Consider the following 72,089-nt stretch of genomic DNA (forward strand, 5'->3'; position numbering starts at 1 on the left):
CAGTGCAGGATGATACAGGCACCATGAGAAGGATTCTTATAAATTTGCAGAACTCTGGAAGCATAATGCTTCCAGAATACTGCAAATGACTACAAGATCTCTTTCTTGATGGGTAACAGCTCATTTAGGTCCCATCATTTTGTATGTATAGATAGGATTATATTTTGCCATGTGCATTACTTTGCATTTAACATTGAATTTCATCTGCCATTTTGTTGCCCAGTCACCCAGTTTTGTGAGATTCCTCTGTAACTCTTTGCACTCTGCTTTGGACTTAACTATCTTGAGTAATTTTGTATCGTTTGCAAATTTTGCCACTGCACCCTTTTCCCCTTTTGCAGATATTTATGAATATGTTGAATGGCACTGATCCCAGTACAAGTCCCTGGAGGACACCCCTATTTACTTCTCTACATTCTGAAAATGGACCATTTATTCCTACCCTTTGTTTCCGATCTCTTAACTGGAGTTCCTGGCAATGCTTTCAGGATCATCTAACGCTCCTTAATTTAATTTAAGGACAAGCCTTTTGTTATCTTTATAAACAGAGGCAGGGTGATTACCCCAAGGGCAGAAGCTGTTAGCAGCACCAAACTCATCACATTGCACACTCAAGCTCTGGTTCCTGGTTGCTGCGCATCCTCTGGCCTTGGCTACACTTGCGAGTTACAGCGCTGTAAAGCCGCCCACAGCGCTGTAACTCACTGACCGGCTACACTGGCAGGGCACGTACAGCGCTGTATCTCTCTGGGTACACCGCTGCAGGTACTCCACCTCCCCGAGAAGCATAAGAGATACAGCGGAGTGGCTACGACTCTCCCCTGTGAGTGTGTATCAGGAATCAACCTGCAGCGCTGTACTGATCACCTTGTCAAGTGGCCAGACCTCTCCATTGCTGTGACCGGCTGCAGGAATGCGGAAGTGCCGGTTTCAAAGCTCGTACCACAGAGAAAAAGCAAACAGTTTGCTGTTTGCTTTGAGTGAGTGAATGAATGAGCAGGGGGCCGGGAGTTCGGAATTTGCAAAATACAGTGCTGACACGCTCCAAAAAGCACTCTCTCTCCCTCCACACTCCCTGTCACACTCCCCCCCCCCGTTTTGAAAAGCACGTTGCAGCCACATGAATGCTGGGATAGCTGCCCATAATGCAACACTCCCAACACCACTGCAAATGTTGAAGTGTGGCCACGCCAATGCGCTGGCAGCTATCAGTGTGGACAGACTGCAGCGCTTTCCCTACTCAGCTGTACGAAGACAGGTTTACCTACAACGCTGTACAGCTGCAAGTGTAACCAAGGCCTCTACTTTTTTCCGTGGGTGCCAGAGACCCAGAGCACCCATGGAGTCGGCGCTTATGCCAGTGCGGGATTGCTCCCTGGCTACATGACAAATAACAGTGCCAGAAGATGACTTAGCATCAGGGCCGGCTCCAGGCACCAGCCCAGCAAGCAGGTGCTTGGGACGGCCAAGGGGAAGGGGCGGCATGTCGGGCTCTTCGGCGGCAATTCAGCGGCGGGTCCTTCGGTCCCTCTCAGAGGGAAGGACCTGCCGCTGAAGAAGAAAGCGGCGCAGTGGAGCCGATTGCGATTGCGGCTTTTTTTTTTTTTTTCCCCCGCCACTTGGGGCGGCAAAAACCCTGGAGCCGGCCCTGCTTAGCATTTACGTAGCATCTTCAGGAGCAGATCTGCAGCTAAAACGGCATATCCTCGTCGAGCTCCGTAGCATTATGCTGATTTATCCCGGCTGCAGACTGCCTGGCCCTCCATCTCCAGAGCACTGTCAAACATTTGATCATTCACATCGTACATTTTCTCGTGCTTTAGCCGCCTCGTTTTTGCAAGTCAGGAGGTTTCCACCACTTCCCTTCTGTCAAGAAGTTTCCCTGGATGTTTATGGTCAAGTCCTCAGCTGGCATGACTCAGCAGAGCTCCGTTGAAGACAAGCGAATCATGCTGATTTGCAGCAGCTGAGGACGTGGCCCTTAATCTACAGCCTCCTTATTTTAATTCCATCCCATCACTACTAGCTCCCCCTGGCACTGCAATCAAGAATGCCTCTCCTTCCATGATGTGAACGCCCTCCAAATGTTGTAGGCCCCTCGTCTCATCCCTTAGCTGCTGCTCAGTCAAGCTGTAAATATTTTGCTCCTTTTCTTTTTTAATCTTCCACCACAAATCCCTCCAGCTCCTTCGTCATGTCTGTTGGGTTTGCCTGTCCGTGAGGTAATACTGCTAATTGCAATTTGTCAGCCACCTGGCTGGTCTCCTATTACACAGGAGAACTTGTTTATGGTTGTTTCGCCTGGGTACATAATAGTTTTTGGACCATTTTATCTCTGTTTTATGTTGTTTTACTCAGTCGGTTCATTTATTTTCCAGATACCAAAAGCAAACAGGGCAATGCTGAAGTGCCCAGACTGAGCCCAGACAGGAAGCCTCTTTAAAGTCATTAGGACAGGTTGCTTTAGGCATGGATTTTGCATTGCTTTGAGTAAATGGGAGACTGTAGAGAAAGGCAACGGATTGCGGCTCCTGAAGAGGGAAATCCTCTGTTGTCGGCAGGTGGACAGCAAGTTTCACCTACACTGGCCTGCCACGGTTCTCCTGTCTGGATTTGGAGGGCACCACATCTAGGGATAAGAGCATAGGCGTGTGCAGCACATTTCATTAGGGCGTGCACCCAGGGAATTTTTATTTTTTAAAGGTGAACATGTATTAAAGGACATTTTTTTATTCATCAAACAAACTAAAGAAACTAAAACTTGACTAAACTTAATTTTTTTTAAATTAACAACTAAACTTTACTTAAAAAATCCAAACTTAAAAAATGAGACACAAAATACCAAATTTTTGCTGTAGTGATAACCAGGCGTATACAAAGATACAGTCAATTTTCATGATCTTTATCTTTAACCAGATAATGAGCTAATCCAAACTGACCAAAACAGATTAAGGTTTCTTCATCTTTCTGTCCTCGAGACGTTGCTCACCAGGTGGACTTGCTTCCAGAACGAATCAGTGAAACCATCTCGAATCATGAACATGCTCGGCACTGCCTGACTATTATGTGGTTATGTGAGAGATGACGCTGTGAATATCAGCACCTGGCACAAGAATCATTTATTTGCAAATTAACAGCTTGACCCAAAGCCCGAGGAATTCATGCTCGACTTGACTCCTGTTGTTTGGTTGTTTTTTTTTTTTTCATTTTTGTAACCAGATCTCATAGCTATCTAAATTTGCCACAAGATGGCAGCGTTCAGTCACTTTATAATCCAATTAACATGGCTGTAATAGCTACCTTTGGAGCCTCTAACGTGAAAGATGGAAAAGACCTATTCAGTCATTAAAGCCCTCTCGTAGCTAGTGTCAGATTGCTCCTTACAGGATAGTTTTAGTCCAGGCTGCCTTTAAATGTTGTTTCAACTGGAAAAATCAAAACTTTTCAGGTCAAAACTGCTGAAACGGGACATTCCGAAAATGGTAGAACTCCTTACACACACACACACACCCCCGATGACATTTCATGAATAGTTTTGGGTTTGACAAATCAGCATTTTGGGGCAATAAAACCCCACAGTTTGTCCAAAAAATTCGCAAACAACCCTAAGAGCAGCCCGACATTCAGCAGATGCAGTCCCCAGAGGATCTCCACAGGTAGGGGAGTGCTCAGGTGTAGCAGAGATGCCAGAGCAGTTCCCACAACCCCTCCCACAGCCAGCTTTTCAGCCAGCCCAGGAAGCATGTGTCACTGCACCTCAACAATCCCAGCTGCTGTAACAGCCGCTTGTGGCTAATGACAGCTGGTACAAGTTAGAGACCTGTGCCCAGGGACCAGCCCAGCACAGAGTGGTCCCAGGATCAGGGCATGCAACGCCCTCCTTTGCGACCCCTTCCCCCAAGCTTTACCTGAGAATCTGGCCCCTTTGCTGCACTGATTTGCACTATGCCCAGGGGCAAATCACTTGGGCCCAAGTTATTTTAAGCATCCGTGTAAAAGAGCATGTGGCCAAGTAATCCCCACTCTCCGGCCTCAGAAGCGTGGGGGGGGGGCTCTGTTCTTGTCCTGCTGCCCCTCCCATCCCCAGCTTGCTTGGCCCCTCACCCCAGCAGCCTGGCCTGGGCAAGGAGCGGAGGAGGCAGGATGGAGCCGCTTCTCACACCTGTTGAGGGTGGCCCCTCCGGGTTGCTGCCTCTGTGCCTTATGAGAGCTCCCAGCTGTGGCAGGTGGTGGGGGTCCCCCAGAGCTCCAAGCAGCTCGCAAGCAAGGGGACCCCGCAGCTCCCAGCCTCTGTGGGTGACGTGGAGACCCCAGACATTTCAGCCACCGTGGGTGGCCGGGGCCCCTCCCAGAACTCCCTTCAGCAGGTGGGGGGAACCCCGGATCTCCCAACCACTATGGGGAGGGGACTCCTGCAGGCAGCGGGGGACCCCAGAGCTTCCAGACGCTGCAGATGCTGGATCCTCTCCCCTCCCCATTTCGTCAGGGATATTTTTAGTAAAAGTCAATCACGGGTTTCCGTGAATCTTTGGTGATTGCCCGGGACTTGTCCCTGACTTTTACTAAAAATATCCGTGACAAACTCTTAACCTTAATGATGGCTGTCTGTGAGCAAGCCCGGCTGGGGAGGCAGTGGTGGCCCAACCCCGCCACTCCTTGCCCAGGCTGAGGTGCTGGGGACAGGGGCTGAGTGCACCAGAAACATGCCGGAGGGAGTCACAAAGGGAAAAGGACAGAGCCCCTCCCTCCCCCAGCAATGCGAACAGGGCAAGCCCTGCAAGGGCACCTTGGCGTTCGCAGAAATCTGGGGTGGGGGAAGCACTTGCCCCCCTCCCATGCATCGCCTCTGCTTCGAGGCCTTTTCAGAGTCACTGCTTTCCAAAATTCAGTCCCCAGCTTGTTAGTGTGACCTATGTGCTGTTTTAAGTATTTCCCCAATATATAATTTATCAACCGCAGAACTGCATTAGTGCCACTAATTCAATACATCGGTGTAGTGAGGCGGTGTGGCTCCCCACCACCCAAGAGAGGGACGAGCCTATCTGGAGGCCGGGGTGGGCGGAGCTAGGGAGCTCTGAGCCCGCCCCTCCGAGGGTCAGTATAAAGGCTCGCCCTCATTGCGCAGTAGAGGGCCAGACACCAGGGAGGCTAGACGGCCGGCTTTAGGCACCGCGGGGCCTGATTCGAAGGAGCTGCCGCCGAAGTCCCGCCGCTGTCTTCGGCGGCAGCTCAATCGCTGCTGCGGAGGAAGGTCCCTCCGCCGAAGTGCCGCCGAAGGCACCGGCAGCCAATTGAGCTGCTGCCGAAGTCCCGGCACTGTTGTCCTTGGCAGCTCAATCATTGCCTTCGGGACATTGCGGGGCCCGATTCCGGGGTATCGGCTGAATCGCCCTAAAGCTGGCCCTGAGGCCTAGCCCATGACTGGGAAACCCCCGCGGCCCAAGATGCCCGCCAGGACTGGCCAGACCTGCCCTGTGCCTGCTACCCGGAGGAGTTGCCGGGCCTGCCGCTCGCCCACTACCCCGAGGAACTGTGACTCAGGTACCACACGAGGGGGAGATAGGAAGTAGCCCGGGGGCAGCCGACCCTAGTCTGGCTGCAGCACACCCAGAGCCGATGTCAGTGTGTTGTGGCCAGGATCCCCACTGACCCAGCAGCGGGTCTCCTGCCGCTGTTAGGGCCCTGGGCTGGGATGCAGTGGAGTGGGTGGGCCTGTGTCCCCCCTGTCACCCAACGTGCGGGTGGCTGTCTCCCTCTCTCCCAGGCCTTTTAGAGGCTTGGGCCTACTGTTATTGCTCAGCCCTGCCTGAGGGCCTGAGCTCCTGACTCTTTATGCCCCCGCCCTGGCCTAGGGCTGGGGCTCACTATTGTATATATTGCTACTGCGATAGCATTATTGCTCAGCCCCTGCCCGAGGGTCTGAGTCCTCGTTGCCCACCCTGACCTAGGGCCCCATCATAACTGCACTTTATTTCTGCCTCCACAAGGGCCACCAGGGAAGGCTCCCGTGGCCGGACTAATTCCCCAAACCTCAGCTGTGTGCAGTGAGCCGGCGTGGCTCCCCACTGCCCGGAGAGAGTCAAGCCCCGGCCAGCATCTCTACACTCAGTTTAAGATCCTCCCAGCTGTACTACCTAATGCTCTCCAGGAGATGGTGCTCAGGGACTGCTTTGCTGAGTGAAGGGTCCGATGAAGCGGAATCCCAGGAAGGCAGCGCTGATATGGGATCCAGCGGATGATATAACCAGGAGGAATGAGAGAGAAGAAATGAGAGGAGCTGGATGAGAGACGGCTCATGATATGACCTTTGCTTTGTAGGCCCCCTACTTAGGGTGGCCAGGAACAGGGGTAGGTGGCAGAGTCTCTCTGCAGAGCAAGAGACACCCCCAATGTGATACAAGAGCACAGAGACTGACCCACAGATTAGAAGCATCCCCCAATAGACCAATCAGCCTGGTAGCAGCCCTCGCCCGGACAATGCAGTGGGGCTAGCAGCGCCCCCAAGAACAGACAGGTGGGGGACTGAGTCCACGGCTAACCCCAGGGACCTGGGGGGCTGCTGAGGTACCCTAGAGCTGCCAATCAATGGGGTTTGCAACCCAGCCAAGGAGACTGGCCCCCACAAGAACAGTGAGAGTCAGCGTGAGCCAGGAGAAACTCTGGCTTCTGGGGCCAGGCATCAGGTATAAATCACTTCTACCCTAACATCCCCTCTGTGTGGAGAACACCCTGCCGACACTGGGAGCTCACCTCCAGCCACAGGGCCCGCCTTGAGGACCCCACACCTCTGAGGGGATGGCACACCCTGGGGAGAGCAGTGTGTCAGCCGTACCAGTGCACAGCTGGGGACGGTGAGGGCATGAACCGTGGGCCTTAGAGCATGAGGAGGCCAGAGGGGAGTGAGGGGGCAGGGGAAGGTGGCAAGAGACATGAAACCCCTCGCCCACCTGAGGGGGGATATAATTGAGGCCACATTAGGGAAAACCCAACACTCGGATCCCAGCAGGACCCTGAAGTCTGGGTCTTGTTCCGCTTGGGCCCATCCCTCCCATGAACCCCTCCAAAGAGCAAAGACCACGGCGCGGCGTCCCTGCAAACAGGGCCAGCTAAAGCAGAAGCAGCAGCCAGGCAGGCCTGGGGTGCCTGGACTGGGATGCTGCAGTCGTGTTAGCCGGCACAGGGCGGGGCTGCTGAGTGTCCGGCATCTCACGTGACGCTCATGCACCTAGCAGCCCTGTCCACGTTCCTGCCGCCCAGTTGGACCCTCCTGCGGGAACTGCCGTTTGGCCACCAGAGGTCACTGAGGCAGCTGGTGCAGATAACTGGGCAACCTCTATGCTCCCTTAGGGAACCTGGCCAGCATGGAACCCCTAGGTGGGGAAGGTGAAGTGGCATCAGCAGTGACAGTGGCTAAAATGGTGAGGAAGACCATGGGATCAAAACCAAGGGGGGGGGTTATGGGTTCCCCGGGCTATAACCTAGAATTGGGGTACCACTGAGCCCTCTGTCTCACCAACCTGGGCTCCCTCTCACACTGTGATGCTGTGACAAGCTGCAAACCCCTCCAGGTCCTGCATGTACACAGACATCCACAGGCAAGGACACATCCAACTGAGTTACATGAATGCTTCTCCCAGCCACTCATGAACCAACAATAGAGAAGACTCCGGCCAACTCCCCCAGCTGCCCGGCCTAGAACCCCAGAGCTGTACTGTCTTGCCCTGGTCAGTAGCCTGACCAGTGTCCGCTTATTATCCAGTCACCCTCACTAAATAATCTCCATAAGAAGTCACAGATGAAGCTGCACCAAGCTGTTAGCCAAGGACAGGAAAGGTGCAGCAGGCTGGCCGTTGGAGGGGAAGGCGAGAAGAAGGGCACATGGGTTTTGGAAGGGCCACAGAGCCGGCTCGGGACAGGCTGCTGTGTGCCAACAAAGGGCACCACAGCCAGTAAGTGCTGCAGCCCTTTAACCAGAGAGCCACAGGGGGGTAAGTTAGAACATCTGGAGGGGCTGGCTAGGGTTTTTAGGAGCATCCAGCACACAGAGATTGCTTGGTCCCTGGGTTTGACTCGTAAGCCTGACGAAGTGGGGACACTGGCAGTATGGCCAACTCTTGTGCTTTTATTGTGTGTCATGCAATCTCTCCTGTTTTCTTTAAAAGCCCCAGATCTTGGAGTCAGGTGATTACATAAGAACCTCAGCATTCATAAAAAAAAAAAACCAGCAGAGAAAAACTTGAAAATGTGACTCACACACTCACCCCGAAGGCTTAAAAACCTTTCTACAAACAAAAATCACCAACATTATTCATATAGATCTCATGGTTTTGAGGTAATTTCATTATCTTTTTTCCTTAGGCCTGGCTCGTGATTTTTTTTAACACTCAGAGTTGGCGATACTGTTCTGGTATAACTCCCCAGAACTTTGCTCTTTTCAGGGGAGTTATTCTGGATTCACACCACAATTTGGCCCTCTGCTGTCAACAGAAAGACCCAATAGGAACTAAGGCCTGGTCTACACCTAAAACGTAGGTCTCCATAGCTACATCACTCACACCCCTGAGAGACATCATTAAGCCGCCCTAAGCCCTGGTACGGACACCACTAGGCCAATGGAAGAATTCCTCCATTGACCACACTACTGCCTCTCCAGGGGGGTGGATATACTGCAGCAATGGAAACATCCCTTCTGTTGCTGTAGTAAATGTCTACACTACAGTGGCGCAGCTGCAGTACCATAGCTGTGAAGCTGTAGCACTAGTAATGGAGACATAGCCTAGGAGAAATTTCCTGAGGAGAAACGGGGTGAAGCAAAAGAACAATAGATTTAAAAGGAAAAGAAGAGTTCAAGTATTTCTCCTCCTAAGGCAGGAACCTCGCAATATCCCTTCCTCTCTCTCTCTCTCTCTCACAAACACACACGACACCTGCACCAGCTAGATATGGCAGCAAACTGAGCCACATTTCCCATGTCTAACTGAAATGGTTAGGCCCAGAGGGGTACTCACCCTGAACTCTGTACTTAGGCCTTGTCTATACTACATAGTTAGGTCGACATAACCTGCCTCGCGTCAACCTAGCTGTGGAAGTGTCTTCACTTAAATTTGGCTCCCATCGACGCTGATTTAGTAACACCACTTCTCCGAGCGGCTCAGAGTCAAGGTCAATGTAATTAGGTCAGTGCAGACAGTGTGTTCTTACGTCGATTGTTACTGGCTTTCAGGAGCCGTTCCACACAAAAAGCCAAATGTGCGCACACAAGCCATGTAATCACTGCGGAGGCTGTGTGCCGATGTAAGCTCAGTCGACATAAATTTGTAGTGTAGACATGGCCTTGGTTACTTGCTGCAACATGTGACTCGTGTCTCCCAGATAATCCCTCCTATTCAGAAGAGGCTCCCTGTTTACTGGCCCTTCCTATGATGCTGGAGTGGGCTCATACCAGGTACTCAGGCTTAGGTGCAATCAGAACGTATAGCTGCAAAAGACCCTACCTGTTATCGCCTAACGTCAGTGGCAATTCAGAACAAGAGGCCAAAACCAACACTCCACATTAAGAACATAAGAACGGCCATACTGGTTCAGACCAAAGGTCCATCTAGCCCAGTATCCTGTTTTCTGTCAGTGGCCAATGCCAGGTGCCCCAGAGGGAATGAATAGAACAGGTAATCATTAAATGATCCATCCCCTGTTGCCCATTCCCAGCTTCTGACAAACAGAGGCTAGGGACACCATCCCTGCCGATCCTGGCTAATAGCCATTGATGGACCTATCCTCCATGAATGTATCTAGTTCTTTTTTGAATCTTGTTATAGTCTTGGCCTTCACAACATCCTCTGGCAAAGAGTTCCACAGGTTGACTGTGCATTGCGTGAAGATATACTTCCTTTTGCTTGTTTTAAACCTGCTGCCTATTAATTCCATTTGGTGACCCCTAGTTCTTGTGTTATGAGAAGGAGTAAATAACACTTACTTATTTACTTTCTCCACACCAGTTATGATTTTATAGCCCTCAATCATATCCCCCTTTAGTCGTCTCTTTTCCAAACTGAAAAGTCACAATCTTATTAATCTCTCTTCATGTGGAAGCTGTTCCAGACCCCTAATCATTTTTGTTGTCCTTTCTTGTAACTTTTCCAATTCCAATATATCGTTTTTGAGATGGGGCAACTAGATTCCAGCCCCACTGAACTTTGGGGAAATTTGGATCCAGAGCCAGCCTTGGTGGCTTGGGGGCCATCTTGATATTTACCCATCAAAACCAAAACTGTATCTAGCTATTGAGATCAAACAGAAAGTCTCCTCTTCCAGCCTGTAAAATGAGCCAACAATCAGGTGCACTACATATTCCACCCAGCAGAGGCCAGACACACAAATCATTCATCACCAGGTGGTGCTTAAACCTATCAGTTCTGCATGCTGCAGAGGGAGTGAGATGTAGGCGTTGGATGATTCCATTGACAAGTGACACATCAAGCAGCATTACAGCTGCCTAGATCAGTTGCTGTCATTTTTTAGGTCAGCTTTAATCATAACGTTATACCAGCTCGAAGGCTGACAGCAAACAGCCATTGGAGGCCCAGCTCTGACTTTGTGTTGCTCTTCTGAGTTAGTTACTAAGGGAGAACTTTCCCCAATTATTTCTCTGTAAGTGGGGGCTGCTGGGAGATTGCCTGTGATCAGAGCCATCATCCCTCCTTTTCCTCCCGTGTTTGGTTCAGTAACGAGTGCCCATCTGGGTGAGTCTGTAGGTTTGTTTGTCTGCTGTGTGTATCTTGGATCGTGTAGTAGGTTGTAGGGAAGGGGGGAGGGGGAGTTGTAAGGTCATCTTTTGTTAGGTATTTCATGCCCTCTGACTGCTGCAAATGCTCCTCAGGGCCTGTCTGGAAAAAACGGCTACATTTAGGGGATCAGGATAGGGGGGGAAAACATGTGAGATTACTACGGCTGCTTGGGGGAAGCAACTAATTGCAAACAAGAAATTCCGTTCAACGGGAGGCAGCCTGGGACAATGGACTGAACACAGGACTGGCACCCAGGAGACCAGGGCTCTCTTCCCAGGCCTGCCACACACCTAATGTGAGGATGTGTAACTGCATATCAGGTTCCTCGTCAATTTACACCCCCGGAGCTCAGATTTCATGGCACGGAATCAAAGCCTGAACAGAGCAGGGGTTTAGCTGTGACTGTCCAAAGAGGGCAGTGTTGCTGGAGGGAATTCAGCGGGTGCCGTACTCCGAGGTGGAAGGCTACTTAGCTGTAGCTTAGCACTTGTCTACACTACAGAGCCCTGGCCAATATGGATATGTCAGCAGAGACCCCTAGTGGATATGCAGCATAAGCCGACAGAAGGAATTCTGCTGTCATAGCTATACCACCTCCCCAGACGTTAACCCAGCCCACAGAAGCACTCTTCTGTCAGCATAACTGCATCTGCACTACATCAGCTAGAGGGGTGCTAATCAGATCATAGCTACCTCCTTGGGTATTACTGCACAGGGATTTCTCCCTCTTTCTCTCTACTTGTTGGTCCAAGTGCCTTCTTTCTTTGCAGCTTCTGCCATCTGGCACTGCCTTCCTGTATCATCATCAAGGCCAGCTTTCTTCACATCTCACAAACCACCACCATCTTTCTTTCTTTGCCTGGCCCTCTTCATTTCCAGGTCCTGTGCTTTGGTTTGGTAACCATCTGACTCCGCCAACCAGGTTGGGTTACACTGCAGATAAAGAGGCTACGGAGTATTGCATTGCAGACAGATATCAAGGGGTAGCCGTGTTAGTCTTCAAGGTGCCACCAGACTCCTTGTTGTTTTTGTAGATACAGACTAACAGATTTATTTGGGCATAAGCTTTCGTGAGTAAAAACCTCACTTCTTCGGATGCAGCATCCGAAGAAGTGAGGTTTTTACTCACGAAAGCTTATGCCCAAATAAATCTGTTAGTCTTTAAGGTGCCACCAGACTCCTTGTTGTTATTGCAGACAGAGTTATTTTTATTTCATTTAGAAATGCACTCATCACACAGTCGCAGAGCTAAAAGCTGTGAAAACAGACAGACAGACCGGGCTGTCCTAATGTCTGCACTGGAAGACACTTTCTAATAAACTATTGCAGGTTCCACCCACCCACATGCCTCTGAGCTGTACCAGGTGCAGACGGCTAATTGGTGGATTAGTTGGGGAAGCAAGTTCCAGAGCACTGGCTCTCCATTAAACAAAGTGTCTCCAGCCCCAGACATTCCAGATGACCTCAGCTGCCACACTGGCACATGGGGAAAGAGCCAGGTACCTAAGGCCCAACCAATATAGGGCTTTACAGGTGAGAGACAGCACCATAAATTGCCTCCAGAAGCACAGAGGGAGCAGGTGCAGTCTTTGAATGGAGTCAATATGTTCTATGCGGTAGCAACTGAGTGTGTCCCCTGCAAACAGCTAGCTAATCACCAGAGACATGATGCCTCTCCACATTGTGTGTTCAAGTGATGGGGCTTCCACTACTTCATTTGGGAGATTATTCCCCCCTAATAGATCTGACCGCTAGGAAATAATCCTAAGGCGTCATTGTGATGTACAGAGCGTGTCATGTGCGGAGACGATAAACTCCCCAGGTGTGGCTTGTTCGGCTCTTCTGCTGGCATCCATATTAGAACGGGATGAAATATTCATCGTGGACATGTCTTGTTTGTGGAGCTCAGTAGAATTAGTTTGTTTTTTTAGGTGCAAAACTCCTGCAAAACTGGAGCAGCCTATGAAATGGAGACATTTTCCAACTTCATTTTGCAAGGGGTATTTTTCACTATACACATACCCAGGAAGAATCGGAAGGCCACGCTATGTTGCACTGCGCTGCCACTCAGAACTTCACAGCAGAGGCGTTATTTACCCACTAGTCATAGAAAGTTAGGTGCTTTGCAAAAAAGCATGAAAAGACGATCCCCATCTAGCAGAGTTAATAGTTTAAACTCCTAATCCTGCAAATATGTGCACATGTGCTTCACTTTAGTGCCAAAGCATAATCCCCTTGTCCAGGTAGACAGACAGACAGTGGACAGAATGCAACAACGAGCTAAGAGATTAAGCAGGGGCACATGGCATGTGTCCTTTGAGATCCACATGTTTTGTTTAGAACAGCATTTTTGTTCGTTTTAAAGATAATCTCATGTCTATTTTTGTTCATTCATCTTTAAAAAGAAAAGATGTATAGTTCTCAGAAAAAACAAAATGATTTGTACTCCAAAATTACAGACCCCGGGGTACATTTTTTCAAGATTCATTACCACAGGGTTTCTTTCACCTTCTTCTAAAGTATCTGATACAGGTCACTGTCAGAGAGACAAGATACTGGACTAGATGGCTCCTAGGTCTGTCCCAATGTGGTCATTCCTGGTGTTCTAACCCGATGGCAGAGGAGACTGGGGGTGGATGTGGGTGTGTGATTACCAGAGTGACATTATAGGCTTCAACTATAGATTTTTGGTTTTGCAGTAAAGGATCTAAACCAGACCCATTTACCCAAACTGTCCACAGAATTCAGGGGAGCCGAAAAACCCTGAACGACAATCTGCCTAAACCAAAACCACCTCTGCATTTGCACCCAGATCCCTGTTCAGTATTTGCTGAAAAGTCGGGCTTTGTTTTATGGCCCATTTGTGTTTACAGTATAAAAGGAACATATGCTCTGGCAAATATTTGCTTTACACAAATAAGGAAAAAACTTCAAGAGAAGTAAATGACACACATAGGCACACATATGCTTCAGCCTGTTGCTAACGCTAATCCCCAATTAAGCACATTTTTAAAATAAACAGTGAGTTTCTTTTTGAGAAGCCTAATTAGACCTTAGGAGAATTCTCTGTTAAACTGATAAGTAGCTCTGGGGATTTGGCACAGATGGTTTCTACTAATTATGCATTTGGTGCCCTCCTCCTCATTTCACAGTGAAACAGATTTTCATGGTCCAGATTGCATTGCTGGAATACAAATTACAGCTGGAAAATCTGATCACTGAGGTGCCCCTTCAGAAACCATTTGGTACACTGAGGAATGACTGTGTGTAGAGACCTGCAAATCTGCAGATATCTGCGCACCATTGTTGTGGGTCGCCGATCGGATGTGGATATAAATGTTGTCTCTGTGCAGGGCTCTATGTGTTACACTGACCTCTCCTGGACGCAAACAGAACTGTTCAACTGTATGTCATATGGTTTATATGGCTAGTTGCTAATGGAGATAACACAAGAACCAGTGGGTCACCCAATGAAATTGATAGGAGCAGGTTTAAAACAAACATGAAGTACTTCTTCATATAACACAGAGTCAGTCGGTGGAACTCATTTGCAGAGGATGTTGTGAAGGCCAAAAGTATAACTGTGTTCAAAAAAGAATTGGAGAAGCTCATGGAGGATAGGTCCATCAATGGCTATTTGCCAATATGGTCTAGGCCACAAGCCCATGCTCCAGGTGTCCCTGAACCTCTGACTGCCAGAAGCTGAGGCTGGGTGACAGGGGATGGATCACTCAAATTACCCTGTTCTGTTCATTCCCTCTGGCATTGGCCACTGTTGGAAGACAAGATACTGGGCTAGATGGACCATTGATCTGAGCCAGTATGGCCTTTTTTAGGTTCTTACGAGCTTCTCCTTTAGCTCAAGTAGGAAGGGTCCTTTTGGTGCTGGAAAATTTAAGTTCTAGTTCAGCTGTCCTTGACGTTTTGAGAGGCCCCTGGTGCAATAGATGGTTGTATCATTTTTCAAGCTCTCTCCCTCTTTAATTACATTTTCAAGGCTTTGTCCTGTGGGCTAGAAATTTAATCTAACTTCAGTTTTAACCATTTTTCAAATAAGCCAAATGTGGCTAGGGCAGAGCTGTGCTGGATTACTACTGCTGGTATCATTGCCTTGGGATGCTCCCCTGATAAAAGTGTATTACCCCAGTCAGTGCCGGACACCAGGGTCAGACATGCAAGAAGAAGGAGACAGAATACACCATAAACAAACCTTGGCAGAGAGATTCCCTAATCTTTTGCATGATGTTTAGGCTCCTCATGGAATGTGGAGTTGGATTGTTAAATCAGTGCCAGGCTCTCAGTCCAAGGCATAATGGAATAAGAGCTTTCAATAAAACAAAGGTGGGGGGAAGGTGTCATGCCATTGTTTTATCAGATTGCCCCAGAACCTAGGCCTGTTACAGAAAGCTAGCCTCACAAAGGGATCACCGAGACACGCAAAAACCAAAATCCTCCTACCCCCACATATATTACAAGATTAAGCTAGGTGGCAACCCAAAGGTGTTTGAAACAGTTAGCCCCAACCTGAGTGTGCAGTAAGCATCCGCCTCAAACAACAGAGCCCACGCTCTGTATTCTCATATGGGTACCACCTACAGCGTATGAGCAGAATATTCCTTCTCACAGAGCCAAGGGAATTAGAGATGGACCAGGCCGAGGAGGGAAGCTGGTCCCTCCCCTCTGAGGATATGCTGTCTCAAATGTGCACAGGTAGGTCTGGGATGCAAAGCTTGGATCTGGCCTCCTGATGGTTAGATGCTGGGGATCTAGCTCAGGTCCATGTCTACCAGTGTATTTGGAGCATTCAGAATACTTTTAAAAACACCTGATTTTGTTATAACATGATTGGACCCAGCCATCCACAATCCTGCAAACAACTGCTGCTGGGCATGGCCTTTACTATTGTGAGTAGTAGTCTCAGACTTCAAATGACTTTGGGCTCTTGTCTTCTTCTGTTTGGAAAGCATATCTGGGGCACTGCCACCAAAGAAACAGAATTAAGTATCTGTCTTCACTGCAGAGTTAGCCTGGGCTCTTTCACGGGTGTTCCCCCTGACCCTTCTCCCATCCACATGCAAAACGCTCTCACCTGAGTTTGGTGGTGCTTTAAACCCAAGCTAGCTGGGGATATAGGCTAATACTGCTTTCACTCAGGCTGATAACCTGACCACTTTGCCCTGTGGATACAGGCTAAACCACTCAAGTACTCGAGGGCCTTCCCACAATTCCCCCCGGGTGCCCAGAAGGACAGACAAGTTCTCCCACAATTCACTGGGAAAAATCATAGAGCAGCTCACCTTATGGCAGCACAAAACCCCATGGGATATGCCCCCAGAAGTCCAATGGGAGTGCAACACCAGTGAAGACACAATAACTTGGGCAGGGCTTTGCAGCGTGACTGCTCACACCTGAGCTAGGCTAAGCCGTGCCCATCACCCAAGTTAATTCTGCAGTGAAGACACACCTTAAGAGAAAAGACCCCTCCTATTCAAAATCCCATGGCAGGGAACAGAAATCCATAAACTTTTTGGAAAGAGAAAAATAAGGTATTGAGCAGACGCTCCCAAACAAGTGCACAGGATGTACCACACCACTCAGATATTTTATTACAACATTTATTTTAGAAGAGAAGGCACTTACAAAACAGAAAAAAAATTTGAAGAGGCACTGAAAGTGCAATTAAAATGACACACACACACACACACACACACACACACACACACACAAAGTTTACCATACAGAAAGAGCACCCTCCTCTGTTAACAATACAGTAAAGGAAATAAGCTACAGGTGACTATGTTTTTAAACAGTTAGGGCTTTTTTATATAAAAAGATAAAAATTGTTCTACTATTAATTTAAAAAAACCTACACACAACTGTAAAAGGTATCACGAGTTAGTGGTTCTTCTCAAACATTAAGCCTTTCAGTTCCTGCATTGTAAGAGGTCTTGGTACATTTCAATGAGGTGAGCAGCCTCTCTCTGGCCGGAAAGCAAAGCACCATGGGTAGTGGAATAATACTTCCTATGAGTGGCCTCCCCCGAAAACATCACCTGCATAGGCTGGAGATAAGAAGAGAAAGTCAGTGGAAGTTACAGCGTTCCATCCATTACAGCTCCGGGAAAGAGCCAAACATTCTATTGCCCTTCTACACGCTCAAAATTAACACCCAAATTCTTGTGGGCATCAGGGGCGAAATTTCCAAAGGGATGTGCCACAGCTACATGCAAAACGTGGAGTTGTGAGTACCAAATATGTACTGGCTAGCGTGACTGTGTCGTACCATCCTCTGAGGGCATGGAGACACCAATGCAGCTGTCCTGGTGCAAATCATTTTTTAGCCGACTGCAGCACATCTACACTAGAGGAGGTTTGAAAGCTTTACCTTCTCTGCTGATTCAGTTTCTGCTTCTTTCATCCCGCACGATGCCATGTTCACTGTATTCTTTTTGAGGGTTAAGTTTAATTTTTCCCCAGTATGACAAGATACATCCCAAAGCCACCAGATTCCTGGACTAAGAGAACAGTGGCATCTCTCTCGATTTTATAGCGTCTCTCACCGCAGTATCTATGTGCTTGTTAAGGGGATCGCATACGAAAAAGCTCTGGTTCATCCAGAGATTTTATTAATTAAATTCCCCCACACGTGAGAGATATGAAAGGAGAAAAGGCTACATGGGCTTCGAAGTGGTGAATTCCACAGGAAGTAGAGATGTTCACAGAATTTAAATGATTTAAAATCTCAACTTCCCCTTTTAATAGGCACCTCTGCCCCTCATAATTATACAAAAAATGTATAGCCAAAAGAAGAGACAGGATCACAGAAGTCAGCTTGACAAGTCATCATCTCTCTAGGAAGGGGATCTAGACCAGACATGGGCAAACTCCAGCCCGCGGGACCATCCTGCCCGGCCCCTGAGCTCCCAGCCGGGGATCCCAGTCTCCGGCCCCTCCCCTGTTGTCCCCCCACCCCCACAGCCACGCCCCCATGCGGGCCATGCTCTGGCCCGCTGCTCCTGCTGGGCAGCGTGGGGAGCGCAGCTGGCTCTGGCTGGGTGTCGCGGCTGCAAGCTCCTGCTGCTGGTAAGGGGGCGGGGAGCGGGGGGGGTTGGGTAAGGGAGCGAGGGGTCCGGGGGGGGCAGTCAGGGAGGAGGGGGCGGTTGGATGGGGTGGAAGTTCTGCGGGGGCAGTCAGGGGATGGGAAACAGGGAGGGTTGGAAGTGGGAGGCCCGGGGGGCCTGTCAGGGGGTGGGGATGTGGATGAGGGTCGGGAGGGCAGTTAGGGGACAGGGAGCAAGGGGGTGGGATCCTGGGGGGCAGTTAGGGGCGGGGGATTCTGAGAGGGGGTGGTCAGGGGACAAGGAGCAGAGGGTGGTTGGATAGGGGGTGGGAGTCCCGGGGGGGCTGTCAGAGGGCAGGGGTGTGGATAGGTGTCAGGGCAGTCAGGGAAGAGGGGGGTTGGATAGGGGGCAGGGGTCCCAGGAGGGGGCGGTCAGGTGACAAGGAGCGGAGGGGGTTAGATGGGTCGGGGGTTCTGAGGGGGGCAGTAAGGGGGAGGGTCAGATAGGAGGCGGGGCCCAGGCTGTTTGGGGAGGCACAGCCTTCCCTACCCGGCCCTCCATACAGTTGTGCAACCCCGACATGGCCCTTGGGCCAAAAAGTTTGCCCACCCCTGGTCTAGACCCTCAGACAAAGCAAGTAGCCTGGGAAATTGCACAGACATAGTGGACACCTCACATGTCTTCTTAGCGCCACATTCAAAGAACTGGGACTGCCTGAGAAGAACATTTTATCACACAGACTTGAACTCCCAACGCATGAGCTTCACGACAAGGGGCAGGATCTCTTTAATGTACTAGCACAGCCACAGAAGGAGTTCTCAATACACTGCTCTGGCATATTCCGAATTAGCCCTCAGGATAAGTCAACTGAGGCCATGTTTAACACTCATTCAGAGATGCACAGATTCTAAGGCCGGACGGGACCACTGTGATCATCTAATCTGACCTCCTGTATACACGGGCCATGGAACTTCCCTAAAATAATTCCTAGAGCACAGCTTTCAGACAAACATCCTCTCCTCATTTAAAAATTACTGGTCTCCAATGGTTAATTACCCTCACTGTTAAAAATTTATACCTTACTTCCAGTCTGAATTTGTCTAGCTTCAATTTTCAGCCTTAGGATCATGTTACATCTTTCTCTATTAGACAGACGTGCCCTTTATTATTATTAATATTTGTTCTCCATGTAGATACTTACAGACTGTAATCAAGTCACCCCTTAACCTTCTCTTTGTTAAGCTAAATAGACTGAGTTCTTTGAGCCTCTCCCTATAAGGCATGATTTTGTTCTAATCCTTGAATCATTCTCGTGGCTTATTTCTGACCCCTCTCCAATTTATCCACATCCTTCTTGAATTGTGGGCACCAGAACTGGATACAGGATTCCAGCAGCGTTCACACTGAACCAAATACAGAGGTAAAATAACCTCTCTGCTCCTCCTCAAGATTCCCTTGTTTATGCATCCCAGGATCACATTAGCTCTTTTGGCCACAGCATCACACTGGGGAGCACATCGATCATGACCCCCAAATGTTTTTCAGAGTCACTGCTTCCCAGGAACACGACGAAAAAAGGGTTGTGTTTTAAAATGAGTAAATGATCGCTATTTAACACCCATCGTTTCAAACAGGACTTGGCATCTAGCATAGACAGAGAAAGTAGTGTTTAAAAACGCATCAGCCAATCATGACCAACCTGAGATTCTCTTTTACAGGTGCCTGCCCCGGCTGATGGGGAGCAAATGTCCGAAGGTCCCTCTCTGTGTTCAGTGCCCCCCATGCCACCCCCAAAAGCAGTAGTAAAAAGAACAGGCAGGTGAAGCAGGGAGGCAAAACCTCTCTGAATAAAATCAGCCCAAGAACAGGTTTAAAATATTTGAGGGCAGATTTCCAGTAGGTAAAAGAAACAAAGAACTGCAAGGAGAGGAGACTAGAGGCCCGCACAGATCAGTATAAATATTGTATCGAAAGTAGGCTACAAACCGTGGAATCTAGCGAGCTGGAAAAGAGCAAGTCCCCTTAATAAAGTCATAGCCAAACCATCTCTCTCTCCATCCCAGCGTTCAATACTTACAACCGTCTTGGAGCTTTCCGTATAAGGCAGTGGCTTGGCAAGCTTCTCCACATCAGCCCCGCTAGACCCAACCTGGGTGTAAGAATAGGATCCTCGGAAGTTGGGATTGCTGCCCCAGGAGGACCGCAGGATGCGGCGAGGTTTCGGAATGTTTGGATTCCCTGGGTCAAAACCAAAGGAGAAAACACAGTCCAGCGAAAAGCGGCTGCAACATCGGGGAGGCGACAACTGGGGAGCTCTGCAACCTGCCCGGGCAGTCAGTTATTTCTTCGCATTTTTAAAATACAACTATAAGGGCCTAACCATAGTGAGCCTGACAAATATGTAACAAGCCTAAAATAGTTCTCTTGAGGACAGGGGCTGGTTATTCCTCTGGTTACAGCTCACCCCTTGTATGCTTACAATGCTGTAAGAATATTAGGTGGGTGTACAACAGGAAGTTCCTCCACAGAAGCGTATGTTGTGGCATAGTGGTATTATTGAACTGATGACCAATGGGACTAAAGTATAGTACAGGCGGACAAATAAGCAAGACCTTTATTCTTGAACCTGCACAGTCAAGGAACATGTATGCAGCCATTTGTACGTTTTAGTAAAATTTCAAGGATAAAACAAAGGAATTAAAAATATGCTCTTCCAGGAAAATTAGGAGCAGGACCAGCAGTGGTTCCGGGCAATGACTTGGGTCTGATAAGTGTCTGAGCTGTGCAGAAATAGGAAGCCACATTTTAAGATATCAGATTTGTCAAGGAAATTGCTGTCACATTTTATTTTGAAAAGGTTGAGCATAAGCCCAAGAGAACATATGGCAAGTGCCGTAACACAATGCAAATACTGTTGTATTCTAAAGTCTTCTTACAGAGCACATTCCAAAGCACTTACACAAAAGTCACACAATGTATTGTACAGTGCCAATCCAAATAAGAGGAGGTGGTTAGAAATGAGCCTTTGTTGCCCTCACATTGTAAAGGGTGCATGTTCTCATTTTATATTGTCAAGGTGCCCAGAGGTCTTTAGGTGCAGGCGTCAATACATAACAGAACAATAATAAAAAGTTGATAACGCTGGGAACATGACGTTGCCCTTACCAGTACTGAATTTTAAATTGAGAATTAGACAAAAGCAGGGACAGAGATTAGAAAGAGATAATTCAGAGGCTGTTAGGGAGCATGCAAACATATTACAGAAGCCAGGGAGCTACTGAATTTGTGAAAGGAAGAGCGTTTGGGGTATCTCTAGCCTGAATGGCAGTTGTATAAAATCAGTGGGCTTAAAGCAATGACTCGGATACTCGTGTAAAAAACAACTTTGTGTTTCCTTTTTGAAGATCTCCAAAAGTACACCCTCATGAGTTAAGCTTCAGTCCTTCTGTGATTGAAGCAGCATCATTCCCATATCACTAATTGGAAACTGAAGCACAGAGAGAGAAAGTGACTTGCCCCTGGTCATACCGAAGTATCTGTGGCAGAGCCAGATGCAGCTCTGAGACCTCCTTACTGTCAGCCCTGTGCTTGTGCCCAGACCATCCTCCTCTTCACAGTACAGTGGAGGTGTAGGTAAACAGCAGTATCTATTATGCATTTGACTGTAGCATTCACGCCACTTTAAATATTAGAAACCTGTTACATTTGGGGTGAGAAATTGTGGGGAATGCTGGCCAAGAAACAGACTATCCCTCAACTTTGCAATAGAAATCCTATGGTGTCTTTAACTTCCACCTGGCCAGCCATGGCAGACTGATAGAGGGAGGCTCCATTTGAGGGGAAATAGACAAACTCTACAAGTTTGCAGTGCTCCCTTGTAGGGGAAGAAAGCCAATTAGAAATGCTACCTCCGCCTGGCAGGGAAGCAAAACTCAGCTGAAAATCTGTCAAGAAACTCATCTAACAGGATACTCTTTTATAGATAGCTGGATGTTCGGGCTGCTTCTGTTTGTCCACAGATCAGATAAATGCATTGAGTGGATGTGGAAACCCCTAAGAAAGGATCACAGCTGCGCTATTCAAATAGAGAGATGATGGTTGTGCAAAGACTTTGGCTATCATTAACAGAGGAGTGTGTGACCCTAGGACTTCTTGCTGCCAACTGGCAGGGGGATGCAGAAGGGTTAGAGGTGTACCCTGGGTGTGGTATTTACACACCACTCCGCTGAAGAGTATCACTTCAGCTCTCTACTGAAAGCCTGTGTCACACTGGTCATCCTAATCTTTGCAAAATGTATGAGTGGATACTATGTAAGGAGATGTGTATATATACTGCAAATTATGTTCTTAAATGCTTGGCTGACCATTGTGTATTGCGTGTTTTACAACAGGAGTCTGTTTGCATACTGAGTCATATGCTAACGAGGAGATTGCAGGAACTTCAGAAGAAATTAATTGGAAGAACGGCAGGGGGAGAAATCCGTTTACAGGTGAAAAGCAAAGGACTTGTCTGTTACATGGAGGGGTGCAGAGAGACACCCTGGCATCCTCCATCTGGGGAGACAAGCTGCCAGTGGGCTTGGGCTTACAAAAGGCAGGTGCTCAGCCATCCAGTTGAAAAACACTGTGAGAAGGACTTTAGGTGAGGAGGACAACTTGCTAGTTATGAGATTAAGCTCTAGAATGCGTGTTATGATTTGATTTGATTTGTAATCATTTCTTTCCATTAATCCTACTTGCTTCTTCTCCAATCACTGTTCCTTGTCAAATGAACATATTCCTGGTTGCACTATCAACATGTCTAAGTGCTGTGTGTTAAGTGGAGAGGTGACACTGATAGGCTGGTGCATACTGTTCCCTTGGGAGTAGTGGATCTGTGAATTCTGTGAGCTGGATACTCCAGCGGATGCTCAGAGAACTCAGGGACTGGCGTGTATCTATCACTAATCTGCAAAGGGACGACAGAACCTGGGTAGGCTGAGAGTGCCCATGCGTCCTGTGGCTGGCAGTGTCCAAGCATTGACTCCGAGTAGCCACAGACAAGGCTCCCTCATGCTCAGGCCAGGTGGTAGCGAGGTACTCCTGGGAAGCGTCACAGAGCGTACCCATTATTCCCCCACCAGGGTTCATATTTCTGAATCTGTGGAGGGGGAATCCATGGAACCCAAACCAGCCTCTCTTTATTCTGTTTTCATAGTACTAGTTCTGAGGCAAGGGTATGTGGATTTACAAGACACAAACCAGGGTATCATCGTTTTAGGGCCTGGTGAGGGATGAATGTGTGGTGCATGCACGTAGGTAAGGAACTCCCATTGAAATCGAGTGGAGTTTTGCCTGTGTGTTTTGCAGAGTCAGCCAGCTTGTAACTTGCTTAAGAGTGAGTAGGCAGAGCTGATTTACTTCCTTTAGATCAGTTCCTCCTAGAAATGGGTCTAGAGCTAACTTCCTCAGAAAGTTGGGTGGTGTTCTGATCTGGGGATTTAGGGCTCACTTTAGTCTATGGAAAGCCTCATTCATATCCGTGGGCTTTATATCAAGCCCTTTGTTTGGTCCATTGTAGAGTTAGGAGCCACCCACGAAATACAGATCAGGATCCAAGTGTTCCTGAAGACTGAGGGGTCACGCTTTTCAGCTGTGGCTTGGAATAACTTTTGGAACTCCATGCAGGTTGTCCACTATTGCAGGAAGTCCAGTCATGTTCAAACCCTAACCAAAAGTTAAACTGAAAAGCATGAGCACAGCTGAACGTTATTTTAGATTTTGCACTTGCAAACACTGTGAAAATGTGGAAGTCTAAAAGCTGAAGCATGTATGATGCAGAAAGAACAAAGCACATTTCACAGGGAGGTTGCAGATTTAATACAGCTTGCGTCAGCATTAGAAAAACGCAGCATGGCTGAGTGAGTGCCTTGGCCACAGACTCCCAGAAATCCAAATTCTCAACACTGAGAGCTTAGCCAACACAGTAATGGATACAAGGCCTCAGACTGTCTAGAGCATGGGCATAGTTGGGGGGCGGGGGAGGACGTTGGCCCCCCCAAACAAGGCCAGCCTTATAGGGAGGCGCTGTAGTCAGGGTGAAAGGCTCGGTGCATTTAACTTAATGCACCTAGCTGGGCCCCTGCCAGCAGCTCCTGACTTCCAGCTTTCTCCTCCTTGTCCCCCAGCAGCCCGGGGTACTGGCTGTTTAGTGGTCCTGGTGAGGCCCTCGCTGCCGCGTGTGTCTGTGCGGTGCAGCGGGAGCCCGACATGCCATGTCCCCTCGGCAGCAGCACCAGCCCCGGCAGGAAGGCGGCCACAGCAGCGCCAGGAGTCACCAGAAAATGGCGGCATCAAGTCCAGCGGCAGCAGCTGGTGCCAGAGTGGTCCTGGCTCCCCCGCTCAGGTCAGCACAGCAGACAGCATCAGCATCCAGGGCTCCCCGGCTAAGCTGGCCCACCCCACCCCCCAGCACCGGCAGCCCAGGTAGTGCGCAGCCCGTCGCAGTGCCCACCACTCCAGGAGGGGGAAGAGAACCAGCGAAAGGGGGGGCGAGAGGGAGAGAGAGAACATATCTCTCCCTCCCCCGACACACACACATGGCCCTATTGGCCTGGCTGGAGCTGCCTCCCACCCCAAATACAGCAGTCAAACTAGGCCTATGGGCTAGAGCCAGCCTGTTTTAATCAGATTTAGAGGACGCTACATTTTTCAGCTACCCAGTTGTGAATTACTGGAATTGTCAATGGTTCTCCGACCAGCAAAACCTAGAGGGCTTTCACAGCAAATATAGATAATCCACTACTCTCATTTACATGTGAAATTTAAGGTTCCAGAGGCAGATAATCTCCTCTCCTCCTCCTCCAAGAAGCATACCGAGAGTAAAACTATGCTGAGCCTAAAATAATAGAACATGGGCCTGATCCAACACCCACTGAAGTCAATAGGAAGAATCCTACTGACTTCAATGGGCACTGGACCAGACCCTGTAACTTAAATGTACAGCTGAAGAGCGGAGTCCTAGGGACTCCTGTATTCTGTTTATAAAGGAGCATGAGATAGCACTGCACTGTCCCTCAATGCCCATCCCTGTGTGGAAGCTACCCAGAGGTATAAAAATCAACAGCATTAATGACGGGGCCTGATGGAGCAGAGGGTTAGGGTTATTTCTAGATTGCTGGTGGCAAGTTCTGAGTTAGGTCACAAGTAGTCCTATTCCTTGCAACTGTAATAATCATTTGGACTTATAGAGCATTTTCCTCTGAGCATCTCAAAACACTGATTATGTCTCTCCAGTCTCTTGTGAGGCAGGGAAGTATTGCAGAGGGGTGCAGTCATTTTAAACAGACACAGAGCGGTTAAGGCCCAAATCTCCAGACTTGGGTGTCTGAAGCACCTGAAGAAGTGGTTTGACTGTGAAAAGGGTGAGCTTCAACAGTGGCTGAGGGAGGTCAGGCTGCTTAGTTAGCTATCCAAGTATGGGTTTGGAGCACCAAAATTCACCCAGCAAACACCAATGAAAAAACCGCCCCGTTATCCCAGAGAGGTTTGGAGGAACAGCTATGGGCATTGTGAAAAACTTTCCGGCAGATAAAAAGACTTGCTTGGGGGGAATGAATCAAACCATGAACATTTCACCGGCGGAACTGGACACAAAGCATAATGAAAGTGCTCCAAGAACCCTCTTTTCCCTGCAGTGATGAATGCCCGAGAGAGAGGAGATCAGTTTGGCTGTGGAGATCTGGCAAATGTAACCAGAGATTCTGACCCAGGATTAGATCACTACACAGCACGAAGATGGGTCACAGCTGGGATGGTTGAGGAACCTGATGGACACTGAGCAAGTGTTGGATCATGCGGAACAGCAACCGTAGTGGACACCGAAGATCCAATTTCAAACTATTTTCCCCTGAAAAGAGGAGTGAGAGGGAGGAGAGAGAGTTCGGTAACTAACTTTACTTGTAAGAGGGTAGATGCAAAGTAGGAGGGGGGGAGCTAAAGAATTTAGTTCCCACCGAATAAAATAATTTAGAAAAAGAAGCTCAACAGTTTTAAATAGGAGGAACAATGGCAATCAAGATGATTTATAAGATTTGGAAAGCATCATCGTGGAGCACTAAGACAACTTGATGTTAAGAAAAGAGCCTTCTCTTGTCTTTATGGAAGGTTGGAGCTGACCTGCTGTAATTAGTAAGAACAGTGATTTTGATTCAATTTATATGGATGTTTTTAAGGTACCACTGCACTCTTGTTTATAATCTCAGTGGAGGCTGGGATGGGAACAAGAGAAGAGTGGAGTGCAGTGAAGTTCAGGCTGGATTAACCTTGCAATTCGAAAGTCCCGAAGATGGAAAATTGAGCCTTGTAAGTATTTCCCCCCTAAACAGATGGAGGTGGGAAATAAATAATGAGTTGCTCAGACTTCACTGGGCCCCAAGCAGGACCCTTTGTCTTGCTTGTGCTTAAGGCAGTTCTGGCTGCAGATGGAGTCGAAGAGGAGAAGGAGGAAGTGGTGATGATAGTTGGTGTTGGTCCTACTTTGAGCAGGGGATTGGACTATATGACCTTGTGGATGGGGTGAAGCTGTGGATGTGGTATACCTAGACTTTAGTAAGGCATTTGACACGGTCTCATATGATATTCTTATCGATAAACTAGGCAAATACAATTTAGATGGGGCTACTATAAGGTGGGTGCATAACTGGCTGGATAACCGTACTCAGAGAGTTGTTATTAATGGTTCCGATCCTGCTGGAAAGGCATAACAAATGGGGTCTGTTTTGGGACCAGCTCTGTTCAATATCTTCATTAATGACTTAGATATTGGCATAGAAAGTACGCTTATTAAGTTTGCAGATGATACCAAACTGGGAGGGATTGCAACTGCTTTGGAGGACAGGGTCATAATTCAAAATGATCTGGACAAATTGGAGAAATGGTCTGAGGTAAACAGGATGAAGTTTAACAAAGACAAATGCAAAGTGCTCCACTTAGGAAGGAAAAATCAGTTTCACACATACAGAATAGGAAGAGACTGTCTAGGAAGGAGTACAGCAGAAAGGGATGTAGGGGTTATAGTGAACCACAAACTAAATATGAGTCAACAGTGTGATGTTGTTGCAAAAAAAAGCAAACGTGATTCTGGGATGTATTAACAGGTGTGTTGTGAGCAAGACACGAGAAGTCATTCTTCCGCTCTACTCTGCTCTGGTTAGGCCTCAGCTGGAGTATTGTGTCCAGTTCTGGGCACCGCATTTCAAGAAAGATGTGGAGAAATTGGAGAGGGTCCAGAGAAGAGCAACAAGAATGATTAAAGGTCTAGAGAACATGACCTATGAAGGAAGGCTGAAAGAATTGGGTTTGTTTAGTTTGGAAAAGAGAATACTGAGAGGGAACATGATAGCAGTTTTCAGGTATCTAAAAGGGTGTCATAAGGAGGAGGGAGAAAACTTGTTCACCTTAGCCTCCAAGGACAGAACAAGAAGCAATGGGCTTAAACTGCAGCAAGGGAGGTTTAGGTTGGACATTAGGAAAAAGTTCCTGTCAGGGTGGTTAAACACTGGAATAAATTGCCTAGGGAGGTTGTGGAATCTCCTTGTCTGGAGATATTTAAGAGTAGGTTAGATAAATGTCTATCAGGGATGGTCTAGACAGTATTTGGTCCTGCCATGCGGGAAGGGGACTGGACTCGATGACCTCTTGAGGTCCCTTCCAGTCCTAGAATCTATGAATCTATAAACCTCCTGAGGTCTCTTCCAACCCTAATCGTCTATGATTCTATAACACCCCGATTCAGGGAGGCAATGTAGCTTTAAATCCCTATTTAATAGCATAGTATTTTCCAGTACCACACACTGTTTTTAATGCTGTGCATGGTGAGAAATGTTTCTTGCCATGTGAACTTTCAGACTGCTGAACAAAAGGTCATAGATTTCTCTTAAAGTTAAAGTTGCCACAGGAATTTAATCTACTGCCAGAAATGGCTCTGAGGTATCCTGGTGGCTAAACCAGCAACAAATCACTGGCCAAGAGAACGTGCTACAGTACTTGCAAAATAAAGCAACTAAGTCATCAGTTAACTTCTGCCCTGTTATTGTCAGTAACAAGTCCCACTTATTATTAGAGTTAAGAGTTATTGATTTACATTGGTGTGGGTAGCAAGATTTAGGTCCCAATTCAACCCCTATTGATTTCAATGGGCACTGGAGGTGAAGCTCGATGACTGGAGGGATAAGTATTGACAGAGGAAGTCTAGGCCAATATTTATCTTGAGGAATAATAAATCCTGACCATCAGTAAAATTGCAAGTCAAAATCTGTATTGTTAAATATATTCTGAATGTCTCCACCTGAAGTGTTGGAGAAGGTCTCTAGCCAGGGATTTAAAAAGAAAAAAGAGTAATGGCTGTCCTTTTCCGCTAAAACGTCTATTAAGTGAATGGTGAGAAGGTACTCCATGATGTACAAAACTAAAGAGAAGACATGGGGTGAAATCCTAGTCTGAAGGAAGTCCATGGCAAAACTCCTCTTGACTTCAATGAGGCCAGGATTTCACCCCTGGTCTCTACCCCAGGAGTTTAGACTCTGCGTCTACATGTACAAGTGAGGCTACATCCACAAGAAGCTATTATTTGCCTCTTGAATGGAAGCAACTAATTAGCAAGTACTCATCAGCATAGCTGATCCAAATAACATTGCTGAAGATCTGAATATGGTTCATAGCCAACAAACAGGTAAGGGAACTTTGCTAACTTGTCATCTTTCTTCAGCTAAGCTGTAAACCATGATTGGCTGGTATGCACAGCAGAAACCTGACTGTTCATACCATGTGAAAACACAAACTATGTTCAAATGTCTGGGGGTCAATAGAACAGGGAGACATGATGGAAGTTAATCAAAAACTAAGGTTTGGATCGCATGGGATGGATGTGTGGATACGAATATGTTAATAATAAGAGAGAAGTTTCTGGAAGCATAGAAGGATTTCTCATCTTTGATAGCACCTCTTTTTTAAAAAAAATTATAATTCAGTATGGAGTAGTCCCTAAAACTGAAAATCCTTGGACCAAGACTGTACAATGCTCTGTTCTACATTTCTGCAAAGTATTTTTCATAGCTTCCAAGACTAGAAGGGACCACTGTGATAATCCAGTCTGACCTCGTGTATAACGAGGCCATAGAATGTCCCGCAGATAATTTCTAGAGCAGAGCTTTTAGAAAAACATCCAATCTTGATTTAAAAATTGCCAGTGGTGGAGAATCCACCACAACCCTTGGTAAATTGTGCCAGTGGTTAATTACCCTCACTGCTAAAAATTGACACCTCATTTCCCCTCTGACGTTGCCCACCTTCATCTTCTAGTCACTGGATCACGTTATACCTTTGTTTGCTAGACTGAAGAGCCCATTATCAAATATTTTTCCCCATGTAGGTACTTATAGACTGTAATCAAGACATCCCTTAACCTTCTCTCTGTTAACCTAAACAGGTTGAGCTCCCTGAGTCTATCACTGCAAGGCATGTTTTCTAATCCTTTAATCTTTTGCGTGGCTCTTCTCTGAAACCTCTCCAATTTATCAACATTATTGCTGAATTGTGGACACGAGAACTGGACACCATATTCCAGCAGTGATCGCATCAGTGCCAAATACAGGTAAAATAACCTCTCTACTCGAGATTCCCCTGTTTATACATCCCAGGATCACATTAGCCCTTTAGACCACAGCATCACCCAAGGAGTCCAAGTTCAGCTGATTATCCAACCATGGCCCCCAAATCTTTTTCAGAGTCACTGCTTCCTGGAATAGAATCCCCCATGGGGGATTGTATGGGAAAGTATGGCCTGCATTCTTTGTACCTAGATGCATATGTTTGCATGCAACTGTATTAAAATACATATTGTTTGGTTGTGCCCAGCTCACCAAGCATCCACATCGCTCTATATAACAATGAGCTGAGTTCTTCATTATTTACCAGTCCCGAATTTTTGTGCCATCTGCAAACTTTATCAGTGTTGATTTTATGTTTCCTTCCAGGTCACTGATAAAAATATTAAATGGCGTCAGGCCAAGAACTAATCCCTGGGCATCCCCACTAGAAACACACTGACTCAGGGATGATTTGCATATTTATACAGCACCTTTCCTCTGAGTATCTCACCGAGCTTTGCAGCATGAATGGGCTACACCTCACAAACATACCCCTTCCCTCAGCTAAGCTAGACAGGTAATGCAGAACTGACAAATAGGCTTGCTACAGCCTGAATTTTTAAAAGGTCACTCATTTGGGGTGCCTTCATTTTTGGGTGCTCCCTGATTTTCACTGCTGTAAACTATTGAGAGCTAACATTGAACAGAAGTGTGCTCAGGGCCTCTGAAAAAGTGAGGCCCGGGGTGGCTCATTTTTGAAAATTTAGTCCTATGTGACTTACACATGCAGTGAGTGGGAGTCAGAGACAGACTCCAAATGTCAGATTCTCAGCTGGTTTCAACTGGTGTAACTCCATGGTCTTTCATGGAGCTATGCTGATTTACACCAGCTGAGGATCTGGCCCTGGGAATCCGGACTGTCAGTGCATCGCTGTAACTGTTAAAGCTGATAAAATGATAGTGGAGATTTTTTAAAAAAGCATTTGGAGTCTGACTGCACTCAACCCACCATTTGATGTAGTGTGCTCCAGTTCTTCATCATCATCTCTATATAAATGAGTCTCAAAACACACACAAGCCTTTAGAGCAGTGGCACTTAGATAAGTACATAGAGTGCATCTCTGCAGCAGGTGCTTCTAAAGCATTTGCACATCCTTTCAAAAGGAACAAAAGGCCAAGGAGCTATTGACTACTTCACTGCATTTCCTTCCTCTCGGTCCCCCCTTTCTTCTCCACCAACAAAAGGAACGAGAGCATTGCTGACCTGTAAATTTACGCAGCATCTCAGTGCACGTTTCTGCCACAGTTTCATCGTCGTACTTCTCCATGATCAAAGCCTCCTCCCCGCAGATCCAGCCACTCAGCACATAGCCATACCGCTCCGGTGGGTATAGGACATCAAAGCTGCAGATCTTCTTGTACCACAACTCCTCAGGGTAAGTCAAACTCTCACTCTCTGCCTCATCCTCCCAGACGAACTGGATGCTGTTGCATTCAGGACTCCAGAAGGGCTCTTCAAACTCCAGGAAGATTTTGTCGGTGGTGCTAATGCCCAGTTTCTGAATGGCCATCACCTTCTCCTCAGGCAGGCCAGGGTGGAACAGGCTCTCATGGTACTTCTTCAGGACCCCCAGCGATACGGTCACGATGACGTGGTCGGCGAGGATGAACTCACAGTCCTCACACTCCACAAAGACATGGTAGCCCTGGTCCTCCTCGGGGCGGTCACTGTTGTGGTCGGCCACACGCTCAATCTCCTTGCTGACCGACTGGTTCCAGTGGATGCACTTGACTGGCTTGCGGAGCTGGATGACCGACTCTGGAATGGAATGGGCCAGGATCTCCACAATCTTGATAAAGCCACAAGGAATGACGTGATGGGCCCCAGGGATTTCAGTCCATTCTCCGAATTCACTGAGCGAGACCTCGTCCATGCTATGGGAGCTACTCTCACAGCTCTCCACCTAGCGAAAGCAACACAAAACCAAGTTTCCAAAGAGCTACCCACCTCACCACGGTACAGACAGAATAGTGCAAGTTAACGGCAGAGACAGGAATAGAACCCAGGAGTCCCGAGTCCCAGTCCCTTGCACTAGGCCACACTGACATTTACCGATATAGCACCTGAAAGCCAAAGAGCTAGACAAAACAGATCACTTGTTATACTGCTTACCAACTTTCTCTCTCTCTCTCTAAGGACCAATTGAGTGTGTTCTGCTATAGTACTCTGATGCCCCTTCTGCATGATGTTGGACCAAGGCCCTGGCCACTTTTGATCACGTACAAATCCCATTGAACTTTTCTGCTAGAGAAGGGGTGGAGCGCTGAGCATGGATCAGCTCTGAGGTGCTGCTCAAACAGAGGCTGGTGCCATGCTTATTTAAACACTTTTTCCACTACCCAACGTTGACAGAGATTCACATTCCGTATGGCGACATTAGAAGAACCAAAGGGTTTCAAAGCCACCCCCTCAGAGGCAGATCTCAGCACGCCATGAACATTAACATTCAACTAGCTAATGATCTGCAGCTGAGAGGTCCTTGATGGACTTTAAAGTCTCTGCTCTTCTCCTTTCCCTGGTTATAGGACAATCTACAGTCTGGGGCTAGCGCATCGGTGGTAGTTGTATAGGTTGTTCTGGCTATGGTAGAAAAGCTTTATCAAATCTAAATAAATAAAAGCAAGTTATTACAATGATTCAGCACCAAAATTACAGAAGGAATCTTGGGGAGGCAAAATGCAACTATCCAGATTAGAATTTGGCCAAGACACCAGAGTTACCTTTTCTTACCAGAAAGGCCCTACGTTCTTTAATGACCACGAGTGACTATTACTCATTCAATAATGACTCAGAGGGAAGAGTGTCACAGCAGCTGTCAGACTCCCTTTGTGACCTTCGGTCTCTCTTTGCCTCAGTTTCCCATAGGTAAACTGTGGATACGTATACTTACCTACTGCGCCAGAGTGTTGTGCGTGTGGCTCCCCTGCCTTCCTTCATAAGCCTTTAATTCACATGACAATTTCAAAGCACAAACTGCCCAATTATGATTAACATTTATTCTGTCAGGTTTCAGAGTAGCAGCCGTGTTAGTCTGTATCCGCACAAAGAACAGGAGTACTTGTGGCACCTTAGAGACTAACACATTTATTTGAGCATAAGCTTTCGTGGAATACAGCCCACTTCTTCAGATGCATAGTGTTGACTGCTTGGTGCTGCACAAGTCCCATCCTCAAGATAAGATACAGAGAAGGCAGGATCTACTTGGCAAGTAGCATGGAGGCACTAATGAATACAGTTTACCTTTGATTTGATTCTCTCTCCCCTTTCAAATGAATGTTAAGATGCTTTGGGATTTTTTTTGGGGGGGGTGGGGGGAGATGCTGGCTGGGATAATTTAGTTGGGGATTGGTCCTGCTTTGAGCAAGGGGTTGAACTAGATGACCTTCTATGATTTATTTTGCAGGGATTGCCCCAACAGCTTTGTATTATCAGAGTTAATTTTCCTGGTTTCCGAGCTCTGGAGAAAGGCAAAAGGGGATAAATGACGCTCTGCCTGCAGCACATGGTCCATGGTATGGGGCAAAAAGGTAGCATTCATAAATGGAGCTGGCAGTATGCTGTCTTTGGCTGGTAAGTGGCAGGATAGCGGATTGAATGTTATAACACCACACAGAGGAATTTAACTGAACTGATGAGACATCTCATAACTTGCCAGCCCATTGTGGAGATGTCCAGCTTATGAGGAAAATTTAATAGATGAACTAGAAATATCCCAGCTGCAAAGACGACCAATGTAAGTAATTCCCGAGTGATAGGACATAACTCTTAGCCAGCTTTCTAATGTCCCATGATTGAACTGCCTTTTTAAACATACCTTAAGATATTGCTGGATCATGGCTAGTTTTAGCCTCCTGGTGGTCTCCGAGTCATCTGGATCGGCTTTGATGCGTTTGCGCACCACATCCCGTGTGAAGACGCCCACACTATTCTGGCTCTCAGCATTGACTGGTTTACCACGTTGAAAGAACTCCTGAGTCAGGTTATAGACCTGCCAGAGACAGGACAGAAAGAGGGAGAGAATCACTCGCAGCAAGTAGCTCGAGTGTGCAGAATCCAAGCCCCGAGCGGTGTGCGCACTCCTCTTCACCCAGGATCGGTAAGCCCAGGCCACCCCACTGTGTTGCCAAAGGGCGTTAGGAATTTATTTGATCACATGTTGCCCTTCACAAGATGTACCAAGAGTACAAGGAGTAATGGTCTCAAGTTGCAGTGGGGGAGGTTTAGGTTGGATATTAGGACAAACTTTTTCACTAGTAGGGTGGTGAAGCACTGGAATGGGTGACCTAGGGAGGTGGTGGAATCGCCTTCCTTAGAGGTTTTTAAGGTCAGGCTTGACAAAACCCTGGCTGGGATGATTTAGTTGGGGATTAGTCCTGCTATGAGCAAGGGGTTGGACTAGATGACTCCTGAGGTCCCTTCCAACCCTGATATTCTAGGATTCTATCCACAGCTCTGCCAGTCAGCAGAGGATAGGAAATCAGAGGGTCAAAGACAAATTGGAAGAACTCTGACCTGCCTAAAATGTTCTGTGGTAGCTATTTAGGAACACACTATGTCTGTCGGTCCTCCCAAAATATGGGCGTTTCACCATTACCTTCCACTGGAGGAAGGGACAGTGTTTCTTGTGCAATCATGGCACTCTCAAGGGGCTAAATCCTGCTACTCCAGCTACAGTACCAATATTGTTACTGTCTGTGGCCCAGTTGCCCTCTAATGGTGGCAGACCAGGGAGCACCTATATCTGAATACTACTTCTGTACAGGCAGGGTTGAAGTTTGGGTTTTTGTTAGGGTGAGAATGGAGTTGGAGAATGTTTGGTTTGAGGGATTGGCTTCTTTTGTAGGGTGAGTGACTGGGTTTGCTATTTCTGATTTTGTGTTTCTCAGACTGTCACAACCTGGCCCTGTCACATGCTTTGGACAGATACCCGTCTGCTGTGAGTGGATCCATCAACTCAGTCCCACACCCTTCTAAGCCTCCTGGGTCTGGACAGTGTCTGGCCACTGTACCTAGCTATGGGTCTCTCAGGTACAGACCCCATGTCTGACACTCTCCTTAGGCAGTGGGATCCCACAGTTCAACAGCCTAGACCCTGGAACCAGCGCCACGGTCCTCCAGGGCCCCCACGTTATCTGCAGAATCCACCTGGTCAAGGAAGGTCTGATGCACACACGCACACTTTACTCTTAAAAAACACAAGAATTACAAATCTATCGTTTTCCATAAACTCCATAAATACAATTCCCCCTCAATGTCCTCACGACCCTTGAGAGTCCTGGCATTGGGCTCAGTCCTTTCGGCCAGGCAGCCTGACCTTCCTTGGCCTGACTATCCTTGCTTCTGGCAGGAGAATGGCTTCCTTTGTATACAGAGCATTCCAGTTTTAAAGACAGCCTCTGACACCTTTCTTGCCCCTGCTAGGGAATTCCAGGTTCGAACACCCCCTCTTCGCCAAGCTTCTAGGCAGAGAGTTGTCCAAAATCAATGGCACTGCTCATAGCAAACCCATTGTTCCACGAGTGTATAAGCCATTCAGTGCTGATGGCCTTTAATTACGCTGTCACAGCTTCCCAGACACAGCCTATCCTCTATGGTGTCAAGTTCCTGCTACAAACGAACATTCAAAGCCACGCTATAGGTTACATTCAAAATGGTGGTTGAAATACAACATGACATTCACAAAACAAAAATGGAATCCATAGGTTGACCATTACATATCCCCCAAATTCTAACAGATTGTATTCTTACGTTATTTATCCAGGAGTCCAATATTCTGGAACAGGGGCTCTTATGTTGAAATCAATATATACAAGTGTGAATGATTCACAAGTAAGAAGGCTGCTCGTCTGATTTTAAACCACAGTCCCCCTTTTTGGGTGGCTTGTCCCCCATCCCGTACTGAGACCAAACTGCACATGGTTTTGTCTGGGGAACACCATTCTAAAGAGCATGCTGCCCCACCCCTGCCAGCATGACTGGGGCGGCACCCTCCTCAAAATGAGGTCCCCCATGCAGCATGACCTTGTGTGCACATGCCAGCAGGGGCGGCCCCCTCCCCATTCCCAGAAGTACTGGAATGTCTGGTATTCTGGGAATGTGGGAGTGGCCACCCTATACACAAGTGACCGCTCGTATACGGTCATGAAGCACCCAAGCGTTCCCAGTTGAGATTGCTCAACTGGCTGAATCTTCCACCATTTCATACATTCAGAGACTCCAAGGACAGAAGGGACCATTCTGATCATCCAGGCTAACCTTCTGTATAACACAGAACTCCCCCCCAATAATTCCTAACGCAGAGCTTTTAGAAACACATCCAATCTTGATTTTAAAATTGCCGGTGATGGGGAATCCTCCACAACCCTTGGTAAATTGTTCCAGTGCTTAATTGCCCTCACTGTTAAAAATTTACAATTTATTTACAATCTAAATTTCTCTAGCTTCAACTTCTAGCCATTGGATTGTGTTACACTTTTCTCTGCTAGACTGAAGAGCCATTATTAAATATTTCTTCCCCAGGTAGGTACTGTAATCAAGTCACCCCTTAACCCTTTTTGTTGTTGTTGTTAAGCTAAATAGATTGATCTCCTTGTGGCTATCACTATAAGGCAGGTTTTCTAATCCTCTAATCATTCTCATGGCTCTTCTCTGAACCCTCTCCGATGTATCAACATCCTTCTTGAACTGTGGGCACCAGAACTGGACACAGGATTCCAGGACTGGTCGCACCAGTGCCAAATACAGAGGTGAAATAACTTCTCTATTCCTACTCAAAATTCCCATTTATGCATCCAAGGGCTGCATTAGCCCTTTTGGCCACTATATTTCACCGTTCAGCATGTCCCATGTTCAGATGATTATCCACCACAACCCCCAAATCTCTGTCAGAGTCACAGTTTCCCCGGATAAAATCCCCCATCCTGTAAGAACAACTTACATTCTTTATTTCTAGACGCTTGTCTCCAGCTTACCAAGCAATCCACATTGCTCTATAATAATGACTCAAGTTCTTCATTATTTACCAATCCCCAAATTTTTGTGTCATCTGCAAACTTTCTCAGTAATGTTTAACATAAAAACTTTATGTTTTCTTCCAGGTCACTGATAAAAATGTTAAATAGCGTAGGGCCAAGAACCGATCTCTGCAGGACCCCCCCAGAAATACACCCGTCTGACGATGATTCCCTATTTATAGTTACATTTTGAGACCTATCAATTAGCCAGCTTTTACTCCTTTTAACGTGTTCCATGTCAATTTTATAAATTTCTAATTTTTTAATCAAAATGCCATGCAGTACCAAGTCAAATGCATTACAGGAATCTAAGTACATTACTTCAGCACTATCACCTTTATCGACCAACCTTGTAATCTCATCAAAAGAGATCAAGTTAGAATTCTTTTTTTTTTTTTTTTTGGAGAAGGTGTTTCATATAACAAGATGACCCAACAACTTGTGTCATTGTTACTGTTGGTGAGGAGGAAGTGGTTATTAAAACACAACCATCACCACCAACCACTTGTGCCCCTCTGGAATAATCAAGTCTTTTGTTTGCATGATTCCAAGAACTGCTCAACTGTGAGTAATGGTACTTCATATTAAATGAAAAACTTACCAGAACAAAGACAGGCAGGAAAGCCCTTAAAGATAAATCACAGACGTACAACCAATCCCAGGAATAACTTATTTGTCTAGAATCTGTGCCACCTTCTTATTTATCTAGCACCACAGGGAAGCATAGTGCTTTATAAGCGGAGAGACAAGATCTCAGGTTGGAGAGTTTTTCCCATCGAAGGTATTTGGATTAAAACTACTGACCTCTCTGATAGAACTGGATAGTCATGGTTTCAACATACCAATGTTGAGGAGTAATTATGGAAAATGGTTTAAACTAATTGTCCCCTGCACCTTCCATATAGCTGCAATTCCCAGCCAGAAGAGAGGTAGGAGGATCCTGGCATGTCCATCCCTGTGGCTTGTAGTAAGAAGCTGCAGGGGCCATAGAGGCCACATGCTTTCTCCCACCCACCACAGCTGGTCCCCGTGTTCTATCCCAGTCCCTCGGTGCACTACAAAGGCCTGGCTGCCAGTGGGCAGCGTGAGGGACAAAACACAAGACAGCAGTTGCAGAGGGAGAGAAAGGATCAGTTGGCCTCAAAACTCAGAGGTCTGCTGTCACGTGGTCAGACTTGTAGACAACTGACTTTTGGAGTTTTCAGGCACCAGGGGATTCAGCATCTACCTGGCTAAGGAAGGACAGACATTTGCCATGTATTTTCCTTGAGACCCTCGCAGTTGTTAATGCAGTAGTTGCTGTTTGGCTGTTTCCAGGCACAGGATGACTCACCTGAAACTGTACTTCGAGCTATTTGTGCAGTCATTCGGCTGCTAAAAACATCTGAGAAAAAAACCGATGAGTCTGGCAAAATGGCAATCGGTATTGGGGACTATGGCATCAAATTGACCTTTTAGTTCTCAGGACAAAAAGTCGGGGGGAGGGGGTTGAGTGTTTCCTTTTTGCCTCTGTGTACTGCCCCCCTGTTGTGACTGTAATTTGGGGGGGTTGCTTTGAAGTTTTATTTAATAAACATGAACAGAGAGAAAAGAGACAGGAAGTAAATTGGGGTGAGAGAGAGAAAAAATGAAGGAGCAGTACCAGAAAAACCAAAACATAGAAAAAGAAATGATGAGACGGGACGACACATAGAAGAAAATAAGGAAACTGGTAGAAAACAGAAAAAGAGAAGGATACTGATTGAGGCAACAGAGCTGTCCCAAAGCATAGGGATTTCAAAACAAGAGAGGTTGGGAGTCCTTAGCAGTGGAGGGGGGGAAATGGTCTCTCTTTCCCCCGCCCCCACATCAGAAGTATTGTGGAATTTCAGCAGTCGGCAGTTCATGGGCCTACACTATGGCACAGATTTCTGAGGTCTAACCACTTCCAACAAGTACTGCTAAAAGCTGCCGCAGACCTTGCCTCAGCATAATGCAGGTCAGCTTTCATAAGCTGATTGCAGACTATAAGCAGATAACACATTCACAAGACAAGCAAAGCTGTATTAAAATCCAGTTACCACTTGGCCCAGAGACTAAATTAGCCATAGGCATGTTTTCATTGTCCATTGTAGTATTCACTGGGCACCAGAGGAAAGAAGAAAAACACACATTTCTCCCTCAGGGGGGAAAACACCAAACGAGTTTTTTTCCCCTAAGTATGTGATCCAACTGGTCAGACAACAGGAAAATATCATCGTCTGTATTTATTATGGTAGCACCAAGGAGCCCCAGTCACGGGCCTGCACTGCTAAATGATTTTGTGAATGGCAGCTCGTTCAGCAGCAATGTGCAAAGAAGCAAGATTGGAAATGCCAAGAGAATCTTACAACAAAGTCTCTCTTAATAATGTACCAAGTGTTGACTGAGTTTAAGATTGAACACACTTCCTAAATCTGCTTGTGGAAAGGGATATTTATGCTTCTAATGATGGAAAGAATATGCGTGCACACACACATAAACAAAAAAACGGAAGTGTATCCTTTATATATACATACATACAGCAAAAGCTGTTGTAAGTGACCATACAAAGGTCAAACCAAGACTGTGCGGTTAATGAGAATTTCTAATAAAGGGGAGACAGAACTGTATTCATCCATTTGGAGATACTTTGAGGCTGTTTCTTGAGAGAAAAACCTGAAAAAAACTATAACATCAACAAGTGTACAAGACTCCATTTAAAGTTACTGGGAAATGGCATTTTTGAAATACGAGACATAGAAAAACACCTAATTTTATTTTTTTCCTACAACATAGCTATCAAAGCATACCCAAAAGACTCCAAACAAGGTTTATTTCAAAGAGCTTGGCAAGATGAAATGCCCAGGAGCGTGTACAAGATTCTACTGATTTTCTTTCCATTTAGAAAGCACATGTGCGCAGGATCTGACCGCACCAGGCCAATTAGCAAAAATTCCAAAGCCAAATATTAATGTCATCTTACCCCTTCCACCAAGGGACAGCTCTAAATACAAACAGTAACACACCAGCAAACAGGACAGAGTGAAGAACTGGCCAAACTCTTCTCTGAGGCTGGGAAGAACAAATGGGTCCTGTTGCGTGCCCCAAATCAGCAAATCTGGGTTATTTCAGTCTAGAATCAGAAGGGCGTTCCAGAGCCTTGCGCCCTGCCAACAGCCCCTTCTCTATTAGAATGAGAGATAGGGCACCAGCATCTCCACTCATCGCAACTGTGGCTGCATACCACAGGGAAAGAGGCAGTCTCTCCAGGAGGCCAGATGTTGAAAAGCAAATTTTAAAAGTTATTCAGTGCTGAATTAGGAAGGCCAGGATGGCACATCTCAATCTGTGCAGTTTCCTAAGGATTGTCGGAACTCACCTCAAGCACTCTTTCTAACTCAGTTTTCAAACGAAGGGCTTGATTTATACCCCTGTCTCCTGGCAGTCTTACGCTAGTGTAACCCCAGTACAAACCAGGCCCTCGGTATCTAGTGGGCCAGGCCAATGGTAGCGTGATAGACTACGAGGCAGGGGAAAACAGCTTAGTTCTGAGCTGGCATAAAGCCCAGCAGAGGGTGGGAGCCTCAGGGGAAGAGAACTTAATCATTCTCCAGCTACCTCTTTAAACCCACCAACCATGCACCACACAGGGGAACGCTGACTGACTCTGAGGCCATTAACTATAGTAACCAGAAAAAGGGTCATTGAGGTGGGGCCGATTGTGCTATGTTTTCAGTGCACAAGGTAGGCGTGTTTTGAAACTGAAGATGGAGCTCTTAGGCACTATGGTACTTACATTATTATTGTTAAGAATGTAAAACCCTACAGAGACAAGGCCCTTGAGGTAGCTAATCAAGGTCAACACTATACTACCCCCTCACACAGGGTTTACCTCGCCTAGTTCCATCAAGGTGGAAACTACCTGTGCCTTGTCTCCTCCAGAATTTTACATCAATGTAAAACACACCTTTCCCAGCAATGAAGACCACATCCTGGGAGACTAATGAAGTTAAAAGGGCTAAAAGTGGGTGTGATACTGAGTCAGAAAGGGTTAAGCAACTTGCAGGCTAAATGACCCAAATTCTACCTTTAAAGACATAATAGGAAAGTATGTAAATGATAATTAGGGATATTCCTTATAAATAGCTAGCAAAGCCAAGTTAGATAGACGAGAGCTTTGAAATGTAGACTTGTATTGTTAAAGAATTGGGAAAAGATAGTGATTGTACTAGTCTATGTTTACCTATATCTTGTTAGATGTTAACAATGTAACCAGACGGCTCCTGTCTATTACTATGTTTCATTGATTCAAAGATCAAAAAGGGAATATTAACGTTTAGATGAACTGTGAATGTGGTAATATCACAGTCTTCATTTCTCTTTGAAGTATGTAATAAACTACTTGTGAATGGAACAGGAGTACTTGTGGCACCTTAAAGACTAACAAATTTATATGAGCATGAGCTTTCGTGGGCTACAGCCCACTTCTTCGGATGCAAATGGTGGGAGATGGGCAGTTGCCTAATGCTGATCCATGTAGCTAATGATCAGTGATGCTGAGGAAATAGGAGTTCTACTTCAAAGCCACAGTGCTTCACCTATTATTCACCTGCTGTCAAGAGGCTTCAAGAGAATTATAAAAGGAACTCTTGGGCCCTGATCCTGTTATCTCAGATCTGCTTCAGCTTCCTCAGGGGACGTTTGAGTCCCAAGACTGAGGTCCCCAGCTCCAGTCAGGATCACCCAGATATTGGACATTGGGCTATAACCTATGGAATTGATTCTGAAAGAACCTTTTGCAACTCTAAAACTCACCATCTCTATTATGAAACTGACCTAAGAACTCTATTCATATCTGTATGTATAACGATCTTTTAACCTATACTCTTTTCTTTTTAAATAAATCTTAGTTTAGTTAATAAGAATTGGCTGCGTAAGATCTGAAATATTCATTGACCTGGTGGGCGATGTGTCCGATCTTTTGGGATTGGTAGAACTTTTTATATGATGAATAAGATTTTCAGTAATCCTCGTCATATTTGATTTGGCTGTCTGGGTGGGAGCCCAAGGCTGAATTGTTTTAAGGGAACTGTGTTTTGGGCTTCTGGGTAACCAGTAAAGTGTTGTAGAAGCCGCTTTGTTGCTGGCTTGGTAAATCTAAGTATTAGAACAGCCACCAGTTTTGGGAATCATCTTCCCCATTCTTTGCAGTTTGCCCTGATTAAGCAATCTCAGTGTGGCCCCCCGGGACCCCGATCACAGAGCGGGATTCTCTGGGCTCAGAAAGTGGCTTGGAGATCACCCTGTGAGGGAAAGGTATGTCAGGACCCTGGAGAGGACTGTGAGGGAAAGCTAAATATGTCACGTGCATCCAGTTTTCAGATTCGCCTTATTTGCCACTGATTTAGTGTAGTGGTTGTTTGCTCAGAGTGGTTTTAGGAATGTTGTAAAATGCCCCAACATACAATTCCACCAACTAATAAAGAGGAGATTCAAACTGAAGCAGGACGAATGCCCACTTTTCATTTCCCCTCCCCTTTAATTATAAACATGGCACAAGAACCTGAAAATCATCCAAAGCAGTAAAACCATAAGGAACCAACACAACCAAAAATATAAAAGCTAGAAGTAATGCAACATGCTAACTCAGTCTGTGTGTAAAGAGACACACGTTCTCGTCTGTGCATTATGCAAGAGTAAAGTTCACATTCTCGTCTGTGCATTATGCAAGAATAAAGTTCCTGAAGCCACACGCACATACTACGCACTTTCCTATTTACTTCATCCATCAGCGAGTGATATTGCACATTTGGTTTCTTTTGCAATTTGGGTTTTCAAAAGATCATAACAACCTCTCTTATTTTTGTTCCCAAAAATAGAGAGAGGAGAGAAACACAGGACTTGCCTTAGCTGACCGGTACCAATCATCCACCTAACCCAGCATCTACCTTTGAGAGCAGCCAGTACCAGAACTTCAGAGATGAGTGTGAACTCCCCCCCACTATGGGCAATAATGATGCAACACGGGTATGGGGGAAAGTTACTTCTTAGTCCCAGACAACTGAGGGTTGGCTTATGTCTTAAAGTAAGAATGCTGAGATCCCTCATACATTTTTATCCCAGCACATGTAACAGCAGATGTGTTTACTACCCATATAAACGTCAAATCCTTTTATGACTCTTAGCTATTGGCCACAAGGTTATCTTCTGGTAGTAATAAGCTAATTATGCATTGAATAAAAAAAAAAGAGATCAGCTTGACGTTTGTTGCTTTCTAGTTTCGCTGGCAGACCCCTTGTTATTGTATTATGAGAAAGGGTAACCCCAAGTGCAAAACTGACTTTTCTTCACCATTCACTTTGTATCCCTCTGTAAACTTGTATTAAAGTCTTCTCTTTAAACTGTATTCTCACCTCTTTTTGTTTCCTTCTCATAACAGGTCATTCTAGGCCTCTAGTAATTTTCATTCCCCTTTGCGAAACACTTTCTATATTTCTGTATCTTTGAGATGGGATGATCAGAACTGAAAACAGTATTCAGAGCAGTGGCATGTTAGTCTCTAAGGTGCCACGAGTACTCCTGTTCTTTTTTCTTATATAATGTCATTCATTACGGCATTTCCAGTGTTATTCCCTCTCTCTTTTTTGATCTGGCCCAACATTTTATTTGCTTTTTTGATCACTGCTGCACTCTGAACTGAGGTTTTCCCTGAGCTCATCATGGTGATGCCCGGCTCTTTTTTCTGAGGGGCTACTGTTAATTTTAAAACCTAGTAATAAGTAAAAGCAGCTCAAACTATTCCTGCCAAAGTGCATCACCCTGCACTTGTCCAAGTGGGATTTCATCTGACACTGTGTTGCCCAATTGCCTATCTTAACTAGACCCCTCGGATGTTCCCCACAATCCTCTCTTTTAACCCAATACTTATAGGCCACGTATTCATTAGCTCTAGTCATGGCACAATGCTCAACGTTTTTCTTTGTTGAAAATCAGCTTTTCCACTCTGTCTCTGATCCACGATAGCACTTTAGCTCTCATCCCATAACTATTTTGTTTTCTTAATGGCCTCTGGTGAAGGATTTTACCAATGTCAGTTTGAATACCCATGTACATATTTTTAAATATATATTATACGATGTCCGGCTGATCCCAGGGGTGTGACATTATAAAAAAGATTTACCCAAACAAGTGTTGGTGAAGTTCAGATCCAGTTGCAAACTTTGAGGGCTCTACAAATGGCTACAACTTGGCAAGGATAGTTCCCCACCCCCACCCCCATTTTATGTAACCCACTCGGAGAGCATTTTGATTGGGGAAATTTTATATTGGCCCCTCACCCAAATATAATTAGAAATAGAGGAAACCAATCAGGAGAATAATTAGAGTGAAACCTGGCAAGCGGTCTTAGCATTGTTTAAGTCTAAGGGCAGGTCTACACTACGTCAGGGATCAATGTTCTGAGATCAATCCACCGGCGGTCGATTTAGCGGGTCTGGTAAAGACCTGCCAAATCGACTGCAGATTGCTCTCCAGTCGATCCCTGTACTCTACCCCCGACGAGAAGAGTAAGGTAAGTTGACAGAAAATTTTCTCCCCTCGATTCCTCACAGTGTAGACCCCGCGGTAACTCAATCTAAGGTATGTAGCTGGAGTTGCATAGTGTAGGTTGACTTACCGCGGTAGTGTAGACACAGCCTAAGTCTTGGTATTATAAAGTAAAAAGTAATGCCATTTTACATCTGTTCAACCATTAATTATCAGGGACCACATTCACCCTGAGCAGAAGCAGGAATCACTCCACTAGAATCAGTAGAATGGTGCCCATTTACGCAGAAGTGAGACTGACCCTACCTATCTAGGACACCGAAGATCGCTTTTTCCTTGGGTATTTGCTTAGGACACGTTTCATTACTGAACCTGTATGTCCACTTTTAGTCTGCAATTTTCCATTTATTAATTTTTTTAGTGCTTTCATTTCTATTTTTCGTTCGTCTGGAGTCCCTACCATGAGCTTAGACACTGTTTTACATAGCGCTTTGGAGAAAATCACTTAAGATAGAGGAAAGAACATTACAGGTAGCTTCCAAATTATAAAAATGAAAGCTCTCACCAGGAGAGAAATTATATTTAACCCTTGTAACATTTGTCACAGCACCTGTGATGCAATTGAGCTTGTAATTCATATTAGGAGGAATGTCATAGCTTACACAGCTCAATGTAGTAGTTATAATGTCAATAACAATGTCTCACTGCCACATCTTTTAGTTGGATCTTTCTAAGTTATTATGTTCCGCCTCGTTTGGGCCCCTTCCTTATTATTAGCTAAATGGCAAGTCTACAGCTATTGATTAAATTATCCCACAATATTTGCTGGAAGTGATGAGAATTGATCATATGACAGGACAGAAGGGGTATTCTCCTTGAGTGTGATTTGATTCCAGGAGCTCTGATCACATTAACCAGCGACTGAATTAAGTAGAAGGCACCATATTGGTTTTTAAAAAATCCAAAACTTATTTTAAGTAGAGAAACTGAAGGCATTAAAAGTTTTTCTACTGTCTCGGCACTGACAAGCGTCTAGTGGTTTTCAAACCAATGTGCAACCGGAGGGGGCTGCTAAATACCAACCTCGTTGTATAAATCACTGAATTCTTCAACCACATCTTTCGGAATCCTCTGCCCATTGTTGGTAAGGTGATAAGCCACCCCATTCTTGGAGTAAAGACTGATACGGCCAATGCTTCTCTCACCATCAGTGGTCTCTTCAAGTAAGCCATTGTCTTCTGCTAGATGATAGACTGGGTTTCCATTTGAACCATGGATCCACGTAGCTCCCAGTTCAAAAGTGGCGTTCTCTAGGGGGGAACAATCCAATTAGACCAGTACGATGAACTCGTTTACACAGAGATGTTGTATGTCACATCCCAGTCTACAAATGAAGACCAGTAAATAGAGCACAAAAAGGACATTTGCCCAATGATGCCACATTACGAAAAAAACAACACTGAAGCACTGAAGAAGTGCTTTCACTTAAGGACAAGTTTAAGTGTCATACTAATGTTTGTTCATCGTAGGTCTCTACGGAACAAGTGTCATACAGTGCTACAAAAGGGGAGCAATCACAAGAGGGGTGTTCCCTAAAGAGATTCCAAGGTATGCAGCAGCAATGGTATCTAATAGTTCAAGAACAAAGCAGAATCCCGACTCCAGGTCCTAATCCATGATTGTCACTAGCCCAACAGGTGCCACTTAGCCTCTCTACTTCATCCTTCCCACCTATAAAATAGGGATACTATTCATTTACCTACCACAAGGATGCTGGAAGGACCTCTGCACAGAGCTTTATATCTTCAAAAGAGCTATGTGAGTATTTTCTATATCCCCGTATCAGATTCTAAGCAGTGTAACAGCAGAATGCAATGGTGTCTACCCTACAAACATCATTAGAATTTAGTGCACCAGAGGGTATATTGATCTCTCTTGCTCAGAAAGTGTGAGGGGTTAGGGGAGGAAAAGAGGAGTTGGCTCTCTGTACTGTACTACTGCAAACAGAATATAAATGAATACTTACATAAATATTGAAGAAGTGGTAGGGAAAGAATAAGAGCATCGGTAGGCCACCCAAAGCCTTCAAACATCAAATTTAGTCTGAGGGAAGGGGAGGGAAGGTGATTGTTATTCAAGTACAGGGCAAAAAGGCATCTGTTCCACTACAGCAGAGGAATGCAGGAAAGACTGAGACTGTCCTGTAGTGGCAGCCGGAGGCTGCTGACTTTAGCATGCAGGAAAGCCGCCTTCTGCAATTAAACGTGTGTGTTGTTTACTAAAAGGACTCAAGCTACCTGCATTTCCATAAGGTGGAATTAGATCATATTTTATTATTTGTGCCTTTGAAAGATTTCTTTAAAAAGATGCACTGTCACATTAAAAAAAATCATTTATTTTTCACTACCTATGCTGCTTGTTTGCTTTTTGCATTTCTCAGTTTGGACAATGCAAACTGATTAGTCAGTTACATGGTTCTCTTTAGTCCAGGTCTAATCAGTTTTGCCCTCAGACTCTCACGTATTAGCCCAATTCTGCACAGTTTAAGGTGATAACACAGGGGCATGTTTATTAGGTTAAAAAGAAACACGGTTTCTAACAGATTTTAACTTAATTTATGGGACTATTTCTTATTACAGTTAGGTTTTGTAAAAGCTCATTTGTACAAAACCAAATTTGGACTAAATCTGACCCAACACTGTCCCTTTAATATCATGGTCAACCCCATGCAATGCAGCATGTCCTGTAGTTTACGTGGATATTTTATTAGGAATTAGCAGGTTAGCTACTAGCCTAGATGTTTTCCCTCTTAATAACTTCCTACTGAAGAAGGTAAGAATCACGTAATTGATTACACCAGGGGTTCTCAAACGTCACTGCACCGCAACCCCCTTCTGACAACAAAAATTACTACACAACCCCAGGACGGGGACCGAAGCCTGAGCTCGCCCGAGCATGGCCGTCCCAGGTGGAGTTGGAGGGCAAAGCCAAAGCCCAGCCCCCTGCTCCGAGTAGGGGGGCCAAAGCTGCAGCCCAAGGGTCTTCAGCCCCGCGCAAGGGGCCTGTAACCTGAGCCCCACCACCTAGGGCTTAAGCCCTCGGGCTTCGGCCCTGGCCCCAGGTAGTGGGAGTAGGGCTTCAGCTTCGGCCCTGGCCCTAGGCAGTGGGACTTGGGTTTCAGCTTTGGTCCCAGGCCCTAGCAAGTCTAATGCCAGCCCTGGTGACCCCATTAAAATAGGGTCGCGACCCACTTTGGGGTCTCGACCCACAGTTTGAGAACCACTGGATTACACCATCACATAGTGCTTAACATGTAAACACAATCACAATGCCATCCAAATATGCTGTTAGAAGTGAGGCTATCAAGTTGTACGAATGAATCACTATTTCAAAGCAAATCCCAAGAGATTTGGGTTTCCAAGCCAAGAAACAATTTCAAAAGGAAGTAAAGTGCCAGTGGAAGTTATCTGCCAAGGCCCTGAATGTGCAAAGACTTACATGGGCACATAAAGCCTGTGCTCAAGTCTATGCAAAATCAGGGCCTAAATGTGTTAATATTTAAGGCATTGCAACTTCTGAACATACCCATAGATCATGCAGTCTGGTGGAAATGATTCAGTCCAGCAGTCAACGGTATAGTGCTCATAAATATTTCAGGTTTAAAGTGACAGTGATCTTATTACCTGGGATCTTCATACAATCCATGGCATACAAGATTATTAGCAGGAGTAGTATATAAAACATGTCGGCCAGTCTGTGGTCGCCGTTACACTAGTGTGAACTGGCATTAATACTGACTTCCAAATAGAATCTAGCTCTTTTTCTTTCAATTATCAGCATTTTTTAAAGTAACACAAAATACTAGCATATTCTTCTTTATTTTTACCCAATAGCATTTACTTTACTGTCACAGCACAAACAAAAAAGGAAAAGCCATTTTCTCCTGTGTTCTATAGGAGCCGTTGTGAGGAATGTAATTAAATACTGTACAGGGAAACTAAAAATAGTCTAGCTCACCTGTATATTTAGAAACCCATTAACTGACATTACTCAAAGCAGATAAGCCAGTTATTTCCTGGAGTAAGTGGCATGATAAATTCTTTAAAGTTGTGAAGTTAATCACATTCTTTTACACAGATTCGCCATTTAGTTCCAGGGCCCTTCAGGGCTTGAAAAATTAAGTAGTTCCAATACCAATCTCATTTGAATAAGGCCTTGTCTACACTACAGGATAAAGTCAATCTAAGCTACGCAATTTGAGTTATGTAAATAGCATAACTCAAGTCGCCGTAGCTTATATCTATTTACTGCGGGGTCCACACTATGGGATGTTGACGGGAGACGGTCTCCCGTCGATTCCCCTTACTCTTCTCGATCCGGTGGAGTACAGGAGTTGACGGGAGAGCGATCTGCGGTCGATTTAGCGGGTCTTCACTAGACCTGCTAAATCGACCATCAATGCATCAATGGCTGTGTGTCGATCCCCCGGTAAGTGTAAACAAGCCCTTAGTAAGAGAGTAGTATACAGTCCTCATAAAATGGGTCTGCTGGTCCCATTAACATGGCTATTTAGCTATAATATGTATTTCTCATGCATCACTGTGATGTAGCACCTGGATGTTATGATGATTGTTGTAATCCATACATCAGACCAATGCAGAGGCCGTATATATTATATATATTTATACACACCTCTACCTCGATATAACGCTGTTCTCGGGAGCCAAAAAAGCTTACCGCATTATAGGTGAAACCACGTTATATCGAATGTGCTTTGATCCACTGGAGTGCGCAGCCCCCCCCCGGAGCGCTGCTTTACCGTGTTATATCCAAATTCATGTTATATTGGGTTGCGTTATATCGGGGTAGAGGTGTATAACTAAAGCAGAACACTCCATCTCTTCTTTGTTATTGCCCTGAGTGGAATTCTGAAAAACTTGTCTACGTTGAGTTACAACTAACTCTATGAGAGGTCTCATTGGAACTGCAGATACTAAGTAAGTGTATCTGAATTTAGACCTTAAGTAACTATCTTCAAGGGTATGTCTTCACTGCAGATAACTCAGGTAATCAGCACCCAGATCTATGCACATAGCTTAACCTCACCCAGGTGTGAGCAAACACACTGCAAAGCCTGTGCCTTAACTGGTGCTATGCTCCCCTGTGTGCGTCACTAGGTCTTCAGGGGGCATATCTTTGTGCTGCAGGAAGCTGAGCTGTTCTGATTCTTTCCCAGTGGACTTGTGGAAAAACTTGTCTGTCCTTCAGAGAACATTAGGGGAATTGTGGGAAGGCACTGGAGGACTATCAGCAATTGAATGGTTTAGCTTGCATCCTCATTGTCAAGTGGACGGGCTACCCGCTCAAGTGAAAGTGGTACTCAAGTTCTAGCCTACACCTCCAATCAGGCCAGCTAGCCCAGGTTTAAAGCACTACCAACGTCAGATGAGAGGGTTTTGTGTGTGGACACAAGGGGGGTTGGGGCAACACTAAAGTAAAACCCTGAGTTACCTCTGCAGTGAAGACATACCGCAAGGAAGAGATCACTAGACCATCCCTTAGCTTTGTCATTGAGGAGGAGGGGCTGCGTATAAAGGCCTTGCAACCTGACCTAATAGGAGGAAAACTTGGGCTCCTCCTGATGACCGGTAACAAAGAATTCAACACCAAGACCCCTCCAACAGGAACAATATGTCCTCAGATACAGCGAGCCAGATCACCAGCTAGTACACACGGGCGTGACTCCAATGAAGTCAAACCTAAACCAGTTTATACCAGCTAAGGATGTGGCTTTGAATATTTAAACCGTGAGGAATGTTTTCAAAGAGACTGGAGATCTGGAGATGAAAGGCCCTCTGAGCCAGAATCTGCTAGCCTTGCTCTTGTACAGAAGCAAAGGGGATACTCCCAGGTGCATCTACATTAGATAAGAAGGTACATTCTGTGCTACCAGTAGGTAAATGAACCTCGTCAGTCTTATGGAATCACCTCCCTAATGCCAACTAACTAGTTTAATTTTTGACCATGTTCTCTGTATTCATTAACTTGGGCCTCTAGCTGGTCGTCTTTCACTTTATTTAGCCCGGCCTTACGTCACTTACTGTATTTTACTCTATAAACTCACCACAGTAAATAAACATGAGTGCCTGTGACCTTTCAGAAGGGAAATGAATGAAAAGGCTATTTGACAAATCTAAACTTTGGAGTCTGAATAGGGCATTTCAAATGCTGGCGAGACTTGGCACAGAGATTAGAATGGGAAATGTGTCATTTACTCCCCATGGGCTGTGTCCAAAATATCCTTGACCATGCGTGTGAGTGGAGGGAAGTGTTAAAGGTTTAAATATTAAGGGGCCAATATTTTCCCTGTGGAATATTTTGTATAGTACTAATATAGGGCCTAATTTTGCCTTCCCTGTTCACTATGTTACTCTGTGGTCTTGCCTTCTCTAGGAAGAAAAGGGTGTTCTTACCTCATGTTAGCTAACACGTGGTAACCAGCACAAGGAAAAATCCTAGTGAAGACAGGCAATTTGGAGCCTAAGGTTTACCTCAATGAACTAATACACGTTATACTCCAGAGGGCATTTTGCGCCAAAAAATTAAAAATTCTGCGCACAATATTTTAAGATTCTGCAAATTTTATTTGTCAAATAAATGTGGAGGCTCCAGCATGGCATTGAGGAGCACAGGCCACTGGCTGCACGAAGGTGGGAGATCACCCTGCAGCACCCCCACCCCTGGGAAACGGACTCAGCAGTGAGGCTGCACCTGACTCTGACACAGCACAAGGATTGGGCCTGCCCTGGAAACACCACCCCCCTCCATGCCAGTTGCACCAGGTGTGGGCAGGCAGGATCCAAGTATGGAGGGGCTTTGTGTAGGGGAATCCAGGTGTGGGTTGAGAGGGTTCCGTGTGGGGTAATCTGGGTGCAGTGGTAATGGGACTCTGCAGGGGGGTTCAGGTGAAGGTGGTTGGGGCTCAGCAGAGAGGTTCTGTATGGGGGGGGATAGAGCTAGGCGGGGGAATGTGGGGGACTTTGTGGGGGGACCAGGGATTGGGGGGGGGGGGGGGGGGGGGGGGGAGGGGCGGGGCGGGTGGTGTCGCCGGGTGCAGCTGGCAGGGAGGGGGGGTTCTGGATGCGGGGGGTGAGGATCGACAGGAGGGTCTAGGTATGAGAGGTCTGGATGCACGGGGGTTAGGTGGATGGGGGAGCAGCTCTCTATACAGGGATCCCTCCCCCTGCAGCTGAAGAGTGATGGGTGCAGGAAGCGGGAGAAGTTTGCAAAGCTTCTTGCAGCTGGGGGAGAAATCTGTGGGTGGGTCTGACTCCGCCCCAGATGCTGTGCAGGGGAAGAGCAAGTCCCGTCCTCCCCAGACGAGCCAGGACTAGCTGCTGAGCTTGGAGCAGGGTAGGGAGCTGGATCTTTCCCAGTCTCGCCCCCTACCCCACAGTGATTTACCTCTTTGCCGGCTGCCCTGGGCACCCAAAACATACTGCTGGGGAGGGTCACATGACCGCTCTTGTGGCTACCCTTTGCTTCCCTGTCAGAAAGTCATTTTTCTGCGGGGAAGCAAAGAAATCTGCGGGGGACATACATTCTGCGCATGCCCAGTGGCACAGAATTCCCAGGAGTAACGTTAATGCTACACACTGCCTTATCTTCACTAGGCATTTACTTCACATTACTTACCATGTTTTAGCTAACGGGATGGGAATATTAATTCTAATCTAATCTCATCCCAGCCCAGGTAGACAGAGCTCTACTCCAGCTAGCACACTAAAACTAAGAGCATGGATGATGTGGCTTGGGCAGCAGCCCAGGCTAGCCACCTGAGTGCCGAGCCAGGGGGTCAGGTGGCCTTGCATTCAGGTGACTAGCTCGCGCCGCAATGTCCATACCACTATTTTTAGCTCAAGCAGAGGTAGCGTGTCTGTCTACTCGGCCTGGAAAACTCATTCCCCACTGCAGTGTATGTATCCCAAGATACCTACGTTCTGTGGTCAGCAGATTACTGAATGTTCTTAGCCAAGAGCAAAGGTTGGATGCCACAGAAAAAAATCTTCCTAGTTCATACACTCAAGTTACTGGAGAAAAATACCCTTCCCCACCCTCAGCCACGCTGAGCTCTCTTTATAAAGCCAAATGATCACCAACACCTTCACTTCACAATAATACTTTACACTTCTGCAGAGCCTTTCATCTAAAGCTAGGAGTGCTTGGGAAGCTCTGTGCCCCTCACATGCACAATAACCCATTGCACCCAGAAGTCTGGTAATTGCAGGCTAAAATATCCATTTGCAGGTGCAAATGACCAGGAAATGGCTTTAAGAGGATATCTAACAAATTAACCCTCGTAATAATACAAACCCTTGCCAGAAGCGCGAGATGAGAGAGTCCGATACAACAGTACAACAACATTTTCCTTACCAAGTTTGACGCTTTGCACTCTGCCTCCAATTCGGTCAGACGCCTCAAGGATTGTTACATCCGTGAAACCGTTTTCCAGGAGAGATTTTGTAGCTGACAGGCCCGCAAGTCCAGCACCAATAACTACTATTCGAGGCTGTCGTTTTCTCCGTAGGCCACTACTAAGAGGATCATCAGTGCTGTCTGAAGATGTTTCACAACTTTGCATGCCGTCCAAGCTCTCTTTCTAAGGAATCTAAGGAAAAGCAAACAAACAGGTTCAAGGAACTAAGCCAATAATTCTTCACGCTTCAGGAGGATTCCTTCTCTCAGCACAGAAGCAAATTTGGGGGAGTCTCTAGATATATGACTAGCAGAAAAGAAAGTCAACCTATGAACTAGAACAAGTCCTTTCAAATGGGAACCACAGAAAGGGCAAAGAAGGATGTAAGAGTTTCTGGTCTCGACTCTGGAGCATCAATCGTTGAGCCTACTGCAGTCTCCACCCTCTACATTGTAACCATGTAACAATTTCCAGCAAATTCATAGGATTTCTGACCTCCTGTCTCTTTATATAACCTACTGAGGTGGCAATTTTGTGGTAGAGCAAAAACACACACCCTGTGACAACTAGCTGTTCAAAGAAGTAACGTAACTTTATTCTGCTTCTGTGGCAACCACAAAGCATAAGCTTTAGATCATATAAATATGATTCTAGGTAAATGGGACTTAGCTCAAAGCAGGAAGACCGGCTATCAAACCAATAGCTGAACCAAAAGTGAGGGGCGGGAGGAGAATCTAGGGTTTGCTCATTAGAGGGCTATTTGATTATTGCATTGTTAAGAAATGTGACTAAATGCACTAATGATCACAAAACCACCACACTAATTTTCACTTCTGAGGTATCATTCATTTGAGGATCTCAAAGCACGTTGCACATATTAACTGAACTTCTCCACCTCTGTGTAGTACACAGGGATCAGATATGGAGGAGACAGACGATGGTCCAAGTTCAGCAGTCGTGTGCTCCAAATTCAGCAGCCACAGCTAAAGTCCAGAACAAGCCTACAGATCTATCCATTTTATAAACTTCCTCTCATCTTATCAGACTTCTGCCAGCAAAATCCTGCAGTACACAAGTGAGACAATTATATTCCAGCACTGAGCCCAGAGGATTAAGGTAGTCCATAACTGCTTCCTCACTGTTTTCTTGGAATGTGGCACTCTCCTGATAAGGCCTTGTTTCTCTAGGACCCTGAGGGGAGCGGGTGTCAGAGAGAATAGTAAAACAGGAAGCAAACTTGGCAGGAATATCGCCAAGGGTCAAACAAAATTAAAAAAGCAAACAAGGCAATTCTGAGCCAACGCTGGCACAATGTCCTTAACTCACCTAAAGTAGACTGTAGAATAGGCACTAGCCACAGGTAGGAGCTGCATGCTGAAGTACCTGCATACTACTGTGCTGTAATCATGGACAAATGGGACACATTCTGAGTTGTGTGTCCACATACTATTCCCAGGCTCATTTGTGTGGGTTTGGTTTTTTAGACACTATTCTCCAATGAATGTTTTAGCGCTTATGAAAGGTGCCTGTTGAGGTGCTAAAATTAACAAAAGCTATATCCAGCCAGCAGGGGAAAAGATCCCTCCTGACCCACAGACTCCCTCAAGCGCAAAAGGACAAATTTAACACAGTCAGTTGCACAGAGTATTTTTTAATTCCAAAGAAACAGGATTTAAAGGTTATCCTGCCCTGGAAACCTAGACACCAGCACTGGTTTGTGTGGAACAGCAAAATGAAACAGACTAACTCGGTTTTCATTGCACAGGCCAACGGAAGAACAAGAGATAAACACAGTACGCATAAGACAAAAAGAAGGACCTTACATTTAAGTAATTTTAATGATCTAAGACATCATCAATACTGGTAAAGACACCACACACACATACATTTTATATACTGCATAAGAAATGCTTTGGTCCAAAAATGCACTTCTATCCCGATATAACGCTGTCCTTGGGAGCCAAAAAAATCTTACTGTGTTATAGGTGAAACCACGTTATATTGAACTTGCTTTGATCCGCCGGAGCGCACAGCCGCCCCCTCCCGGAGCACTGCTTTACCGCGTTATATCCGAATTCGTGTTATATCGGGTCGCACTATATCGGGGTAGAGGTGTACCTACGTAGTGTGAAGATTTCTGTAGCAGAGGATTCTTTAACCAAGCAGACAGAGGCATAGCAAGTGGCTGAAAGCTGAAACTAGACAAATTCAGACTAGGAATATGACCTGTATTGTATCACTGTTTACTTGTGCTCCCCGGCCGGTCTGCATTCATCTGCTGCCTCTTGGTTTACATTTAGATTGTAAGTTCTTTGGGGCAGGGACCATTCTTTCTTTGTTTGTTTTTGTTCTGTGTTTGTACAGCACCTCGCACAGTGGGGTCTTGGCCCATGATCAGGACACCAAGTTGCTAAGTAATAACTAGTAATGGTAATTGACCATTGGAACAACTCCCCTGAGGCTGCAGTGGATTCACCATCATTTGAAGTCTTTAAATCACGGCAAGGTGTCGTTCTAAAAAGATACGCTCTAGCTCAGCCAGAAGTGATTGTCTTGATGCAGGAATTATTGGGGGAAATTCTCTGGCCTGTGTTATGCAAGTCAGCCTAGATAATCATAATGGCCCTTGCTGGCCTTAATCTAGGAAATCTATAACTATGCACACAAACGTGCATGTATGTATAATAATATATGTATTGAGCAGGGGGTTGGACTAGATGACCTCCTGAGGTCCCTTCCAACCCTGATATTCTATGATTCTATAATTTGTGTCCATACAATATACCGACACACATGGGAGTGTGTGCTGTTCTCGGTGTCCCTTAAAGAATAAAAAAGGATTACACAATACTCAGTAGCATGCTTCCTTCTCTCCAAACAATCCAAAACAATCTTAGATAAATGGATTGAAAATCCATTTTTCAACCTGCTATTCTCCTCCCGCCCTGCCAAAAAAACAGATTGTTATCTGAAAGCAGAGCTAATGGAATCCATATACAGAAGGTTCACACAACAGAAGCAGGAATGGGAACATATTTAGCAGATGTAAAGATTATGCACAGTGTGGCCATTATCTCATTAAGTAGCCTAGTGCTACTTGAATCAAGCAAACGTATAACAAGCCAGGCTCTAATGAGTAACCTTAGGGGGGAGGGATAGCTCAGTGGTTTGAACATTAGCCTGCTAAAACCAGGGTTGTGAGTTCAATCCTTCAGGGGGCCACTTAGGGAGCTGGGGCAAAATCAGTACTTGGTCCTGCTAGTGAAGGCATGGGGCTGGACTGGATGACCTTTTGGGGTCCCTTCCAGTTCTAGGAGATAGGATATCTCCATATATTAAAAAAATAAATATAAGAAAAAAAAAACCTTTATCTAATTAACTGCAGTGAGAAAGTATTCAATTATCTTCTCTAATGTACATTTTTTTTTCTTTTTTTTAACCAAGTAAAGGCAAAGAAGTGTTTGGAAGGATAATAAACATCTTCAGGCTGCCAACAGTTACCTCCTTGCATGCCCCCTCCTTTCTGGAAATTCAGGCTGTCCGTTGGGTATACACTGCCTGGCACAGAACAGTGTGTGCTTTTAAACAGATAAAAAATACGCCTGAAGTAGCCGGCAGAGTGGCAGGAGGATTGTACTGTTTGCTGCAACACTGCCTATCGCCAGTACCTCCCGCATCTTAATTGCAGTCATCCTGTCTCCCGGAACAATAAACAAGCATTTTGTAATTTCTCCCTCTTGTACACTCTAATTAGTTCTCTAACAGCAAGTGCATTAAGCATCACTGCCTGTTGCTCTGAAACATGATGTCAGCGCTCTCAAAACTAAACTTGCCCAACTGAAAGATCATCCTGATTCCCCCCCCTCCCCTGCCCCTTTCCCAGGCTGGCAGCCAAATTCTTGAGACCATTCATGATGCTTTTCAGCACTACTGTTTACACCAGCGCAGGTTAAGTACCAGCACCATTTCACTGCAGGCAGAATAAGGAATACACAAAACTCAAGTACACCACATCAATCTGAAACAAGGGTCTGCTGCTGTTATGAAATTCCTACATATCTAACTATTGCAACCTTACACATTTGTGTTGAATTCCAATTGTAACACCACCACCTCACCGAGTGTCATTTCACCATCTTCATCCTTAACCTCAAACTTCGTTTATTCAAATGTGGTTCTTTACTCTCCATTGTCAATACTCACACCCCTGTACTTGGCATTTCATTGTGGGCAATAAATAAATACCCTGCAGATAGTTACATGAGGATAATTAAACATTAAAATGCTGTTATGCCTCAGGGAGAATAAAAAGTAGCACCTCCTTACTTGAAAGCAGCACTGGCTAACATGTTCCAGGATTTTCATTCCCGCCTTTTCCACCAAATATCTTACCACCGGTTAGTGTCCCATCTCCAAACTCTAATAACTCTTACTGCTTTGTAAAGTACTTTGAGATCCTCAGATGAAAGATGACATATACAAGTGCAAAGTATTATTACTCACATCAGCTCCCTCTCTGTAGTCATATCCGCTTATTTAAGTGAAAGAAACAAGTTTTTACTCCTGATAGCACTGCGTGACGTGTTCTGCCTCATTCATCACTGGCTCGATTCCCATTACAGATGCCAAAGCCACGACTCAAGATGCAGAAACAAGGTGGCTTGATTTCTAAACCAAAAGATGACTTTCCTAAGATTTTAATCTTGGGTGAAAGTCAGCCTCCCCGCACAATGCCCAAGCAATCAGGCTTTGTGCGGGGTGATAAGCAAATGTTGAGGGGACAGAGGGGAATGCAAATCAATCGTATTTGTATTACATTAGCCCCAAAATGGCCCCTTCGTGCCAGACGCTGCACAAGTTTGCAGCAAAAAGACAGTCCTTGTCACGAAGACCTTACAGTCTTGTTTAATGACAAGACACAATAGGCGGATGAAACAAACAGACAAGGAAGGATAATGAGGATGATGATATGAGCATGTTTTTACTTAGGGTACATCTACACTACAGCGGGGAGTCGATTTAAGATACGCAAATTCAGCTACGTGAATAGCGTAGCTGAATTCGACGTATTACAGCCGACTTACCCCGTTGTGAGGACGGCGGCAAAATCGACTTCTGCCGCTTTTTGTCGGCGGCGCTTACTACCACCTCCGCTGGTGGAGTTAGAGCGCCGATTCGGGGATCGATTGTCGCGTCCCGATGGGACGCGATAAATCGATCCCCGAGAGGTCGATTTCTACCCGCCGATTCAGGCGGGTAGTATAGACCAGGCCTTAGACTAGCTGTGCGCACAGCATAACGTATGCCCCTATTGGCTGGAACAGCGGCTTCCGCTGCCCTCCCATGTCCCCCGCGCATGGGTTTCAGGCCACTGGATTTGTACACTTGCAGAGCCTATGGCCCTGAGCCCAGCTCGCCCCAACATCACCTCAAAACCAGCCTATTTGGAGGCAGCATGGAGACCTCAGGCTAGATTCTGTGCTGTGTCACCTGAGCGATGCAGCCCAGAAGGAGCGGGGAAGGAGGGTGGCACAAGGACACCTTTAAGCCACCTTTGTCCTGCCCAGATTCTGGATTCGTGAGGGCCTAAAAAGGCAAGACTGCATGTCACTTGCTCTGCAGCCCAGAATCCTCATAGCACTGAAGCTACAAGCATACCACCCCTCCTGCCTCCCTAGATCCAGGCCTGCCTCGGCATTCCTCCCTATGCCAGGGTCTGCAAAGGGGGAGCAGCACAAGGTCATCCGTCTAGCGCAACCTACAGTGAATCCCCATTTTCTCTAGACTAGGACCCCCTTTTCCATGTCAGGACCCTCCCTACCCTTGAAGTCCCCCTACTTCCATCTAGCCACCCTCCACCCCCATTTAACATTATCAAAAAGGCAGGGGCACTGCAATCCCCTGACGTGTTTGAAGCTCCCAGGCTGAGAACCTGCTCCTTCAATGCATACATACAATTCCTATTAACATAGTGAATAGGGCACCAGACTGGGATCCTATTCCCAGTTTGGCCATTGACACACTGTGTGACCTTGGGCATTGACACACTGTGTGACCTTGGGCAAGTTACTTCACTTCTGTGCCTCAGTTTCCCCCACTCACCAAATAGGCATAACAATGACGCATCTTTGTAAAGTGCTTTTCTAGTTTTAAGTATTATACTAATGAACATTAGATACTATAGAGACAAAGGACCTCAATACAATACATCAAGAGTAGCACTTAAAGTCTTTAAACTTCATAGAAAAATAAACATAAATGTTTAAGTTCTTAGGCAAAAAAACCAAGATATATTTTTGTAAATGTGATCCAAGACAGCCATTCCCTTTGTCTCTTCCTACATCATCCCTTCATCGTCCTCCCTGCATCATCTTCCCTTGTCTACATCATCATCAATGGAAAATGTGAGGGAGAGAAAGCTAAATACTCAAATCCTACATTTTTAAAGGTATCTCCAGCTATGCAAACAAGATGTGAAAGGCTTCAGGCAAGCCCTACCACTAGCCAGTAAGCACTAGTTCACCCTTTCTTGGATTCTTTCACTGATTACTCAGATGCTATGCACAATCTCATCGCAACTAGAGTTGAAGTGAGATAGTGTGTAGTATCTGACTAATCAGTAAAACAAGCCATAGAATAAGTGAAACCTAAATATAACAACATTCCCATGGGTGATGACATGGTCTTCAAAATGTCCCGGGACAGGGTGGGATTGTATTGCAATGATTCATTTCCCAGGCTTATCAAATGCTTGCAAACTTCGTCAGAGCGAGATGACACGCACAGCTAACAAGGCGGGTGGCTGGGAAGGTGAACACAGCAACACAGAGCACTATGCGCAACAAAAAGACTGGGGAGAATTTTAGGAACAAATATTGTTTTACAAAAAGAGATTCTGAATACAGACGCTTTCCATTTAATTTTTAAAGCGGCTGATGCAACAAAACAAGATGTTAAAATCACAAAAGCATCACGCAGTCACAAAAATCTATAATTTCTTCAGCATTCATGTATAACAGATCAACCACCACCTGGAGCCTTCAAGTTCCGCCTATGCTGCTGGGGATCTCATGTCCTGGAAGGTGAATCCCACTGAATAATAACACAGAGGTCCTGTAAAAAAGCCCCTTCCCTCCAATGGAGTTACGCCTGTTTATATGAGGGCTCAATCGGGTCCCTGATCTCCTCCTAGCAGTCACAAACCTGTACAGTAACAAACAGGAAATCAGAATGTGAGGTTGCAGTCCTATTCCATCTCTAATGACTAAAGATTACATTAAGAATCTTTCAGATCACTTCAACATGACATTGGGCTATAGGTGCTCTCAGATAAGCAGAGTTGGCTATGGCTAATACTCACATGAGAAACTTCAAAGCAGTCTCTGGATAATGGTGATACAGTTTTTGGCATTCATTCACTGCGAATCAGCATGGCAATGGGTACTGGGCTGCTGATTTGCTGTCTTTACCACAAGAGAGCAACCAGGAATCCTGACTTTGCCATTGCTTCATGCTTTTTATAGATTCTGTGATACTTTTTGCAAGCGAAAGGCTAACCCTGGTATCTTACACAAGTCCCAGTCATGGTAATTACGTCTTCCCTACTTGAGCATGCCATGCAGTTTCAGTCGGATAAGAAACGGTTCCTCATTTGCTTCCTTATATCATTGTGTAATGTTGCTGAGCATCAAAAAGAACTACCATGTTGCAATCCACAGGCCACTGCTGAGTGAAGCAATGCCTTTATTGAGACTGTAGTGTGGTTTGGGATCCCTCTAGCAGAAAGGTGACGATAGCTACAATATTCAATACTACGCATATGGTTCTAATAATTTCCTACTGTCTGCTAAGAAGCATTTGACGCAACAAACGTTCCCCGCTCTCCCAAACATCACCAGAAAGTTGCTAAATGTAAAAGCTCTCTGCCCCAGACTGTTTTTCTTTTCTTAAACAAAGGCCACTTGATGGAGCTTTTGATCATCAAAGCACTGCACATTTTTACCACGTGTGATTGGACTTGTTTTACGGTATTCAAACATTGCTGGGGTAAAATGAACTGGTCTGAAGCTGATTCACATGAAAGCAACTTATTACATTCAGTTTTTGTTAAGTTGAAGATATTTAACAAGCTCCCAAGCATCTTGGCAGGCAGTCTAAAGACTTCCCTGTTTATTTGTTTGTTTGTTTGTTTTTAAAAACTAACATATGGGCTGAGCAGGTGGTCTGCCAAAGGGCACTTCCATATAGTGCTCCGAACTAGCAGAATAGCAAAAAAATAAGTTGAAGAACATTATGCCAGGTGGTCGGAATGTGACTCATGTCGGTTTAGAACACTCATAAAACCTGCCAGTGTGTGTTTTCTCAGCCCTTCTGATCTCAGAGAGAGAAAAAAGTAATTGGGTGGCCCACATTTGGCTCTTCAACTTGCTCCCGAGGCTAGGGAGTGCTGCGGATACAGCTTGCTCAGCCAGCTCCAGCGGGTGAGCGGAGCACCTTGCACTGCTCTCTAAATACCCCTCGTACTAGCTCCTGGAGTGAAGCTCAGTCAGCGCTTGAGGATAAGTGGGGATGAAGTTAAACCAAGGAGGTAAATCCTAGAGGATTTCCTCCACGATAGGAAGTCTTGATCCATATGCCCAGATGTCAGTGACCATCCTGCAATGATTCCCAGAGGTATGAGCTAAGAATTAACTTAATAGGGTTTGAGGAACATACTGCAGAGGCCTCCTGCACTGGCTGGGGATGGACTAGCTGCTGTCAACCAGTTCTGGCAGAAGCTTCAATTCCACAACCCTTCAATACCATTTTACGCAACCTTTAGCTCTTTGGACATCCAAAGGTGGCTGGCTTGTCTTGGAATGAGACAACGGTTCTCCTATGCTCTGTGGCCTGGGTTACAAATGTTCCCCTGTCCACCCAGCTAATGAGGTCAGCAAACTTATTCAATGGTCCTTCATTGAGTAATGTGCCAGAGGATTCAGTGTTAAACAGGATGCAGTTAAAGAGAATTTTACAATTGCAGCAAGGGTATAACTTTGGGTTCACTGTATTCTTTCCCTGGTACAGTTCACTGAATCATAGAAATGTGGGACTGGAAGGGTCCTCAATAGGTCATCTAGTTCAGTCCCCTGCACTGAGGCAGGACTATGTATTATCTAGACCATCCCTGACAGGTGTTTGTCTAACCTGCTCTTAAAAATCTCCAATGATGGAGATTCCACCACCTCCCTAGCCAATTTGTTTCCATGCTTAACTACCCTTAGGCCTGGTCCCCACTAAGTCCCTACTTCGGACTAAGGTACGCAAATTCAGCTACGTTAATAACGTAGCTGAATTCAAAGTACCTTAGTCCGAACTTACCGCGGTCCAGACGCGGCAGGAAGGCTCCCCCGTTGATGCCGCGTACTCCTCTCGGCGAGCTGGAGTACCGGCGTCGACGGCGAGCACTTCCGGGATCGATCCCAGAACATCGATTGCGTGCCGCCGGACCCTCCGGTAAGTGAAGACAAGGCCTAAGGCCTGGTCTACATTGGGGGTGGGGGGATCGATCTAAGATATGCAACTTCAGCTACAAGAATAGCGTAACTGAAGTCGACGTATCTTAGATCGACTTAGAATCACTAACTTCACGTCCTCACAGTGCGGGATCGATGGCCGCCGCTCCCCCGTCGACTCCGCTTCCGCCTCTCGCCATGGTGGAGTTCCGGAGTCAACGGCAGAGCGATCAGGGATCGATTTATCGCGTCTGACACGATAAATCAATCCCCGATAGAGCGATCACTACCCGCCGCGTACCTTTACAGTCAGGAAGTTTTTCCTAATGTCCAACCTAAACCTCCCTTGCAGCTCTTCTTTCTGGTTAGTGTTCTACCATAACATCACCTTTGTTTTTTACCCCTTTTATTCTTACCCAGAGACAGTCAATAGGTCTGCCTCCCACTTCTGTTCAACCTCAACCTCAGTGCAAGTGTAAACATCTATGACATACAAGGCAACACCTCTTCCCTTTTTTCCCCTCCTTGAACAAGCTGTATCCTTCTATACCAATATTCCAGCCAGGTGAATTATCCCACCAAGTTTCTGTGAAGCCCATTATGTTGTAATTATGATTATTCCCTAGTATTTCTAGTTCTTCCCGTTTACTCCCCATACTTCTTGCATTAGGACATCTAAGATGTTCATTGGATTTCCCCTCTATATTCCCTTTTGTCTCTCCTTTGTCCCTACTACGACTGCCCATGTTCCCCCCAAATTCTGACCCTTCCCCCAGGTCTCCATATTTTGGTCTTAACCATGGGCTTTAGTCTCCTGTCCCCATCAAGCCTAGTTTAAAGCCCACCTCACTCTGAATGCCTTTACAGTTTGAGTGCCTTTACTGTTAATTATGTTTCTCCCACATCCTTCTATAGACATGTCTCCTGAAAGGAAAGCAAGTGCTGCCAGTGAATCCCCGGCTCCCCCTCACCCCCAAAGTTCCACAACAAGGAGCAGGAAAACACAAGTAAGTTAATGCTGAGGGGTCCGAGTCCTCTGAGATGGGAAGGGTACAGTAACACACAGAGCAGCCATCCCCCATTCCCACTACATCATCTCCTGCTACAGCCCAATACCTGTGGTTTCCTATAGGAGAAGCAGCAGCAACAATGCCATAGAAGTGGCACTTCCCAACTCCTGGACCGTTCCAGTGTGTCCCCATTGCCACAGGAAATGGGGAGCTTCCCCCTCTATCCCTGGAGAAGAAAAGGATGATATAGCCCCAGATTCCTACACCTATGTTACATGCTGGCATGCCTCAAACTATAGTCCATGGACCCTAGGGGGTCTGCTGTGAGCTCACATGGTGCTAACTCTCCTCCTCATTTCTAGCCGCAAGTCTACACTACAAAAGTAAGTCAACCGAACTTATGTTGGCATACTGCAGTAATTACATCGCTTGTGCATGTCTACACTAGGCTCCTTGTGTCGGGAGTGCGCATCCTCAACAGGAACGCTTGTATCGATTGTACTATCAGTATGGGGCATTGTAGGATGGCTTCTGAAAGCCAGTAACAGTCGACATAAGCAACATAGTGTCTATGCTGATACTGTGTCGACCTAATGACATTGACATTGACCCTACGCCTCTCGTGGAGGTAGAGTTATTAAGCCAGTGTAGCAGAGGACTTATGTCGATGGGAGCCAAATTTAAGCATAGACACTTCCATAGTTAAGTCAACAAAACCTGCCTTGTGCCAACCTAACTCTGTAGTACAGACCAGGCCTAAGGCCACGTCTACACTACCCGCCAGATCAGCGGGTAGCAATCGATCTATCAGGGATCGATTTATCACGTCTTGTCTAGACTTGCCGCCGTGAGGACGGCCAGGTAAGTCAAACTAAGATACTTCGACTTCAGCTACGCGAATAGCATAGCCCTAAGACACGTTAAAAGAATACAGGAAATCCCTGGAACAGTAAAGTAGGCAGATAAGCCAAGTGCTGTAGTTGTCATGGAGATGGTATGAGTTCATGAACAGAAGGGAAAAATGCCTGGGAATTGCAAACAGGAGGGGATTTGGTCCATGAGACAACTTATGTAAATTGGAGAATAAACCAAGTGGGGATATGACAGTGGGTGGAGGGTCAGTCTACACTAGAAACCGGAACCATGTTTTGCTATAAACTGGGCCAGTGCTGCAGCTAGGTTCCCTTAGGTGATTGTATCAGTAGCACAGCCAGGGAACAGCTGTGCACTACCCAGCCCACGTAACCACATGATCGTATTACCCTTACTCTTGTTCTCTCTCCTGTTAACTCAATAAGATCGGTCTTAAAATCAGATTCCTGACCTCAGTTATAATGTTTATATAGCGCTGAGCAAACTGGGGTCTGCATCAAATAAATGACAATGCCCATATTCGCATTAGACTTCTGAATGCTTTGGGATTTTGACTGTTTTGTAAACGCGTTACAGTAAGCGAAGGAGCGATGCCTGAGTTCTGAGTACAACTCACCAATGTAAAGGGAGGTGAGTCAGTGAAGGAAGCTATGTTCACTGAAGGAAGCTATGTTCACTGTGTCTACTACAGCATAGGCAGGACCACCTAATTCAGGACACACTGCATTAAGGACACTACATCAAAAGAACCACATCTTAGAATCCAGACATTACAGACTGCCATGAAGTAGCAGCAGTTCTCTAAACAGCATCATGTATGCTATATTTGAAAGCCGCGCACATTCTGAGTCTTTGATTGAAAGCCACCCTTAAGCAGTAACCACACCTTTCCCTTGCAAACCACAGGAAAAAATAATTAAATGTAATGGAAGCCTTGGCTTCTAACCAAAGACATACATGGCCAAATTCTACAATGATTCACCCCCCACAGCAATATCATTCATACCTAGCCTATTTCTGCTGAAGTCAACCAGTGCAGAATTTGACCCATTGGGTGGATACGGATTGAGAAGGGCTCCCTTGCCTGACTTCTTCTAGAATTCTAATTGCCCATCAAGTACTGTCATGAGAGGAAGCAGCAGAATCCTAAATTCTCACTAGCCCCACACAAGAGACTAACGTAAGGATTATGCAACACCTACAACATAAACCTTAACACGCCACACCTCGTTTTAAAATTCCAGGTGTAAGGCAGGAAGGGAGGCCTGATAAATATAATTAACTAGAAACAGACACAAAGCAGATGTTATTACAAAAGTCTGTTATTTTCTTACAGAGGAAAATTATCATTAATCCAAAGCAGTTCTTGCTGCAGCGAGTGTCACAAAGGTAGTGTGTAGAGGAAGAACATACAGTACAAGGTCAATTTGTTGAAGAAGGGTGGGGTGGGGTGGGGTGGGATGAGGCTTCCTGAAAGGACCTGTCCACACTTGAAACGCTACAGCTGCAGCACTGCAATGCTTCAGTGTAGACACTACCAACACCATAGAATCATAGAAGATTAGGGTTGGAAGAGACCTCAGGAGGTCATCTAGTCCAACCCCCTGCTCAAAGCAGGACCAACCCCAACTAAATCAATGGGAGGGGTCCTCCTGTCAGTATAGGTCATCCACCTCCTCGCTGTAGCTATGTTGACAGAAAAATTCTTCCATTGACCTTGCACGGTCTACACCCAGGGTTAGGTGGGCTTTACTATATCACTCAGGGAGATGGTTTTTTCCCACCTCTGAATGACATTGCTGGGTCAACCTAACACTTTAGTGTAAACCAGACCTAAATTCTCTGGTAACACTGATGGATGGGCTTCTGAGATTTATGATACACTCATGACTAGATTCCTTCCCAATTTCTTCATGAAGTTTCAATCAAGGAGCCTCTTATTGAAGATTAAGGCATCTCCCCGGTGCTGATCAAAGGGTGTGTTTTTTAATATGAAATGCATATCCTTTTATCTTACAGATGTTTCTGTGGCAAAGGCACGTAGAAACTTTTAGCTAGCTGATGTCTATCTTTAACTGTTTGGTGACAGCTGTAGGAAATAAGACAAATCATCACTATGTTACCATGAAGAAAAATCAACTTATACTGAAGGAGCCAAATTTATCCCTGCTGTAACTCCAGAAGCCATTCTCCACTGCCCTCATGATTACTAGTGCCTGGACCCAGAGCAGAGAGAAGACCTAGCTAGTGAAATGAGGGAGGAGAAGAGTAGAAGAGATAGAAATGCACTAGTAATGCATGGTAACAACAGACAGTTTTTTGTTTCCATATTATTACCTTCACCAAAACAGAGCATACGGCTGAAATTCTATCTTGGGGCTCTGGTGACAGTAAAATTGCTTCAGCTGAGCTCTTGAATTGAGATCATTGGATCCTAGCCTTATGTACGCTAGGATGTACATAATCCGTGGTTTATTTATCTGTACAACACGGCTTTCAGTTTTCCCCACCATGGCTTAATTAGAGTGACATTGGTTAAATCAGAGTGATATTTCTTAATGATTACCAATATATACTGCATTTTAAACAAATGGAACTTTATCTTGTGTTACACATCTTTAATAAACTGTATCTCAAACCGCCTTCCAGAAGTAAATAATTATGCAGAAAGAGAAAAGTTAAGCATAGGCTAAGAAGGAAAGTGACATTTTAGAAATAGGGGAAGTTTTAGGGACAGGGAGAATGGTCACATGGCTTACACAGAGGACTAGGAATCAGATGACTTGTGTTTTAGTCCTGGCCCTGCCACAGATTTCCTGTGTGATCGGGGATAATAAACATAAAATTCTAACCATGAACTAGTAAGTACCCTCAATTTCCATGTATTTTGAGGAGAGTTGATTGCATTCAGCATGTCACACTTTATCCTTTCTACACTTCAGTTTCCTCATGCGTAATAAAAGGATAATATTTAGCTACGTCAAAAGGGTGTTTTCATTCATATTTGTAAAGGGCTCCAAAACCCTTACGTGTACATTTAAGATGTTAAGACTCACCTCCTTAACACAGGACCATATAATTTCAATTACTAATTCTTACATCAAGCCCGAAACTACAGGGTGAATGCATTACAACAGATCAGATGACATGTCCACAAGAAATACAGTAAGATTAGACAGATGTAAATGTCAACCAAAGTATAATGCTTAAAGACAAGTTATTTCATAGGAGGATTCTTTTTTAAACTTAGATTAGAGAGTTTCCCTTGTGTAAGGTTCTTTTTATTTCCCCTTCCTGTTTAGCCAGTCTGACCCACCTCATTTTTCCATTGCAACCATGAGGGTTTGTCCTACAGAGAAGGTTGGGGAGGTTTTGTTTGTTTGTTTGTTTTTCCCCCTGGGCTAACTTCGAGTTTAAAAAGGAAAAAAATACACTTGAATGAAGCACAGTCCCTGTTTTTGGAAAGCTTGTTTTGAAAACTTGGGAGGAAGCAAAGTCTCCTCAATTTATAAAAAGTCCTGTATAACAGTTTAATTTCAAGTTGGCCTCCTCTTTACAATGTCATCTTCAGGAATATAGGTCAATATTTAAAAAAAAAAAAAAAGAGACTAGTGATTTTTGTATGCTCACATTGAGACATCTTGACGGCACCTGATTTTCAGAGGGGTGGGTGCTCAGCACGCAGTCCCTTTTAAGATGCTAGACTGGACACCCAAAAAGAGACACTCTCAAAAATCACTAGTCACATTTGAAAATCATGACCATTATTACATTTATTATCAAGATTAAAGCTCTAACCCCCAAGGAAGCACCTCTAAAGAATAAAGCTTGATGCGAAGAAAGAAGTGGATATTACAATATCTTTCTATTCTATAGAGATTCTTAAATTTTATGACAAGTCATTCCATTGACAAACCTTTTCAAAGAGGTAAAACATAGGAACTGGCAGGGATCTCCTGAGTCACTAAGCCCAGTCCCCTGCTACCACATCACAAAATCCTGTTCAAAATCTTGTCAAGCTCTATCTGAAAACTAGTTAGGTTGTCTGTCCCCATTACTCCCATTAGAAAGCTGTTCCAGAACCTCTCTTCTCTAATGATTAGAAACCTTCTTCCAATTTTCAACCTAAATTTATTCATGGACAGTTTATACCCATTTGTTCCTGGGCCAACTTTATTGTACCACCTTTTTTTCCTTCTCAGTAAGGAAAGCAAGACTTCTGGAGCATTCATGAGGTTTAAAAAGTTCACTTTTTCTGAGTACTGAATTGTTTGTTCCAATTACTGTACTCTGGTCTTTGCAAGCGTCCTAACCCTGTTTACACTACATTTTCTTCCATATTATGACATAGCTTTTTGAGATCATGTTTCTGCTACCAGGGGCAGCTCCAGGCACCAGCGCACCAAGCGCGTGCCTGGGGCGGCAAGCCGCGGGGGGCGGCCTGCCGGTCGCCGTGAGGGCGGCAGTCAGGCTGCCTTCGGCGGCATGCCTGCGGGAGGTCTCCCGGTCCCGCGGCTTCGGTGGCAATTTGGCGGCGGGTATGCCGAAGGCGTGGGACCGGCGGACCTCCCGCAGGCATGCCGCCGAAATCTGCCTGCCTGCCGTGCTTGGGGCGGCAAAATACATAGAGCCACCCCTGTCTGCTACATGTCAGAGTTCCGTGTTATTATATGGTAGTTTCCCAGTGTTGAAACGCCCTTGCGTCTAAACTGAGTTTTAACCATTTTAAATAGCTAATCTTTTAATAAAAGATTTTAAAATGGGGTTTAACAATGACAACAGGTAAGCATTTTTAAACATAATTATGCTGCTAGCATAGACAGGGTCTATTCTTATTGGCAGTCCCAACGTTGGAGAGACTTATTTGAGAGGTCTGCCCTGTCCATCCTGGTAGTATAAATATGAGCTAAGCCAGATTTTTCAGAACTTTTTCATAACACAACAGCTGCCATGTGACAACTCGAAAGGAAACAAACGTGATGCATTTATGGGCCTAAAATGAAATTAAACTGTTATACAAAACCAGTCTTCAAAGCAGTCTTTGAACTAACCTTAAACCACTTTCTGCAAGTGCAGGAGAAATAAGGAACATGTCTAGTCTGGACCAGCCTACTGTCCTCTGTGCCTACGTGCTGCTACTCACATTTAGCTAGTTGTTTAATTGGATAATAGAAAGTACACTTCATAACTGCATCAGTATATCACATTCAGTCTGCCTTGGAATAGGGGCATGCAAATGGTAACAAATAAATCAGACAAGCCAGGCAGCAGAGTACTAAGTTATGGCCCCACATCCTCCACCACTTCACTTTCTTCTCCTGTGTACTCCCTAGGGAAGGGACTACAGGCCTTTGTTTGCACAGCACCCAGCAGAATGGGACCCCAATCCTGAATGGGGTCTTTGGGCACAACTGTAAAAAAAGTTGATTAATTATCAGTGTTTCTTTATAAAGACGGAAGCCTGGTTCTGATCTCACTTAAACCATGGTAAATTGGGAGTAGATCTATTGAAGAAAATGGAATTACTCCCAGTTCACACCAGGGTGAGATGAGAATTGGGCTCTGACTGCCTGTGTGTAATTGTCTCCACTCAGGGTCTGGTTGGGAAGCGTGGCCTAGTGGTCATGGCCACAACCCCAGACTGCCAAGGGGGTTGTTGGGAGGGGAGCCCAGGCCCTCCCACTCCACCGGGCTCTGACCCAGGGCCCTTTGGGCTACCAGTAACCTGGCAACCAAGACCCGTCCTCCCTGGGCCTCTTCCTCTCGTCTCCCCCACCTGGAGTCACCTCAGTCCAAGGCATTCACCTGGTGGGAAAAGCCAAATCAAAGACAAGAAAAAGGGAGTCGCCACTGTCCAGGGCCACAGGATATTTTCCTCTCTCCTTGTCTCTGCGGAGGGTCCTCCCTTCCCTCACGGAGGGCCCCTTTGGGCAACTGCATCAGAGCCTTTAGGTTTCACTCTGCTCTGCTGGAGCTGTGGGCTGCAGGTCTGCTCACCTTCAGCACTGCTCGCCAACTGAGCTAATTCGCTGCCTTTTAATTCCTCCAACAGATGGAGCATTTGCTGCAGGCATGGTGGGGCGGGGCTAGCTGAGCCCAAAATGAGCCCTTAAGCCTTCGTTGCTCAGTGTGGGGTTTGTACACCCCATCACACTGTGACTTAAGAAGTCAACTGCTCCTACCTTTTATTCCCATATTGAAAATCATAGTCATTTATGGACAAATTACAGCTGGTGGGAAAACAGAAATTCCTTCCCATGGGAAATTCTGACATTTCGAAAAAACTTCAACCCGAATTGGTACGAAAAGTCAAAATGTGCAGTATGGAAATTCCAAAAATATTTCAATTAGAAAACATGAAAAAAACCCTGACAGAAATGTTTTGTTCTGATGTCAAAATGTAAATACAGAAATATTAAAATTACATTTTAAAAAATAAATTGAAACAAGGAAGCTGAAATGAAATACTCCCATTTCAATTTCAAATAATTTAAAAAATTTTACCATCAAAAATTATATTGAAATCAACACTCTCCCGCAAAAATTTCAATTTCAAAGATACAGCCTTTTTCAATGGATAACTGTTCCATCAAAAACATTTCAACTAACTCTAGGACACTTCCCCAACAGCCAATTGTTGTGGACATTTCAGACAGACATACATTGGTCTAACAGAGAACAGACCCTGACCCGTGACTTCAAGTGAAGTTTACACAACAGAAGCAGATAAAGTTATTCTTTCTCTCACTCCAGCCAGTGGGAGTTTTATCATGGACTTCATAGATCATAGAGCTGGAAGGGACCTCAGGAGGTCATCTAGTTCAACCCCCTGCTCAAAGCAGGACCAATCCCCAGACAGATTTTTTTACCCCAGTTCCCTAAATAGCCTCCTCAAGCATTGAACTTGCAACCCTGGGTTTAGCAGGCCAATGCTCAAACCACTGAGCTATCCCTCCCCCTTCAATAGAAGCAGGACTGGAACCTTAAGTAGAAAAGACCTGGTTCTTACCACCACATGACCTATGTAATTATAGGCCTGTCAGTCTGACATCGATCCCAGGCAAGATAATGGCGTGGCTGCTATGGGACTCAGTTCATAAAGAATTAAAGGAGGGTAATGTAATTAATGCAAATCAACACTGGTTTATGAAAAACAGATCCTGTCAAACTAATTTTTTTTTTTTAATGAGATCACAAGTTTGGTTGATAAAGGCTATAGTGTTGATATAATAGACTTCTGTAGGGCGTTTGACTTGGTACAGCATGACATTTTGATTAAAAAACTAACCTGATATAAAATTGGCACAGATTAAATGGATTACAGATCGGTTAACAGACAGGTCTCAAAGCTTAAATGTAAATGGGGAATCGTCATCAAGATGGTGTATTTCCAGTGGAGTCTCACAAGGTTGTTGGCCCTACACTATTTAACATTTTCATCAATTATCTAGAACAAAACATAAAATCGCCAATGATCAAGTTTTCAGATCACACAAAAATTGGGGGAGCAGTAAATAACAAAGAGGCAAGGTCACTGAAACAGAGCAATCTGGATTACTTGATAAACTGAGTGCAAGCAAACAATATGCATTTTAATATGGCTAAATGTAAATGTATACATCTAAGAACAAATAATTTAGGCCACACTTACAGGTTAATGGACTCTATCCTGGGTAGCACTAACTCTGAAAAAGATTAGGCAGTCATGGTGGATAATGAGCAAACTTGATCTCCCAGTGTGATGCGGTGGCCAAACGAGCTAATGTGATCCTGGGATGCATAAACAGGGGAATCGCACATAGGAGTAAAGAGGTTATTTTACCTCTGTATTTGGCACTGGTGTGATCACTGCTGGAACACTGTGTCCACTTCTGGTGCCCACAATACAAAAAGCATGTTGATAAATTGGAGAGGGTTCAGACAAGAGCTAAAAGAATGATGAAAGGATTAGAAAACCTGCATTATAGTGATTGAGCTTTTTGAGTGTATCTATTAAGCTTAACAAAGGGTACGTCTTCACTACCCACCGGATCAGCGGGTAGTGATCAATCTATTGGGGATCGATTTATCACGTCTAGTGTAGACACAATAAATCAATCCCCGATCGCTCTGCCGTCGACTCCGGAACTCCACCGCGGTGAGAGG

At 45.6% G+C, this 72,089-nt stretch overlaps 1 protein-coding gene across 2 annotated transcripts; it reads right to left on the reverse strand.

Annotated features, from left to right (window-relative positions):
* Window positions 1-16,367: 16,367 nt before the first annotated feature.
* On the reverse strand, window positions 16,368-60,047 carry SMOX (spermine oxidase). Of its 2 annotated transcripts, XM_034771539.1 has the most exons (7): window positions 59,928-60,044; window positions 52,525-52,759; window positions 45,175-45,401; window positions 33,348-33,521; window positions 30,737-31,436; window positions 19,923-20,083; window positions 16,368-16,846 (listed from the first exon to the last, which is right to left on the reverse strand). In XM_034771539.1, the coding sequence occupies exons 2-7, from the start codon at window positions 52,730-52,732 to the stop codon at window positions 16,709-16,711; spliced, it is 1,608 nt and encodes a 535-aa protein (XP_034627430.1). In that variant the 5' UTR covers window positions 52,733-52,759; window positions 59,928-60,044; the 3' UTR covers window positions 16,368-16,708. The 2 variants fall into 2 exon arrangements, with proteins under 2 accessions (XP_034627430.1, XP_034627431.1); XM_034771540.1 differs by lacking the exon at window positions 19,923-20,083 and having other exon boundaries at window positions 59,928-60,047.
* Between the last annotated feature and the right edge of the window lie 12,042 nt (window positions 60,048-72,089).

This window comes from Trachemys scripta, chromosome 5, assembly GCF_013100865.1.
Source record: "Trachemys scripta elegans isolate TJP31775 chromosome 5, CAS_Tse_1.0, whole genome shotgun sequence".
Lineage (NCBI taxonomy): Eukaryota > Metazoa > Chordata > Testudines > Emydidae > Trachemys > Trachemys scripta.

What these genes read in the sequence shown, in the direction of transcription:
- SMOX (XM_034771539.1), bottom strand. Translation starts at nt 52,732, where the DNA reads ATGCAAAGTTGTGAAACATCTTCAGACAGCACTGATGATCCTCTTAGT. An exon ending in TCAGTGATTTATACAACGAG is followed by an intron (nt 33,522 to 45,174) that starts GTTGGTATTTAG and finishes TGTCTCTGGCAG; the next exon opens with GTCTATAACCTGACTCAGGA. An exon ending in TGATCCAGCAATATCTTAAG is followed by an intron (nt 31,437 to 33,347) that starts GTATGTTTAAAA and finishes TGCTTTCGCTAG; the next exon opens with GTGGAGAGCTGTGAGAGTAG.